This window comes from Pleurodeles waltl, chromosome 10 (assembly GCF_031143425.1).
Source record: "Pleurodeles waltl isolate 20211129_DDA chromosome 10, aPleWal1.hap1.20221129, whole genome shotgun sequence".
NCBI lineage: Eukaryota > Metazoa > Chordata > Amphibia > Caudata > Salamandridae > Pleurodeles > Pleurodeles waltl.
Window position 1 is genome coordinate 75644252 of NC_090449.1, and position 72089 is coordinate 75716340.

Sequence of the window (72089 nt, forward strand, 5' to 3'; positions counted from 1 at the left end):
CACCCTGCCCCTAAAACTAAAAATACCCCGCCCCGCCCCTAAAACTAAAACCCCAACCCCCCAACCCCCCCTAAAGCTAAAAATACCCCTCCCCTCTGTCCCCCGCCCATCAACCTAAACTGCTCGACGCCCCTCCCCTAAAACTAAAAGCCCAGCCCCCCACCCCACCTCTAAAACTAAAACCCCAACACCCCCGCCCCTAAAACTAAAAATACCCGACCCCCCACCCCTGCCCCTAAAACTAAAACCCCAACCCGCCCCTAAAACTAAAAATACCCCGACCCCCCCACCCCCGCCCCTAAAACTAAAACGCTAACCCCCCACCCGCCCCACTTACCTGACTCATTGCGTCGTCCTCCTCAGCCGACTCCCTTGTTCTGTGCCTTAACCACGCATGTGCGTTGTTCAGCACATGCGTGGTTAAGGCACAAAACAACGAAGTCGTGGTTAACGAAAGCGTTGTTCCGCTTTTGCTGTCCAAGACTTTGTTGTTACGGAGTCTGCGTTCAGGGCGTTTCCCTACTACCACACCGTGCACATTCCACTCTATGGCACTGGACTCTACTCTGCACCACTCCACTCTATGCAGCTCCACACCACACCACACTGCGTCACTGCACTCTACTCTGCACCACCTCACTCTACACCACTTCATAGAATGCCTCTCAACTCTACACCACTCTATTCTATACGAGGGCATTCTACCCACATTACTCTAGTATGCACCACTTCACTCTTCACCACTCCTTGCCATACTCTGCACCATTCAACACTATGCCACTCTGCAACATTGCACCCTCTCCCTCTGCACTCTACGCCAATGCACTCTAATCTGTACCAGTCCACTTTATGCCAATGCACACTATGCCAATCAACTCTACAACACTCTTATCTACTCTGCACTCTACACCACTGTACTCTGCTGTGCACCATTCCACTCTGCTCTGAAACAGTCTGCTCCATGCCACTCCACTCTGCACCACTCCACTCTGTAATATTTCACTCTGCCCTCACCACTGCACTTTGCTCTGGACCACTGCACTCTACTCTGCACCACTGCACTCCCTTCTGCATCACTGCATCTATGCCAATGCACTGTATACCACTTTACTCAAAAGAAGTGCAAACTACACCACTGAACTCTACACCAGATATTCTTCACCACTGCACTCTGTGCCACTATACTCTACTATGCAACGCTGTACATGACTATAATCTACTCTGCAACACTTTCCGCCACTGAACTATATGCCCATTTACTCAAAACCACTATATTCTGTGCTGCACCACTGTACTGTCCACCACTGCTCTCTATGTCACTCTACTATACACCACTCCATGCTACTGCTCTCCACACCAATGCACTCTATGCCACTCTAGTATACACCACTGTTCTCTACAACAGTCTACTATGCAACGCTACACTCTCTGTCAGTGAACTGTCTGCCACTCAACACTGCTGCACTCTATGCCAATGCACTCTATGCTACTGCACTCTACCTTGCACCACTCCACTCTACTCTGTAGCACTCAATGCCACTTCACTCTCCGCCAATCTACTCCTCAACATTGTGCTCTCCACCACTCTTATCTGCACCAATGCACTCTATGCTAATGCACTCTACACTGCACCACTCTACTCTACACCAATGCACTGTACACCACTACATTCTATACCACTCTGCTCTGCACCACTGCACTCTATGAAACTGCACTCAACACCACTGCACTCTAAACTCTACTCTGAAACAATCTACTTTACGCCACTGCACTCTGTTTCTCTCTGTGCCACTCCACTCTATGCCCCTCCAAGATACCTTGTACCACTCCATGCCACTCTATTCCATGCCACTGTATTCTACCTTACTGCACTCCACGCAGTGCACTCTACACTTTACTCAAAATCAATACACCCTAAGCCACTGTACCCTACGCCAATCTACTCTGCACCACTGCACTCTACACCACTATACCATTGCACTCTCTGTCACTTTGCTCTGCCCCACTCTACTGCTCTCTCCACCAATACACTCTATGTCAGTTTACTCTACACCCCTGCACTCCACAACACTCTACTCTGCACCACTGCATTCTCCGCCACTAAATTCTATGGCTCTCTACTCTGCAGAACTCTTCTCTGGGCCACTCTATCGATATGTCAGTGAACTCTATGCCAGTTCCGTTTAGTCCAATGAACTCTATGCCACTACACTCTACATCACTATTTTCTATGCTGCCCTAATCTACTGTGCACCATTGCACTCTATAACACTACACTACATATCACTTCACTCAATGCCTCTCTGTTCTGCTCTGCAACACTCTACTCTATGCGTATGTACTCCATCCTACTATTCTATTCACCACTCAACTTTATGGTGTCATTGCACTCTATGCCACTCTTTCCTACTCTACTCCATTGTACTCTATGCCACTCCGCTCTATGCTACTGCACTCTACAATACTCTGCAAGACTACAGTCTCTGCCACTGCACACTACATTACTCTCTGCATCACTCATGTTTATGCCCCTCTATGCCAATGCACTCTATGCCAAGGCACTCTATGTCACTACACTCTATGCCACTACACTCTACGCCTCTCCCCGCCATTCTAATCTGTTCTGCAACTCTGCACTCCTTGCCACTGCACTCTACACCACTCTACTCTGCGCCACCCTATTCCACTATATTCTACCCTGCACCACTCCACTGTACGCCTCTTCATTCTACTCTGAAATAATCTGCTGTACACCACAGCACTCTATTCTTTCGACTCCACCTTACTGCACTCTACGGTAATGAACATCACACCATTTAACTCAAAACCAATGTACTCTACGTCAATCTTTTCTGCACCGCTGTACTGCACTTTGACACTCCACTCTATGTTACTCCACTATGAAGCTCCACTCCATTAAATTCTACTCCACTCTATGACACTCTGCTCCACTCTATGCCACTCTACAACAATACTGCTTACTATGGTGCTCTTCTTAACTCCTTCTATGCCACTCCATGCCACTTTGCTTCACTATATTTTAAGACACACTGCTCCACTTTATTCCACCCCACTACTCCACTCTATGCCACTCCACTCCATGACACTCTATGCAGCTCCACTGTGATCTACAGCAGTCAACTCTACTTAATTCAACGCAACACCCTCTATGCCACCCGACTCTGCTCTAAAGCACTCCTCCACACTCTATGTCCCTCCATTCCAAGACACTCTACTCCACTACGCCCTTCCACTCTATGACATTCTACTCCTCCCAGGACTCTCCACAACACTCTACACCACCCCAAACCAGTCCAGTTCACTCCACTCCGCTCCACATCACTGAACTTGACTCTACCACGCTCCACGTTATTCCATAACACTCCGCTCTACTCCGCTTTACGACACTCCGCAAAGCTCTCCTCTATGCCACTAACTTTTAGCCATGCTGAACAGCAACCACGCTAGCGCAGAACATGGCTAAAACAGATTGTCAAAGCCAATAGCTCTTGCATTGGAGAGACCTACTGGCTTTGCCAATGCTTGTTTTCTACAGTAGCTACCTCAGTACTTTGGGAATGGGCTCGGGTTTAAGAGTCGTTTACTAAACCCGGCCCACAGCTCCTGGGAAGCAGTGAGAGAACAGGCTTTACTGGATCGGATCACAGTACACAAGGAATCGATTTCCCTTTTGGGTCTTTCTGTAACCCTGGGAAGGGGGCCTTCAGCGGGCTTAATGACACCGAAAGATTAGATTATAATGATCATATCGGTCACAGACTCAACCCTGTAAACAGATTTCTACCCTCTAACTAATAATTAAGCTATTTTTAATTCGAAAAGGATAGCGCCTTCTGATACAGCGCCTCTGCCCTGGAGTGATAACACGCACACGTACAAACTCCTGGAATCACCTAACCTGATGGGCAGCGTGTCCAGAACCTTAGGTGAGCCAGGTAAAGGGGGGACCAGGAATGTCTGATTCACCTTGATTTGGGGGTGGGGAGGGGGTCGAATATCCAAGGAGCCCTGGGAGGGCAGAGGCGCAGTGCATTTGGAAGGTGAGGCAGATGCCCTTTAATAATATTGTATCTGTTTGAATTGGAAGCCTCCGCTGCCTGGCCTGTGTTTACAAGTACCCCCACCTCCTCCTGACATCCATACACCCATCTATTCTGCTAACCGATGCCAGTATTTGGAACATTCCAGGTGCGGACAAGGAATTGAAACGTTGTCCTTCCTGACGATAAACTGGCCACCTAGCAAAGCTTGAGTGAAGGGCGCGGCATTGTGGCCAGAGCTGCAGACTTTGGAACTGGGGGGCCAGGTTAGAGTCTCGGCGTCGGTCCAACATCCCGTGATTCCGGGCAAATCACTTCATATCCCCGTTCCTAAATAAACAAAAAAGGAGGCCGTGCCTATTGTAACTGGTGCACATGTAGGAAGCTCTAATATGTTGGGCTCATTGCGTTTTAAACGTGAGCTGTGAATGAGTGCTGAAGAAAACCCTCACACAAACTTGTCAGATGCATAACTGCCAAGTGTACAGGGCATCTGTGACTAGCTCAGCCAATCAAGTGTTTTCTTGGAATCCAAAACCTGTAGTCCTGATTTCATACTTTGTTAACTATGATCCTATGTCCCAGAATGCTAAGAAAAAAACAGGACTGGCCTAACTAGTCATGCAAGGACTTGAGAAACTTGGTAGTTATAGAGAGGGCGACTTGAGTTTGGATGACATTTGTGTAATTTTCTTTGCGGATATTATGCAAAATGCCCAAAAATGTATTCAAAATTGTTTTGTTAAGTAAAAAGGAGATCAAGAATTTTTGTATTATTTTTAGCGCAAAACGCATCATTCAGGGATGTAGATTCATCTAAATGCCAGGGGTAGCATAAGTGACATAAAATACCCTTTGACTTACATTCTTTTACTCACACTCTCATTCACACTCAGTCTCGCTTTCTCATTAGCACGTACTTGCACTCATTCATTTTCACTCAGGCTCTTACACTCACTGGTACTATAACTGACTCATTCACACTCTCACTCACTCTTACTCTGACTCACGTATGCTTACTCACTTTCACCTTCAAACACACAACACGCACACACGCCCAGATACAAAAATATATACTCACTCATCCACAGGCTCTCTAACACAGACTCACTTTCACACATGCGTGCGCACAATATACATTTAAAGTCATATTATTTTTCGAACCTTAGGGTCCGGAGGCCTCCAAAACGGCCCGCTCCCCCCGCCAGGAATACACAGAGCGACAAATTCTTATCATTGGAAGAGGTTATTTTTATTTTTAAAGACATATTTAAAACATATCAAAACTCAACAAGTACAACTGTTCATAGCAAGTGTAGCAAAAATTAATCATTTAAGAAAACATTTTTATTTACATGTTAACGAGAATTTATTGTGAGCGCAAATCAACCTGACAGGATCCCTTCCTGTCCTGAACCACCATTGGACCACACAGGTGACCCGTGCCTCACCTGTATCCGTAGGAGGGGCGGTTACCCTGACTACACCGTACCTTGTCCTCCTGCTTAGGGTTCCGCCCCCCCTCCAACCACCAATCAACCCTGGGGTGGAATGGGGGGAGCTAAGAGCTGAAGCCCTATGTTCCCCCCAGCGATCTGAGGTCTCTTACCCCCTGATCTGGTGTATACATCCGCTGGTTGGCTCAGAACTTCAGGATCCCATCCCAGATGTCCTCCCGGGGACCCCACCTTGGGGACCCCCTCCTATTGTTTCTAGTCACATTTATATCTCAATTTCCAAACCTTACTTCCAAAACTGCTAATATAAAGGAGAGGGTGGGTGGGACAATCGCGGGCCGCTGTGCAGGTCTCGGCCGTCGCACGCCAGTAAAGAAGGACTAGCCTTCTTTGGGGGGCTCTTAAATAGCCCCCCACCGGTATGTGGCGGCCGGAACCGGCCCCAGCGACCAACTTCGGCCCCACGACATGCCCCCCTGCCAACTTCCACTCCCAACACCTCGCGAGGCGCGAGGGCGGAAATGCGGCCGATTCCGCGTACCCCTGGCGAGAGGGCCGACAAGACAAAGGGGGGAGTGCCCCAGGGCCTCGGAGGCGCTGACCCCTAACGGGCCGTGCCCCCCCACTTCGGGGCGGGCGCTTTTCCCATGTTGCCAGTGAAGGTCCTGTTCTAGATCCTGCTGTCCACTTTTTATTACACTAATAGTGAGAAATAGACTATTATCGACTATTATTCACTATTAATGTAATAGAAATGAGCAGAAAACGAGCCTGGAGACTGGTGCTGATAGTGCGAGACACTCCAGTGTCCTTTGCCCTGATTTTGCCACCTCTGAGGTAAGGGGTCTCAAAGGATGTGCCGGGGTCACAAGGGACAAGCCAGAAGTCACAGCTGTGACCCCCGCTGACACCTAAATAACGTCCATAGCATCTTCTGTTCATTTTAAACATAAGGACGCTTTGACCACAAAAAAGGACAATATTGTACTTGACACGAACAACAATCGCACACATTCAATCTCCAGTCGTGGCTGCCGACTTGGGAAAGTGGGGGGTATACAAAAGTTTTAAAAAATTACCTGAACGTCGCCGCCACTCTCTGCTGCTTTTCGCTGCACTGCAGGCTCCCAGCCTGCCCTGCGGCCAATCATGATGCTGCTCAAAGCAACCTTATGATTGTCTGGAGCACCTGCGTGGGTACTCCAACGCAGACTGGGAGCCTGGGACGGCTCTCCAACTCAGCAACACAGTGCCAGGTTAGAGAGAGCCCTTGTGAACATATGTGTTTGGCCGGCCCGAGACGGGCGGCCAAAAATACATGCTCACTGAGGAGAGTGCTCTGTGCACTCCTCTCAGTGCTTGTCACCCCCATGGCCCGCCTGTTAAAAATAAAATGATAATAAACGGGTGGAAATAGGCATGTTGCGCTGCTCACACTGTGATTTAGTGTCGGGAGTGCATTCCACGCTGAAAAATCAGCATAAACAGCACCACTGAACACACAAAAGTGCACAGATACTCGACTTGATTTTGCTGCCGCCCGAGTAGCTTTTCTACTCGAGTGGCAGCCTTCTGTCCACGAACGCTTGTGCCTGCCCACATAAGAAAAATGTGGTTGATGTCTTCCTCGTGAAGGGAAATCTCACTCTCATTTGTCAACTTACCACTCTAGAGCTGTGCAAGAGAAAAAAATCTGCCACACAGCGATTGGTGAAATTTGGACAGAACTCTGTGTTCCAAGAGTAATGAAGAGTTGCTAAAATTCTGCCAGTTTCGCAGGTGGAACAGAATATTTTACCAATCCTACTTCCTATCTTCTCAACTGACGAGCCCATACACCACCTGAGACCACTGATGTAATAAATCAGTCCTGAAAGAGTACATCCTAAAACAGACACGCAGTCAGATACATACAGACACACTTTCAGACAGGCAGGCATACACGCTCATAAATGCAAGAACACATAACTGAAGACTTCTAAGTTTACCTTGCAATGTCTAGATGCTCATGTTCGTGTCTCACTTCTGTTTAGCTAGCCTTCGCTTAGCTCCCGGTTATTGACACCAGGCAGTTCCTTTGAGCTGCCAAAATAATTGACATTGCAGGGCTTCTCATGCAGCCAATCACTATGCAACTTCAAGCTTTTTTATTCCAAAAGTTAAGGAAGGTCTCTGTCACGTTTAGGATATCAATGGACAAGGTGACTGAATATCTTTCTTTACCATAAATTTTGAATAATATTTCCTTGCCAATGTATTTTGATTTAATCCAGTGTTGTGAATCATGTTGGCTTTGCCCTGTATCACTAGTGCACTTTATGTCCATGCGCTAGGTACCTTTAGTTACATATCTCCTTATGGTGTCTGCCTCATTTAGTAAAGCATGTCAAGCAATCTTTTCTGACCCCCAGTGCTTCATCCCCTTCACAATGCACTCAGGACATGCTGAAACTACAATGCTCATCTCACTTCTCAACTTGCACATTTGTTCCGTGGCTCCTAGTTGATGACTGAATGACCAAGAACTATCCGAAACTGAATGAATCAAAATCATACTTATGACACATGGCAACTGGCACTCTCTGCAAAAATACCCTCCCCTACTCTTGGCTAATACAGCTACACTCCTTACCAAGCAAGAGAGCTCTGTGAGGAAACTCACAGTCATGTTGGGACCTAAAGCCAACTTTGAGGTCAAGTTTCCTTCCCACATGCTCAGACGCCTAAGGGGAATGTTTCCTTTCCTTGGATTGCTGCAATGAGTTCAATCCGCCACGTCCTCCTAATACTCTCTTACCAGAAGCACAGCATTGGGCTCTTCTTTGACCTACAGTTGTACTCACTCGTCAAACTCCAATGGGTTCAGAACAAAGCTACACCCCTCATTTTTTATCTGCATCCATTGAACAGCATCCCTCCACCACTGCAAGCCCTGCACCAGCTTCTGGTCATGGTCAACCTCAATCAAGGTCTTCACAATGAATACTGAAGACTCCAGGGAATGAGAAAACACAACGTGCAAGAGGAGTTGTGAAGCTACCAGCTCTGAGCAAGTCTACACTCAAATACCCTCCTCGTAACTGAGATTACTCGATACTACAGCTCTATCGCGAGCTCCCTCCTTCCTAGTCCAGACTGTAAAAGTGTGGATGCAGCCACACAATCCGGGAGCATCTTTCCTTCCATAGAGCTCTCAACAGTAGGCTGTTACCCCCTGACTGCACTGAAGCACTCAGGATCCGTCCTGTTTAGCACATTCTGGGACCAACCCTCCATACAAAGCGTTGCTACATCACGGCTGCTTCCCTCGCATGGCTGTTGAGCCATGTGGCCTCCACACTACATCCACCGACATTCAGTCTTCAATGTGCTTCAGGAAGACCTCGCCATGACAGCCATGAAATGTATGGAACTGTTACAATCTAATAAGCATCTCCCTGGCATATGCCCACCTTGCTTCAGCAGCACGCCTGCCATGGCACGACTGGAACAAATCTCTCAAACTCACACGCCACACCAAACTCCCTCACACTAGTACCTCCTCCCCGTGCACCATAGCAACCACACATGTTAGTGTGCGCATGCAAGTGCTTCTGGAAACCACGATTGCACCACTGGCACTTTCATACCAGATGAAATTACATATCATTGCCCAAAATGTTTGGGGGGGAGGTCAAAGTAAGTGTGCGTGAGAGAATTAACATGACCATATATGAGGGGTTCACCAAATGCAAATGGCCTATTCGAACAAGTGCTCCCAATGTTATTACATACTCCAACAAAGGCAAAGGAAACTAAGTAGGTGAATTTTGAGAGGCACCCCAAGGTAATGTGATCCTACTTAAATTTTAAACCTAGGAGGAAGTATTTCCTTGTTGTAAGACCCCAAGTACTCTAACAATTGCGTGTTCTGATGGACCAATAAAAACAGTGTATTAATAGTGGATAGTTGGCAATAAATCCAAGATGGGGCCATTCATGAGAACAGAGTCTGCAGTCTATAGGCCATGTCCTTTGCTGTAGAGTATTTCACACCAACTTTTAGATGAAAGGGCAGCGCAATGTGTGGTGGCACAGGAGAGGGGAGCAAAGATCTAAAGTTAGACTTGTAAGTTCTTTTTTAAACCATGCAAAGTCCACATAATACAAAGTTTGCGACTTTTTTTTATATGTTGAGCATGTTTAGCAGTCCTCTGTGCAGCAGGAAAGTACTCCATCCCTTGTGAGATCCCATCATGGTCAGCAGGGTAGCACAAAAGGATGGGGCCTGTGCAGAATGTGATGAGGGATCCTGAGTCTGCCTTATCCTACAGCTATTCTTGGTCATTGGGCTGAATGCAGTACCCCTTGATAGGTGGGGCGCAAACTGCACCATAGGGGCTGGTGGGGCCTGTGTTACGCCTTTGATCACAGCAAGTCCTGGGTCAGCCCTGCTCCTGCCTTGCACTATTATCTTTCAGAGCACGAATCCATACTGTTTAATGTACAATGTCCTGTGCAGCACCACCAGACACCTCGGTATGCCGTGCTTTGTACCCCACCTCCCTAGGCCCACGCCTGATGCATGCAGGGCGTGGTTGCTGCCACCAGTAATGCTACGGAATGCACTGCCACAGAATGCACACCTTACGAACATCCTGTTGCATGGCGTTTCCCTGGCATGGAAGCCCTCTTATACCATTGTGACCAAGAGTGAGACTGTCTGCAAAAGCGTGAAGGTCACACTGAACGAGTGAGACTTCAGTTACTTGAAAACATGCAGTTCGTGGAGGTAAATCACATAATTGTGCACTTAATTCACTAATTAATTTTAATTCAGTTTGTTTCAGATCATAGAATCTGCTACTGACGGCTTCTCCCTGGACTCGCTGTTGTATTTGCTACAGCCGCCATCTCAGCACCTTACTTTAGCTGCTGTACATTAAACGCCGGCCACAGTCCGGCAAGCAGTCAGGGGCCAACGTCAGGTGGTGGTGGAGAGGGGGGGGGGGTGGTGGTGGAGAGGGGGGGGGGGGGGTGCCCCCCCCATCTCTGCACTTTACTTTAGCTGCTGTTCATTAACCCCCTCCCCGATAAATGTATTTTCAGGTAAATAATTTGGAACGGGGGCTTTCAGTTGGGTATTGTGAGGTGCCTGTCGGATTTCACCAGGAGTTGTTCCATACACACTGACAGAAACCCACACACAGACTCTCCTCTGTCTCTATTTTGAAAGTCTGCAAAAATGTTGATTATTTTGCCAAATATTTTGTTGTCTTCTCTCACTTAGTACCATGCCCATCCGCATTTCTCGTCCTTTCCACCGCCCCGTGAGCATCTCTCGTGCTCCCTGCTTGTCCTGTAATGTATTTGAAAATCTGCACCCCCCTCCTGCGCCCCACCACCAGGTGCCTTAACAAAGGCCCCCGCTCCAGGGGACCCCCTCAGCACAATACAGTGTGCACAGGCGACAGGCCCCATGACTGGGGGACAGGGTGGAGAGGGCCTCAATGTACTTTGTAGTAAGGGGGCCCCCTCACGTTTTGTGACGCCACTGCCCCACCCCCCATGTTTACTGACCAAGCTACGCCCCTGAAAGCAGTGGGGAATTACTGGCTTCCCTCAGGGGGTCTGCATCACGCAAGTAAACAATGCCCCCCTTGGTGGTCTTTCTTGGTCATTCTGTAAGCTCGAAAGGGCACCTGCAGATGCTGATGTGAGTTTAATAAATCCGAAAGAATACATTATAATTATGTGGATTAATAACTTGGCCTTGTGAACAGATTTCTAATCCCTTCATTAATAAAGATTAAGCTATTTTGAATTCGAAAGGGCCAGCGTCCTCTGCTTACAGCGCCTCTGCCCTGCCCCGGAGCGCTGATAAACGAACCGCATCTCTTGGAATCACGTGACCCGGTGGGAAACATCCCCAAGGCCTTAGCAGAGCCAGATAAGGGATTCCCCTTGAGATGGGGGGCTCCGAACACCCAAGGGCACGGCAAAGCTTCAATTAACTTTCAGGGAGTGGTAGTCATAAAACATCATTAGAATAATGACGTCATTTCACATTTCGGGAGTGGTATATTCTTTAGTAGCGGCCAGAGCTGCCGGACTTGGAGCTGGGGAACAACGTTCGAGTCTGCGTTGGCTCAACATCCTGTGATTCTGGGCAAATCACACGGGCCAGATTTAAGAACCCCCCATTATTCATTTTTTTTAACGCTAAAGCGGTGCTAAGGTGTCCTTTACCCTGCGCCATATTTAGAAATGCGCCACTTTGTACCCCCTTACGCCACATTATGCCTATGCCAGGCATAATATATGCAAGGGGGTGTTCCCCTGTTAAAAGGCCCGAAAAATGGCGTAGTGAAATGTAAAAGATTTCACTGTGCCATTTTTAAAGTCATTTTTAACACCTGCTCAGAGCAGGCGTTAAAATGACCCATCCATTTAAATCAATGGGCATCCTTGCACTTAGTTATACTAGCGTCAAAAGTTTTGACGATTGTGTAGTAAAGCGCCACAATAGCGTCAACATTTTTTACACTATCGTTCAAACTACCGCCATGGTGCACTGTATCCTAAATACAGCCCACACACAGTGGAATTAGGAGGATGCGGGGGGGGGGGGGGGGGGAGGCACAAGAAAAGTGGTGCTGCATTGGGTGCAGCACCACTTTCTTAAATTCGGCCCTTAATCTCCCTACGCCTACCAAAAATGAATATGTCCTTGTGTAACGTAACTGGTGCTCATGAAAAGCGCTCCATTACCTTTGGGTAGAGTTCATGCTACATAAAACTGCAATAAAAGGTATTTGGAATGCATTGCACCCATGACAAAATAATGGAACTGGGTGTTAAATGCGGGGCCAGCCGAGACCCCCCATGCATGGAGATGCTGGAGGTTTTTGTTGAAGACAAGATGAGCCAGGCCACAGTTATCTTTCTTCTCTCTAGTTTTCCTTGTATAAAGTTTGTGTCACTGTGTACTTTTATGCAGTTTATGCAACTTTATTCGTGCCTATAACCTGTAATTCCATTTGCAACTCTCGTGCAACGTTTTACACGTGTGTAAAGTGATTCTTTTATACATAGAATGTTCTTACGCTGTTGGGTAATATAACTTTTAGTAAATAAATACACCTCTGAGTGTAAACAGGAGGCAAAGCCAGTCGATGGTGTTGAAAAGAGTCCATACCCAGGCAGAGGGGTGGGAGGGAGGGGTACAGGGCATCGTGGAAGGGCACGATGCCCTGAGAGCTTGAAACAAAAGAGAAAACTTTTGGTGACCCGTTAATACTTTTTTGGGGGGCTTCTTAGCATCACATGCAGGACACTCTGGTTAAATGTTTGCAGCCATGATTAGGCTTCTGAGAGAAAGTAAGACTTATATATGTGGGATTACAATACAGTATAGTACAACGAATGAATATATGACCACACCCTTTACTAGCCGGGTGAGGTGGGGACCGCCTTATCCAAGACTCGTTTGAACCCCGGGTCAGTGACTTCAGACCCCTAGATACACCTTGACGCAATTCAGAAGGGAAGCTGGAATTTCCCAATGCAGGGGTCACTTCCTATTAAACAAAGACACTTCATATGAGAATGTGTCCCCATCCGAGGTTCGTTGTTTTTCGCCCAGCGCGATTACATGCGGTTTTCACACTTTCTTAGACACTCACTAGCCTCAGAATAGCTATCTGCTGTCATTTCCCAGGAACTGTTGTCCATGGGATTGATTCGGCCTCGGCGAATGCCCCTGGGTAGGGGGTGTGGTTCGAATGACAGAGTATAAAGGGCTTAAACCGGGGATGGCACCTCATACTTGGCCACTCCTGCGGCACGAAGCATCGCGCCCTCTGCCTGGCACACGGCACCCGAGCCCCTGCTGTCTCAGAAACTGCTTGCACCATGCACGCCCTGGCACTGATGGGGCTGCTGGCACTCTGTGCCACCGGGTGGGCACTCCCTGCACTGGTGAGTCTTGCTTCAGCGGGAAGAGCGCTTCAGATTTTGTTTCTACCACTTCGTGTGTCGGTTGTGTGTGTGTGTGGGGGGGGGGGGGGGGGGCGAGGGGGAAACGTAATACTTATAATTGGAGAGAACCGGCACTTCTCAGAAACAAGCAGTTACCGTGGTGCAGAATACCTACGCTTCTATTTTTCCATGTCATGCACTGGTAATAACTACTCTTTTCAGATTGCACTCTCTGCGGGGAGTCCAAGTGCCCCTCTAGTTCCAGAACTGGGTGGACTCCATCAGAGCCAAACATCTTTCACTAGAGCGTTAGGGGGAGCGATACAGGCCTCTAGTGGCCGACTGCACATCACATCTGACGGGACAATATTCCTTCTTTGTCTCAGGGTCTCCTAGGCACCCTAGCCTTACCTCTTTGCTTTTTGGCAGGGGCGTGCCTACTTAATGGATCTAGAATTCCCACAAACATTTGTCCTAGTAGATAAACTTGCAGACAGGTGTATTAATTTGTTACCAGAAACTTTATATAGACACCAAACTTTATTTAGGCACACATTCTTATGGATGTCACTGTAACAACTCACACCTACGCAGAAAGACGTACTGTGTGCATGTGTAGAAGGTTTTGGGGGACAACAGGCGCAATGACGTAATGCGCTCGCGTCGGCGGGACGTTACAGGGTGCGCAAGTTTAGGTTAGTCTGACGCTGCCTGGTAGAGGCAAGTCTGCTTGTGAACTACGTTGTCCCTACCCGCGCGCCACAACGCTTTCACTAAAACTTTTGCTCTTGAGGCGCGCGTGTGGCGTGGTATATTATTGTTATTAATAACCCACCAATGGGTGCTGGTGTTATATGAAGCATACAGTACACACTGCATCATTGTGACTTTGCTTCAACAGCCATTATTTTGCAAATCTGAGCAGTCAAGCAGTTGTAGACCTCTGTGTTTTAAGTCTAGGTGGGAGTTACATTTTGTGCGTGACTGCTAGTGACATTTTGCACATGTATTTCTGGATTATATAGGTTGCACTTGTGCTGGTGCAATTTGGCATTCCTGTTTCACTAGGGCTGTCACCCGATCAGTATTTTACCAGCATGACTAGTATTTTCCTTCCAAGACAGGTAAAGCAAAATATTAAAATGTGGCATTTTCCCACTTTTAAACATTACCTTAAAACAAGTCAAAAAGGTTTTTACTCAGTAAGATTATTCCTAACTGATTTTGAAAGCAACCAGAGACAGAATAATTGTTCAAAAGAATGCAAAGGATTTTGCCCACCTAGCCCCTTGAGAACCGCACATATACACACAGAAAGCTACTGTAAATATTGGGGCAAATATGTACCATGGAAATTTGACCACAAATTTGCACAAAACCTGTGCAATCTACGTAATCCCTGCCCTACATGGAAAGAGAAGTGCATGCCATGTTTAAGGAAGGGATATTTTGAATACACCTAACACGCCTGCCTATTGATGGGGATTATATAGGATTGCATTGATTTAATCCCTCCTGCTTAGGTTTCATATTGAATAATTGCCCTCCAGTGCTGCATTTAGCATAAGACTGTATTAAGCGTTTAGTTTCTTAAAATAAACTGTGGTTCCAAGTGGTGATTTTAATTTTTTTTTCCCGCAGAATCCTCTTTTGGAGAGAAATCAAAGACTGAAGAGAGACCTGGAAGGTGAGCATAGTATGCTTGGCATACAGTTTGTAATAGATTTCTGCATATGTTTTACACTTTGTGGAACAGATACTCATTGGGGTAGAATATTTAATCTCCTGTGTTTTAATCAGATGTCTGCGACTATAAAAAAAAAATGGTACATTTGCCAGCTATCTTGAATTTCTATCTCTCTTTATTTTTTCACAAGGCTCATGATTTTTCCACAGCCTGGGAGTTTTTCATGTCATGGGACGTTTTGATCAGTGCCTTCTCATGATGCTTATAAATAAAGAGACTCGATTTTTAGAAACACAGGTTTCTTTACTATTTTGTGAAGAAGGGATACCTTGCATGGAGTGCAAGGAGGGATGACAGCAAATTGAAAATACTCTTTGTATTTTTGTGATACATACGGATGTTCCATACTTTTAAGAGTCATAGATAATGATGTATGTTTCCCCAAAATGGGTTGCTGGTCCTGGGGCAGGAGGGGAGAAGAGGCAGAAACCTCCATTGGTCGATGTGCTTGGTCAGTGCTCCTCTGAGCATCACTCCGACCAGTATACTCCACACATCTTGAAGGAGAATGACTAGATGGGAAAACTCATGTATGGCCTGTGTTAAGCAAAGGAGAGATGCCATGCCAAAATGCAAAATTATAATTTCCATATTAGATATGGCACTTCTGCTGTACAAAATTGACTCTTCTCTTTCTGTGCATTGAGATGAAATAAGTTTTGTGGTTACGTAAGGTTACCTGAAGGTTTGAGCTCTCTCCAACGTAGTAGTCCATATTCTGGGAGCTACACCCCAGCACTGTTCATCTGGTAGCACTATAGCATCTTTACAGTAATAAGTTATTGACGCATTTGTAGTGTAGAATGATTCCCACGGGGTCCAGCATCTACCAGCAGAAATAACTGTGACAAGTGATCTGCAGCTTACATGGGAAATATCTGTTCCCAGTCCAGTTGCTATCGACTCGTCTTCTATTTATTATAAGCACTACAGTTTGCTAATTTTACTGTCTTTACTTTTTTCTTCCTGCAAACGGAAGTGTAGCTGAGTGACAATTAGATGCATCTAATCTGTAGCCAAGGACATGTTACCTTGTTACAGCATCCCAGTGCGTTGGGAAGCAGGGTTCCCATGTGGTCAGCCCTAGCAAGGGTGAGGTTGGCTAAGGTTGCAGCATTGTGCTCCATGTGGCCTTTCAGTCACTATTAGATTGCCCTATGTGATATGGTTTGACATCCAGCTGTACTGTAGAACTTCTCACATGGCATGACCCCCAAAGTGCAGTGCGGGAAGGTCTGTAGTGAAAAGGAGAGTCTTTCTCACTAATGTGTCAGACTAGACGACATACATTTTTTATTTCACAATGTGTGCTTACATTTTAATTAGGTATGCAAAACTCCCCATTTTGTTTCATAGTTCTGTCGCCTCCATTTAAGGGGTCTCGGTTAATTACACAATTACTCTACCCACCCAAACCCTGTTAAGCAAATACTTTGATCTTTAAATTAGCACTGGCAAATCCCGATGCTCTGCCTTCCCAGACTGCCTTCAGTTGTCTATGGCCGCTACACCCTCAGATGCCCGTGTGTAGCTTGACATGCTCAGGCTCAAGTGCCCAGGTAAACCATCCCAGGACCACATATTGTGATCATGTGCCAGATATAGCAGACTATACACAGCCACAGTTTCTCGTGTTCATATATGGTTTCACATGTCCATGCACAGCCACGGCCACAGATGTCCTGGTACAACTTTACATGCTCAGGTATTGAAGTTGCGGACCCATGTAACCATCATGTGCCAGGTACATACACACATGCCCAGGTACTGCTATTTTATTCCTGAGACAGCCTTACATAACCAGGTACAGGTTCCCATAGCTAGATATGGCACTTCTTGCGTAAATACATTCTCCTTTTGATAGATACTGCCTCACTTGCTAAGGGACCGTCACTGACACACACACACACACATGCACACACGGAAAAAGCCTTGCTATGCTAAGAAACAGCCATTGTTTGCTACCTGCAGACCCATATGCCCACCATCTTATTTATACCAGCCTCAGTTTACAGCGGTCCATGTTATACCACCTCATCAGCTCATGTAAAATTGCCACATAATCATGCTAGCTGCAGTCCCATATGACCAGGTCCTTCCATCATACCTCTGATACATCCTCATTGCACCAGCATCACCGGTATATGCCAGACGCAGCTTTATAAGCTCAGGTATAGGTCCTAGTCCACTCTTACTTGAAGGGCATCCTGATTGGAGAGGGATTTTGTCTGTCTACCAATCAGGAATAGAGTAGGTAGGGGCGAAGTCCCTACACTCCTAGAGCCTTCCACTCCAAAAGAGTGAGAGGAGAGAAGGGATGCAGGGGCGGGCGCTCAATGCTGACGCATCTCTGCTTGCACTCAGGCTCTTATACTCTGAGCAAGAAGCACTGTGGTAGAAGGGATCTTTATGAGGAGGGCAGGAGAGTGGGTGTGCTCTGAGGGTAGCCTCATTGCAAGGACCCTCCCCTTTTGCACAACTTCAGCCTGTACCTTCCCTGATACAGGCTGGGCTGGTACCAGTAGGCTTTTGCCTGTATAGCCACGCGTAGAAATAACTCCCATGAATAAGCCACTGAAGCAAGCAGGTGCAACTGCACCCCATCAGAAATACATTAGTAGTAAAATAGCACTCTCATATGCCAACAACAAGGTTCCTTCTTTTCACAGCTTACAATCAATATTAACATCCCAATATTTAGAACCACATTTAATCCTCTCACCTTCCATTCAGTTTCTCACTGATAGAAACAGCACTCACATCGAAACTAAATGCCAAATATTTGAGTAAAACACGTATATACACATTGTGGCAAAAGGGTAAAACATTTTATGTGTCTTTCAAGCAGATACTCCTGCATCCTCTTTAACTCTGTACAGTAAAAATAGCATATTTATGTTGTGTGCCTTTCTCCAGGTGGAGTATCGCTGAAGAGCACCTTCGACATTATAGCTGAAGCCAATAAGAATGGTGAGTGTTCGTAATTCTCGCCTCGGTGCCTAATCTAATTAATGGGTCCCACTCTGTAACTCTGGGCAATAGCTTGCTTAATCTCCACAATGGCCCTCACAGCGCTTGGATGCCTGGCTTCATCCTGGGGCTGTCCAGGAGTGGGTGCCTCACACGGAAAAGCCAGGAGGGGTTCCACAGCGGTATGCGTACAGCGCCTTGAGACCCAAAAGAGTGAGTAGTGCGCTATACAAGTGCAAAGCTTACAGTTTTTTAATTTTTTTTTTGTTTTCAGTGGTGCAACAGCCCGGAAAGTACTTTGTGGAAGGCTTTGATATTGTAAGACAAACCGTCAAGATTGCAGGCATGTGCAGCAGTGACACCTGTACGTGGCCCAAAAACCCGGATGGAAATGTATATATTCCCTACACACAGACGAAAGATTACAGTAAGTGTGACTGGCGGTCCATGTCAACTAGTTTTGGGTGGGTAAGGTTTGTGGCTTCAGTAATGACCTCTTGATTATAATCAACCTGCCTGTGTTGTATTACATTGGGAATCTTAACTTCTTGAGCTATCAGAGGAGAGATGTGTTGTCTTCTAATGCTAAGTAATCTCTTCAACATTCCTTCTCTGTTGTTGCAAGCTTGCAACCACTGTCATCTCGGGTACCGCTCAAACAAACCGTTTTAAGGTATAACTTAACTTTGGGCATTTTGACTCTAACCTACGCCTTGCCACCACTTGGGGATGTACTGGAAAGCAATGTAACATCATATGTTTGGGGTTTTGACACACCTTATTCAAAATACATAGCAATCACTTTATGCTTTGATATGGACCCTTCTTTGTCGAGAAGGCAAGAAAGGATGCTTGCCAGTCGAAGACCTGGATGGTCCAAGAAAGAGCATGTAATTTTTTTCAGAAGTTGTTTCTATAGCTTTCCAGTCTCTGACCATTACTCTCTCATAGCAGGGTGTACATATTAAAATTATAGGGTAAATGTGTGTAAAGTTCAAAACTTTTGCTCAAGAAGTAGCGAAGATTCTGTATTTTGGGTTGCACAACTTCAACTGTGGAGTAAATCTACTTGAAGGGAATTGTTTCGCAGGAAAATGTTCCTGTTATTTTTTTCCTGCCAGTAACCTCTTGAAAAAAACGTACTTTAAACACATTTTTTTCAGCTGACTGTTTTCAAAACAGTTCAGAGTAGAAGTATGAAACAGTTTCCTTACCGGAAATGAAAAGGAATTCTATTCTAAAATTTACTACTGAAACAGCAGAACTCACAAAGCTGCAAACCTCTGATTTGCAATTCCTGATAAAGCAGTGCTAGCATTACTGCTTTTGTAGACAAATTATGCTCCATGTCTCTTGAATCCGGGGATGGACCAAGTTTACTGAACAGCCTTGCATTATCTGCTTCCACAGACACCACTTGACACCCTCTTCAAACACCCATCTTTACACTCAAGTGCAGATTCCCACTTTGCTGTCCCAGGTTGTTAGGGCTCATACACTGCTTATATCGACAGACCTCCATGCTGACTGAGGAAGCCATTTAAACATGCAGGAGTGTTTAACACAGCGGTGATCCTAAAACATTATAGGTGCATCTTCGATACCCACCCACACAACTTTATTTCTTAAGAGAGGAAGTGATACAATTCTGTACCATGACGTCCAAAAAGCCAATATTTCTGCACCTGAAAGTTGGATGTAAATGATGTCTATAACAAAAAATCGTTTAGTAATTCAGCAGGTTTCACCTTGATCAACATTTTCTCTCCAAAACTGGGACATTTTAAAGACATGTCTCTCCTGGGCTCTGGAGAGGGAGTTGGCTAAGCATGTTACACTAGCGTACATAGGACGTATGTTCACTTGCCCTTGCTCCCATGTTCTCTTTCTTACATTTGTCCCTTAGCGCCATCATACCATGACTGCCCATAATGTACCATCACTAAACTGGTGCCATAATTCTGCCAGTGTGGGCACCTTTATGTCACTCCTTTGCACAATATATATTGGCGTACTACCATAATGCAGCGATACATACCATCAGACCATGGTTTGCCACTAAATATGAAGTGATGCTACTATTATACCAGGGCCAGGACTTTAGTACTGGTGGGCATGATGCCCTGAATGGCAGGGAATGTCACCATTATGCAAATACCAGTCTTTTGTGAGGGACAGGCGTCATGCAATGGGCTGCATTTGAATAAATGTAGCCTATCTCTCCTAAAGGAAACATGGGTGCATTAAAAAAATAAGAATTGGCAGTGGGGCCTTTGGGACCCCTTACCATTTGAGAATGGATTAACATCACTGTCTTGGGTGTTGGTCATTTTTTGCGACCGGATTAAAATTGCAAAACACTGATACATTCCAAACCAACTTGCATTTTTGGGAAGGACTCGTACAACGTATCCCTCCAAAAATTGTGAATCGGTATCAATTGGCAAAGCCATTTGAAAACTCTGTAAAACGTACTAACTCCTAAAATGACTTTAACATATTTGAAAAAAATATTTTAACAATCACAACCCTGAATCGGAGTGTTTGTAATTTTTTAAATGCTTAGTAGATTTGGCCCAGAATGTGCTGAGAGTAAAAAAAAAGGGTACTGACGAACAAGAAGCTGCAATATCCCAGGCTCCACCCATGTCTACAACAACAGAACAGATTTTCCCAATTAAATTAAAGGGTCTTAAATGATGTACAAGAATGTCAACAAAGGTCGGAAAGTTCCAGAAAACCTCAAGAGAACAGAAGATGTTTGTAGCTGTACTAGGAAGACACCATCCGTGTTAAGCACAGCAGATAGTTGCCTACAGAATCTCTACTACACTTTTGAGAGAATTCTGTGGCTGCAATGAAACATTGCCTCAAAGGAAATATCAAGCATCCAGTGAATGTTACATGAGTAGTGCTAGAGCCATATTACAGAGAGTGCCCTTGGGTCCCAATGGACACGTGCACCCACTTTTTTACACCCTCAGGCACTATAGTATTACAAAAGGGGCAGTGGATGCAGGTTCAGAGGCAAACATGCCCTAAGGAAGCACACTGACAAAGTGCCCCAAAAAGGTGGTGCACTGTCAGTGTGTCTCCTGGAGAAAGCCCTTTAGAGCCGGTTATGGGGATCCCATGGACCCCCAGACATCCTCCAGCAGTCAATCACTTCTCCTGCCTGCATGGGGATCTCTAAACCCTTTTCAAAGTGCAGGCGCGTTGCCACCTGCACAGAGAACATGGAGCGTATTGGAAGCAGCTGGTACCATATTTCACTGAATGCACTGCCAACAGGGTCCCTTTGACGTCATGGAAAGGCGGAGGGAGATAGAAAGTGTGTGATGTAATTTCCTCTAGTATTTAGATGAATGAATATCTTTGGTAGCCATGTTCAAGCATCACCTGAATAGTGGAGTTTGGGTCTTAGCTAACTGATGAGACAGAGCCACCATTTGTGTGAGTACCCAGGAGAGGAGGGCTGCTTCAGGTTTCTTCAAGGTTTTAGCGTAAAGTTAGTCAGAAAAGTCAGTAAAGTTAGGTGGGTGCGAGTTTTAGATTTCTCAAAAAGCAAAGAGGTTGACCCAACTAAAAAGAATAGGGCAGACTGGGGCAGCTGGACAGTGGTAATAAACAAGGTTTGGTGCATCAATTGACCATTTTTCTGAAAAGTATGGTTAGCTAGCGTGGAGCTCCAGTGAGATAGCCTGTCCACTCTAGTCCATTTCTTCCTTGTGGCAATGTAGGGCAAAGAGACCCAGCAGAGTAGGCTAGCATAAACTTATACCTAACATCAGCAGGCCAGGATGGGCAGCAAGAGAAGGCCTTCTACTAGCACAGGCCCAGCAGCAGATGATATGTGGAAGAAGACAAGAATCAGGGAGAATAGGCTAGTTGAAAGCTGCAAAATAGTAGAAAGGCTGCAAAATACCCAGCTGTGTGTAGTGACATAAGGCACATAAAACTCCAGAAAAGGAAAGTTTAAAATCTACTTGGACCATAAAACTCTGCACACTGTGGTGATCTAACAGAAAGAAACCAGTGATCCCTCTTGCTTTCTCCCTTCTAACAGAAAAAGTTGAAATTACAACACTAATTTAAAGCTTTGAAGATTATGTGTGTGGATTTGTATGTCGAAGTACTTTGCAGTTAGTTTAGTTCTACTGTGGTGTAAAATAGTACATACGACTTCAAGTAGGTACTAAGTTCTTTCTGTTCATGTCCCAAGTTCACCCCTCCCCCACACACCACCCAACAAGTTAGCTTTAAGCACTGCATATTATTTTCATCTGGCACTGTTCATATTATGTGTACCACTTTCACACTTTTGGCCTAAATTCTCAATTACTAGAAACCACTGACAGTCACTATGAGAAAGACATACCACCTATAGACTCATATCCATAGCTCTCAGTTGTGCCCCAGCATGGATACTGACCCACAACTGGAACTCACCCAGGCGTTTAGAGGCGACTTGTCTCACAAAAGTGTCAAATGTTGCATAAAAAAACTACAGAAACACAACATACAGAAAAAATCAAATACTCTTTAAGAATGCTTGATGAAGTTAAAATGAAATGTTAAAAGGGACATCATGGCTGTGATCGATTACCTCAAGGCTTTTACAGCTGGTGTTGGAAATTCAAGAGCTGTTGTTGCCTGTAAATGACTTGAATTTACAAACCAATAGGGATCCATTTCAAAGATAGTTTTTAATTATTGTCACATCTAAGACCTGGCAGGATTCAATCTGCTTTAAGCCCTGCAGGTTACACCCTGCTATGGACTGATTGACAGGCTGGGGGCCCAATTAGAATTGTGCCCTCGGCTCTGCCTGCGCATCACACACATTTTCATAGGTCACTCTGCCGTATCTGGCCCATTCTTAGTGGTGGCCAAGCCACTGAAAGCTCAAGCCTGGTTTCAGCTCATCTTAAGGTCATCTTGGATCTTTGAACACAAAAGGAGCTAAGCTTTCATATGCCTTCTGCATGCCCTCACATCTAGCCTCACTCACCATGAATTAAAGATTAAAACAGTGACATTGGATGTAAAAAGGGGGAGAGAAAAAAAATACCCATCTAGTAGCTGAATTGAACAATGTGAAACCAGAACTTTTTGGCTCAATTCCAGCTTCCCCGTTTCAACAGATTGTGATTGTAGGCAAATATTTTATTTCAACGAACCTTCTTCTTCTTTCTTACCACATATGAAAGCACCTTCAAATGAGTGAGTTGAAGAAGTGCAATGCAACTGGGGCTTGCAAATTTTATACTTTGGTTGAGCATGCGCTGTCCATAGCCTGCTCAGAATAGACATTTTGCTTACTTTTTGGTCATCTTCCATTGCCCCCCTTTAGGGAGGTAATCTCACAAGAGACCAATGCCAATTTCTGGAATGAACAGCTACACTTTGGTTCCTGAAGATGAGTGTGTTTGGGAATGGTGTAGTTCAGGGTGGAGGTCAGATCCTGGTGTCTGGTTCATTTAGTAGTTGGCACTGCTTGCATCTGTGGCTGCAATAGGTTTATATAAAATCCATTACTCAGCTGGTTCTTTTCATACACTTTTCTGTGTTTTCTGGAAGTACGCCTCTTTACTCCAAAACATCTTTCTCAATGGGTTGCTTCTGTTTCTGTCTCCTCTGTAGCCCGCTACCACAACATTGTCTTTCTCACCGTGTTCAGAGAATTTGCCAGTGCGACTTGTATTCGATTTGTGCCACGAACCAACGAAACAGACTACATCACCTTTGAGTCAGGCAGCGGGTAAGAATTAACTGAATACATTGTCTGACCTGACTTGCAAGGTTGAAGAAGGCTCAACTCATCATAACACATACATATAAAGTATGCCTAATTTTCAACTGGCACATATGTTGATTCATGGCGACAACAGAGAGGTAAAAGGAGGCATTAATGCACAGTAATTCCCCTTTGTGGCCAGCAATGCTAACTTCTTTTCCTAACAAGTTTGCACTTTGGTAGATAGTGACGGCAGAAAGTTGCCAGAGAGACTAACCAACTCTTTCCTTCACCTAAATGTTGTTCTTCTTATGGTGTGTGATAATTCCGATGTTTGATTTCAAACAGTATGATTAGAAGAGCAAAATAGGGGACACAGAAGAGCACATACCTCCAAGGATAGAATACACTTGAAAATGAAAAAATATAAATAAATTGCTACCAAAGCGTAATATCTGAAAATAAGGAAAGGCTGAAAATACATGGCAAAGTACTGGGTAGTGGGCAAAAGGGCAGTTGAAGGGCTGATGTGGAACTCAGCCTACATGGTAGGGTAGTATGACTTGAAATGCCCAAACCTTGTTATTTCAGGTATTGATTGGTGGGAGACTTCACAATAAGAGATTTAAATAGGATACCAGAGAGGCTGAGGCCTGGATGGCAGAGATTGAGTAGACCAGGGGTTACTTCACTGTGCAGTGTTCTAAGAGAGAAACATTGAGGCGGCCTGGTAGACACCATAGTTACTTACTCGTATCATCGAGAATAGACAGAATGTTTGCAAGGTCCGTGGTGACTGCTTGGGTAAAGCTCTGCAGCATTGATGGCTCAACATTGAGAACTTTGCTTCATGGGACATCATTTCAAGATAACAACAACATAATGAGCCACTGCGTCAACTACGGTAAGCATTTAAAAACAAAGGGAAATAAGTTTGGTTCATTAAAAAATAAATACATTTTAAAGAAACCTAAGGACAACCCACTGAAATGTATTACCATTTTATGAAAAAGGAATAAAAAGATCACAAGAGGTTTCCAACCCGCCCCCAAGACATAAATCATTAATTAACATAATATATTCAATAAAAAAGGGGTTCATTAATATAGTACATTTATATATATAAAGAAAAGAACATTTATCATATATTTATATTTATATTTATTTTTAAAAGGTATAGTTGACCTTGAGACATATATTTCCCATTGTAATCAGGTGATTTACTTTAGATTAACATATTTTAGAATAATTATGGGTAAGTTTTAGTATAGGGAAAAAAACAATACAATATATCAATAATTAAAATAATTAGAGAGGTTAGTGTTTTGGATAGGTTTAGATTCAGTAAATGAACACAATTTAAATTAAATCAGTTTAGAATGAGTATTCAGTTGAGGTTAAGGATAATTAATGAGTGACATTAAAATGGAAAAATAAGTGTTTGAATTAACATTAGGTTTTGGTTAAGGTTGAATAATGTACGTTAATGAAATAAAAAGTGAACAAAAAGTTGAGGTTCAAATAATAATTAAGGTTAGAATAAGGAGAAATAAGATAAAGGCAATACAAATAATTACTATTTGGGGTTAATATTAGAATTAAATAAAGGGCAACATATAAGAGAACACTTTACTATGCATATAGAAGAAAAGGTGGCAAAGAAGTTACAATCGAGTTAAGAAAAATATTTCAAATTATAATTTGATAAACTCATAAAAAGGTATGTATAGGTGTAAGGTAAATGAGAGAGGTCAAAGTAGTTGTGAAATACATTACATACTTGCCTTGACTAAGTTGTGGTCCCGGATGCAGTTCTTTTGAAGTAGTTGTACGTCGTTATGATAGTAATAAGTGTAGTAAAATACCTTTGGGAGAGCAGACAGAAACTTTGTTAGATTCAAGTACAAACAAGAAATCTCTGCAGCTGTTTGGTGGAAGTTGCCTCAAGTTGGCACCCATGTAAATATGGTAGCTCTAGAAGACGGAGCTCATAGTTAAGTCAAGTGTCACAGTAGGCAAGCTACAAGAATAGACAAAAGGGTCAAATAATGTAGTTCTGTGCGTATGACGGCGTAAAAACTCAAGCTAGGGAATGGAGATGTTCTCACCTGGAAGGAGACCTGACGTCAGAACTACTCAACACAGCTCAGAAGATGCTGGATGGATTGTTCAGCTCCTCATGCGGCACAGCGGATGGAGCTCTTGCTCCCTCGGTTCATAGAGGAAGTGCTCTACAACTTCCATGGATGTAGAAAAAGTCAAGCTCCAGTGCTGCTTTGTGTAAAAGTAGCAACATCTCTAGTAATCATTTGATCAAATAGAAAAAAAAAACCTAGGCTCATTGTTCTTAGTTGCTGATAGACTGCAAACAAAACTGTGCGATTGTTATTGTGTTGTGCATGGAAAAATATGTAACGTGCCTTGCCTCTGCACCTTTCTTTTTACCCACTAGGTGCTGGTCTCCAATAGGCCGTACGGGGAACCAACAGTTTGTCTCAATAGCCAAATCGTCCTGCATGGTGACCGGCGTCATAGCACACGAGCTGATGCATAGTCTGGGTTTCCACCACGAGAATGTCAGGAAGGACAGAGACAATTACGTGTCGGTGCAGTGGGACAACATTCTAAGCGGTATATTTCTTTGAACTTTTTTCTTTTTCTCTATAGGATTTTTGTCTGTTTAAATTAGGCCTACACTTTTGTTCTCACAAACCAGATCCAAATGTGTCCTCTAGCCTTTCCATGTTTTAGCAGTATTGACTGAAGCTGAAGCAGTTTTTTAGTTCCTTGAATAATTGCAATACTTTTCCAAGTTAAAAAAAAAATTAATATACAATAACGACATGAGTATTAGTTTCTTTCGCTAATATCTTGATTCACCAGGGCACCAATGGGCAGGAAATGCCCAGCCCTAAGAATATTCATTTGTTAGCAAATGTGGGTGTCTTACTGCAGACTCAGAATGGACTTACACCTGCAAAGATTGACCAATTTATGAAATGTTTCTATGTTTTTAAGACAGTCTATCCTGCCAGATAAAAAGCAAATTGACAGCTCAACAAGAAAGATATACTGAATGGTTAACCTACTCAAATCTTAAGACAAATGCTAATGAACAAAAAACAAGGTACAAGTTTACAAAGAAGAAGAGATCCTCGAACGTTTTGCCACCTTGTATCCCAACCAGTGCTCCCTAGAACTTTGAACTCTTTATTATGAATCAGATGATAAAAGACAGCGATCAAAAGAATCTTGCATCTGAAATGAATACATAAGAGATTGAAAAAGGTGTTTGTAACTTAAAGTCGGAAAAGGAGCTAGCCTGATGGTCTACCCAATGAGTTTTGGAAGTACTTTTGGGGAGAAATTAAAGGGCGTTTGTTAATATGCTGTTGGAAGGTATTTGAATAGAACAAACTTCAACTTTATGGCAGAGAACATACATTGTGTTTTTTAAGAAATCAGGCAAATATCCTAGCTGTGTGCTGAACTGACCTATCTCCTTTGTAAATTTGAATAGCAAAATGTATGGAAAATCCCTGACAGATTTACTATAAGAAAACATCCAGAGTGTTGTAAAGAACATAGGTGGCAACCGCTAAATAGCTGTGGACCATTACAGTGTCCCCTTAAATGACTGTATTGGAGAACAGCATTATTATATGTCCTTTAAGATTCCGAGTGAGATTATATAAATGTTCTAAATGAGGTTGCTATATGGAAATCGTTTTTAAGCAGTCGACATTATACTATTGATCAACAATTTAAAACTCAATGTTTATTGTAGAATATTTTTCAAAGTTTGACAGGAAACACATTGAAGAAATAATGACTAGAGAAATACAATTCATATAATTGTAACATAAATTACAAGATTAATTTCACAGTGATCATGATTAAATATAAAATAAATTCATGCAGTGGCAACACTGGTCACAAAAGAGATAGATAAAAATACGTACCGAATATACGTTTCAGCCCTTCATCATCAGTTGCAACCAGACCTTATTTAGGACATAACATGAATTTCAGAACGCATTTACGTGTGACACAAGCACCGTGAAAGAAAATATTTTGTATAGCATAGAATCCTTCTTGTTCAATCTCTAAGGAAAGCAATTAGCAAATATAGAAATATTCTCACATGCCTCACCAGTGAGTCCAATTCTTCCTTGCTACAGAGTGCTGACTTTGAACTGTGAGACATGTGCACCCTTTGTCTTAGATTGAAGCACCAGCTATCCCTTCATGCAGTAGACCTACCTTGACACACATCTACCCATTCATCACTATGTTGTTTGTGTTTCCCCTTGATTCTAGTGGGTTTACTGGTTACTCCTAGTTTTATTCCAATTATGTTGTTAGGCGGAGGATCATATATTCCACAATTCATGTTGTGGCCCATCCCATAACTTTATATTACCTGTAAAGCAATGCAGATTGACTTGAACATACATTGCCAGAGATGCTGTTTTTTGTTAAGATTTCGTTTGGTACATCTACATGACAAAGTGACTGGCGTGGGTCAATATTTACAGGGGTGTGTGTTTCTTTTTCTTTCAGGTCATGAATATGAATTCGAAATGGATGACACCAACAATATAAAATACACTCCATATGACTATGGCTCCATCATGCACTATGGGAAGTAAGTACTGTGCCCTTTCTGGGACTCCATCATGGCACGTGTGACTTTGGGTTATATTTCTAAATCTGTTGTCTAAGTAGGAGGATGGCTGGCTGATGTTTAGATCCATGGCCTCTACTGGGGAGGCTTTTCTCAGACATAGGGTATTTTTTGTATGGGCTTCTTCTGCTTTTTGCAGTTGCTCTTTCACAAAGGAGACTGCACAGCTGGTGGACATGGAATAATTCAGAAAATATGATACTGTGTCATTAGAAGGGGCAGCAGGAACTGAAGACTGATATCCTGCCTCTGGGCAAATAACACCACCTCCTGCAAGGGCAAGGCACAGGTAGTGAGTGGGGTAGGGGAGATAATACTGTAGAACAGCATATGGGCTGCCGCCTACAGTAGTAGTGTGTACCAATAAAGACCAGATCAGAAAGCCAACTACTTACCTACTTGTCTGTGCATGATGCCACTGATCCAATTTAAAACATGAAGTTACTGAGCATTTCAGGATTTTAGAACTTTGATTTTTGGGTGTAATTCCCAGCACATCTACCCTCTTTGGATCAAATGTGTCATGTGATTGAACATGAACAAGCACAAAGGCAAATCATAGTTCATACATACCCATGGAAGACATCAGCTTGGTGCACTGGGCTATTGTTTGTCAGCTACTCTGTAAATGGGGTTGCATTATTGATCTAGTGATAGGCAAAGGTTTTGATTATTGGGCAGACTGTGGTAAGGCCATGTTTAGCCACATGAATATATTTCTTTGTATCTTATCCTATATGTTTATAAACATTCCTGGACGAGGTTGTGCAGTTTACCTAACTGTGTAACTTCACTTTAATATTTCAAGATGTTCATTTTTATTATATTATATGTATATCACAAAGTAGTTCACCATTTAACATCTCTAAAAATCTTACGACTGAGAGAAATATGTGAGATTACGCATCTGTTTTACTCTATTCTTCTTTATATCCATCAGGAAGGCATACTCTAAAGATGGTGTCTCCCAGACCTTGATCCCAGTTCCTGACAGCAGTGTCAACATAGGGCAGACTTTTGCCATGAGTGATGTAGATATCCAGAAAATCAATCTGCTCTACCATTGTGGTAAGTTTGGTCAAGTATGGTGGTCATTCTCCTTTTTCTACGAGTGAATCTAATCAGGTTTATGAGATCACCCTAGATCCTTGGTGATGGTGTCTTCAGTATGCAGCCAGTTAAAAAAAATTAATTGCTTACATTCTTCTTCTTCTTTCTTTCTTAATTGGAAATAGAAGAAAAGAGATACTTAAGATTTCCAAAGGTCTTGCCTCAGTATTCAAGAGAACAACATAAACCTTTTTTTCCTGGACTCAATTGCACTGTATGCCAGTAACATTGGTAGAGATCGCAGTGCTGGTATACCATTCCTGGCAACTCTTTCTGATGTATTTAGATTTGGGGTCAGTAATTAGAGGACTTACTGGCGGAAGTATTGTTACCATTGGTAATTGTGTAACTTTCCTCTGACAGCAAAAAGCTGTGGGTGGGTGAAATTGTTGAAAATAAGTGGCATTAGAATGTCATCTACTGGCATTACAGCTCACTTTTACACTAACGCTGAACATCTTTTCATAATGGTGCATAGTATGAAAAATGTCTGATAGCCTGATTACCGGATACTTTTTCTCCTCTGCAAACATCTAAAAGAGAGGGCTAGATCTCACTATGAATGTTATGCCGTAGAACAACCAGTAATTCAAAATGTGCTGGCTCTATCATTTGTTCCCCAAGCGATTGTTTGAAAACACAACATATGAGTCATATTTAGTTATTTGTTTGTGAAGTTAGTTTGTAAAGTGCAGTGTGCCTCTTTCTGCTTACCTAACCTTGTCGGTTGGTATACTACAGTGTGGCGGGGATTCAAGATTCCAGGCAGATGGGTGAATGATAGTATCTGAAGTTCCTCAGTCGGGACTCATGCCTTAGTATGCTTTATGGACAGTGCACAAGTTAGTTGAATTGAGCCAGTGGAATGCATCCAGTGTGAGTTTGATCTGATGTGATTCTGGTACTTGTTTAGGGGGCAGGATAAATTATGGCTGTCTGGTTCAGAAGTTTTTGGAGCTCGATAAGGAATATTTGAAGAGATCTGAGTAAATGGTGTACATGGTTTTGGTTTCAGTTGATTACCACTGAAAACAGCCCACCGGACAGAAATATAGGCTTTTAGTTAAAACCAAAAACCTCACGTGCTCTGATAGAAAGAAGCATTTGCAAAGCCAATAGATCTAGTCCTGGCTGCTAGCCTTTTGGCTTTGCCGATGTTTGTTTTGCCATGGCTTTTGCCAAACGTCATACTTTGGGATGCCGGGCTCTAGTCAATCTTTAAAAAAAACGGGTAAAAGTGAAAAAAAATTTGTTTAAAAAAGCGCACATTGCTTAAGCTGGCACTGAAGATAACTACTTTGTGCATGGCAGTGTTCCTTTTGAAAGAGTAGAACGCTGTCACGCACAGTGAAGTTAGCCAATGGCTGAAGTGGGCTGACCAACTTTCCCATGCTTGATGCTATGGTGGGTGGAAGTAAATTTTGAATGACACCACAACAGACCAGTGGAAGTAGAGGGTTGGCTGGTAGCCTAGGTAGGGAAGTATGTTTATATATAATTGCAGTAAAAGCAAAAGGTCTTGGCTGGCACCAGTCCTAAAAACTGATAGACTTCCAATTTAGATAATCGTTACTTAGAAGCAGGTAGCACTTGAGGCCTTTTTTCTTCCTTGAAGAATTGGGATTTTTAAATGCAGAGGCAAGGGGGGTAGAAAAAGAAGCAAACACAAAAATAAGAGATACCCTAGAATACAAAGATTAATGTTCCAGGCAGGAATATGTAAGAAAGTGGAAGCACAGTGTCAAAAACCCATGGGCTAGGGTTGGACATCCTGTCTCTCTAGTAGTACCAATGCTTCATATACCCCCTCAAAGCTTGCCTGATGTTGAGATATTACTTTTCCTTCCTCCTTCCCCATGCTCCTCACCATCATTCCCCCATCGTCCACCTCTTGTCCCTTTCTTTTTTCCTCTCCCCTCCCACTCTACTTTTGTCTCTCTTCCCCTCTCGCGCATCCACCCCTCATCTCTTCTAGCCTCTTGCCACATCTTCCTCCAGTACTTATAGTCTCTTTCCTCTCTACTTTTCTTTTTTCCACTTGACCCTATCTCTCCTCCGCCGCTACCACTCTCTCGATTCCTCTCGCCATCAACCCTTCTATTTCACTTTTCCCTCATGAAGCTGTTATTCCTCATTTTAGTCTGCCCTCTCTTTCTCCTCTTCTAATTGTCTCCCTCTTAGTTTTCAAATCTCTCCCATCTCTTTTCCTTCCACTCTGTCTTCTTTCTCCCTTCTCCCTCCCTCCCTCTCCTTCCCCCCATGGTTTTCCTTTTTCATATTCCTTTTCCTCCCTACCCTTAACTTGGTTTCTCAAGCTGTCTTTCATTGTTCTCATTCTTACTAGGCTTCCCACAGTTGTTTTTCCACCACTGTCACTGTTAACATTCCCTACTATCGAGATATCCAGTAGGTTGATGCATTCCCTGACAGATCTGTGTAATCTGCTTGACACAGGTTTAAATTGCACTCGACTGACTCACTCCTCCATTGTTCCAACCCTGATGAAATTCAGGATGGCAATACAAGTGCTGTTCCTGTCTCTTCAGCACTTTCCATGACACTTCCTAGACTCTCTCTCCTATCTCCACAACTCCCTCTCGTTCGGACACTTCCTTTGTTTGCCGCTTTATCTCCCCTTGATATTTGCTCAGCAAGCCTATTGTTGATATTCACTCATTCGCAGAGCGCTTCAACTCAATGTAACCAAGTGCTGTGGCTCTGCATCCAATCACTGCGCAGAGCCGGCTTCTTCCTGAATCTTTGTTGCCACTGGGAAATCCTTGGTTTTTTGGCAAAAGGTGAGATTCAGTTGCATTCCTCAAAAGTAGGTTGTGGTGTTTTTAGATACCGACTAGCGCTGCATTTCATAAACAAGTCAATTCAGACCACCTAAGACCAATTTAAAGTCTGCAAAGACATTTTGATTTTACTAAAATGATATGTATATCATTATTAGGGTTCCCTCTTTTATGTTAGTTATTTTTTTACATTTCCATCTGTATTTTTTAGTATTCATTTTTTAGTATTTAGCTTTATTTATTGTGTATTTATTGTAAAAAATAAAGCTGTAATGGCCATATTTCCACATTTATTTACCCGGCAAATGTTTACTCATGTTTAAATGTCCAATGAGTTTTAATCACTTCCAGTACAATACAGTCATTTGCAACTATTTGGATTTTAGAATAGCTTAAACATATGTACTGCTGCAGTTGTTTAAGCTTCAATAGGAAATCAGTTTTTCATTTCTTAATTCCTCTACCTGACAATCTGCACAGCTATTGACCTAGCACTTGTGACTGACAGTAGTGAGAGTCATCCAAAAGAAAATCTATTTTCCGTATTCATCCATATTTAAAAATAAATACCGTCAGGAAAATAGACGGGTTTCTGTCTGTATTTATCTGTAAAACTCAGTAAAACCGGAAAAGCAGGAACCTTAACTATTATTACTCATATTGATTTTCAACAAACTCTCTTTGTTAGAAATGGGGTCTTTGGTTGGCTGTCAGGTTACTCCCTGTCCAAGCAAGGACCCTCACTCTAGTCAGGGTATAGGAGGATCACCCTTATTTAACCTCGCTCACCCCCTTGGTAGATTGGCACAAGCAGGAATGCACAACAAAGTCGTCTTTGTCCCCTTGCACAGGCAGAAGCAGCAACTGCAGGATAGCTCCTCAAAGCACAGTCACAGGCAGGGCAGCACTTCTCCTCAGCTCTTCAGCACTTCTCCAGGCAGAGGTTCCTCTTGGTGTCCAGAAGTGATCTAATTTTCAGGGGTTTGTGTCCTCTTCTTACACCCATTTTGGCCTTTGAAGTAGGCCTACTTCAAAGGAAAGTCTCTCTTGTTTGTTAAATCCTGCCTTGTCCAGGCCAGGCCCCAGACACACACCAGGCGTTTGGAGACTGCATTGTGTGAGGGCAGACACAGCCCTTTCAGGTGCGAGTGACCACTCCTCCCTCCATCCTAGCACAGATGGCTCATCGGGATATGCAGGCTACACCCCAGCTCCCTTTGTGTCACTGTCTAGTGTGAGGTGCAACCAGCCCAACTGTCAAACTGACCCAGACAGGGAATCCACAAACAGACTAGAGTCACAGAATGGTTTAAGCAAGAAAATACCCACTCTCTAAAAGTGGTATTTTCAAACACACAATCTCAAAACCAACTTCACTAAAAGATGTATTTTTAAATTGGGAGCTCAGAGACCCCAAACTACAAGTCTATCTGCTCCCAAGGGGAATCTACACTTTAATCATATTTAAAGGTAGAACCCATGTTTACCTATGAGAGGGATAGGCCTTGCAACAATGAAAACGATTTTGGCAGTATTTCACTGTCTGGACATATCAAACACATTAGTATATGTCCTACCTTAAACATACACTGCACCCTGCCCATGGGGCTACCTAGGGCCTACCTTAGGGGTGTCTTACATGTAAGAAATGGGAAGGTTTAGGCCTGGCAAATGGGTACACTTGCCAAGTCGAATTGGCAGTTAAAATCTGCACACCCAGACACTTCAGTGGCAGATCTGAGCCACGTTTACAGGGCTACTAATGTGGGTAGCACAACCAGCACTGCAAGCCCTCTAGTAGCATTTGATTTACAGGCCCCAGGTACCTCTAGTACATTGTACTAGGGACTTACTAGTAAATCAAATATGCCAATCATGGAAAGCCAATTACATACACATTTTATATAGGAGCACTTGCACGTTAGCACTGGATAGTAGTGGTAAAGTGCCCAGAGTAAAAAAAAAAGCAAAAACAGAGTCCTGCACTCATCAACAATCTGGGAAACAGGGGCAAAAAGTTAGGGTAGACCACGCCAAGGATGGCAAGTCTAACACTCTTCATCCAGTGATATGGTTATTGTCTCATTTACTTTTTATTTCGTCCCACCTCAGCATACTGCATGAGAGTGTTCAGCCCATGCCTGGCTAACTTCACTGTGCGTGACATCATTCTGCCCTTCCACAATGATCACGTCCACAAAGGAGTTGCCTTTAATTGCCAGAGACTGCTAAAGCAATGTGTGCTTTTTGAGACCTAAAACATTTGTATTTTTTATTTTTAATCATTGTTCTTTTTCAGGACCCTGCAGCCTCCTTAACAATAATGTTTTGTAAAGACCTTGACAAGCATTGACAAAGTGAAAAGGTTGGTGACCAAAGCAAGACCTATTGGCTTTGCCAATGCTTGTGTACATAGTGACATAGGAACGCAGCCACTCACCCAGAGACTACTTGGGCAAAAAGTATCAGGAAGATAGGGTGTCATTGAAGGCTGTGGCGATGAATTCTGAGAGCTGCCTAGAGCAGAGTTTTCATGTCTCCCCGGTCCTTGAGTGAGTAGCTCTTTTTGTTCTCGTGTTTTTGCATTTCTCTACCTGTAGTCCTGTGTTTATAATGGGATAAATAGGACTACAAGTTCCATAATGCAAAGAAAGTTTTAAACTAGATTATCTACTCCCTGGAGGACTCAGACTCAATTTAAGACAGGCACTACAAATTCACCTGTTCAAACTCCATCTGACATTGGACTGGTTATGGAGACATTCTTTATTCGGGTTTTCTTGTAGTTTACATCTAACTTGTTCTACAGCAGTAGACACAACCTTGTCGTTGTTAACTAGTTGTATGTAATCTGTAACCTGCTTCCCATGTAGTGAGACCTGCTCTGTATAAATACAATAATGATAATATTAGTATAGCAGAATAGTATGGTACAGTAATCTACACATGGATGGGTTGGGGCAACTTAAGAGCATTAGTTAAAGGGGTTTTAAGGCACTTCTGCAGATGTGGGACCCAGCCCGCTCAGCTTACTCTGTGGATGGAGGAGTCTTTCCTTTAGTAAGGGAACAGTCAGTGGCAAAAAATGTTTACCACTTGGAGGACTCTATGTTAAAAAGAAATGTAGAGCATCTTGCTGCTTCACCTGACCCTGTCCCATTTGTAATATAGAGGGACAGTGCTTCTGTCTCAACAGTGGTAAAACCGAGATCTCAATGTTTAGCAGTCCATTGGCAAGTGTACACCTCATTGTTCCCAATTCCAGAACCATTTTCGACCATCACACACCCTCCCTGCACCAAAACAACACATATGTTCTAATGTGGCCTGTCTTATATCTTAATTAAACTACTGCAATAGTTAGTATTCTGAACCTCTGACCTATGTCATGGCAATCCTTCAGAGAGTGGAGTACTCTGTGAGAACTCTTTGTGTATTCCAATAATTTGATCATGTTTGTGAGCCTGTGGAAGCTTTCATTGGCTAACCGTGGTGTAACATGTTCACTTCAGTAAGCAAATGTACTAGGAGGTCATGCAGCAAGTCAGCACAGCAACTGTTGCGTGAAAAGAAGACAGAGGGCAGAGCCTTATCTATTAAAATATGAGGTTGTTGCTCTCTCCCTCATAGCTGGTGCACTTAAGGCTGTCTTGTGCCACCCACAATTCCTTGCACCAAACTGCAAGTGTGATGTTTAGCAAAGGTTTTGTAGTGGAAGGATACTTTTCCAGTAAGAAAATACGATGCCTAAATATTACATTGTTTCTCAGTTTTTATGTGTGCTTGTTTACAATGACGCACACATCCAAAGTTTGAAAGGTTTGGAAACATTTAGATAACCTTCTAAAGGTATGGCTTTATTGAGGAGCTGTAATTTGTTGGTGCACATCCACATCTACTAATGTTAGCAAATAGAGATTGTGTAAAACCCATGGTTGAGTGGATGGGAGCAGCTATGTACCACCCATGCAATGGCCTCTTGATGCAAAGTAGGACAAAGTAGTGCAAATTACTGCTTTGTGTTACTTTAGGAATGCTTTTCAACACAAAGCGAACTGTGAGCTGGATAGTAAATCCAAAAACAACACTTTATTCCAGTTTGTGTCACTTTGGATAACAATGCACTGGTGCAAAGTTTAAGTAAATCTGCGCCTAAATTTCTCTGTAGGGCCAGCAGTATATTTTACAACACGAGAGATCAGAGACCAGCCTGTTGCTGAAGAATCATGCTCTTATTTGAGTTTGTGGTATCCAAATATTTCCATGTACCATGTGCCAAGAACTGATAAGCCCCACAAGGGTAGGCACCCCAAGTATCTCATGCGTCCACTCTGGAATAACGCCATTTCAAATGCAGGGGTTAGAAATTCACGATTATTGCACTGAAAATCATGTTTATGTTGTCTTTGATCCACTACTGTGATCTTGTCTTAGTTTTACTTTTTTTTGTTTCAAAGGATCATTGTTTTTTTTCTGAGCACCAGAAAGTCTTTGTTAAGTATCAGTGCACCCAATAGATAGTAAGTCAATGAAGTGAATCACAGACCGTTAAAAAGCTGACAAGGCATGAAAAAAAGGTTGGCTGAGGGAGGTGAATGAAGCATTGGGGCCCCTGATACAAGCAGGCTTGGAATTGGAGCATGCATTCATAAATGTCTGCTGATGGTAGGAGAATACACCATTGAAGGTAAAAGTGAGTGGCTTTGGTCATTTCTGACAATGATGATGTTCTTTTATGTTGATGTAGCAAATGGCTCAATGCCCCTGCGTCTTTTTGGGTTGGATGCACCTTTGTTCTGCTGGCATGAGAATCTGGGATGTAGATGGAAGCAAGACAGCAGCTGAATGTTTATGGGTTGGGAATACCAGTGCTTGTTCAGCAGGTGTAGGGTGGCACTGCTTTGGAGGAGCAAGTAAGTGATGGCTAAACTTATTGCTGCCAGTATAATGTGTGCACCTACCACACAGAAAGGAGGAACCGCACATAGCAGCCACTGTCTTTTCCAAAACATCAGACACCTACTTGCCCATGGGCGCTCGCCTTCAACACTTGTGCCCAGGTATCAGCATGGCACTCCAGCATCCCCTCTGCATATAAGAAGGAGCTGGGAGGCAGAAGTAGTCTATGAACAATGGTATGTCGATACTGCTGCTGTTCTAAGACTGTGAATAGATTTCCATGCACAAATGAGTGATTTACATGTGAGAGCATAAGATAAGCAGATTGGCTTTTAAATATAAAGGATACATATATATCTATGTCTTTATATTTATCTCCTTTCCAACAGATCGTTATCTGGAAAATCCAAAATCAAACCTAGCATCCTCTCAGTCCATCACTTCAGCAAAAACCACCACCACTACCACTCCAACCACCACAACACCTACGACCACCGGCACTCCAAGTACGACGATGAAGACCACAACCACCACCACAGCAGCAACAACCACCACCCCCACTTTAGCGACCTCCACCACTGTAAAGGCTCCCACTGCGTTGATGAAGATAATTACCAGCACTCCAACGACAACGACCAAAACAACTGAAACTACAACCACAAAGGCAACAACAACTCCAACTACTCTGGGAACTACCACCACTGTTTCCAATGATCGAGGTAGGTTTTACAACCACAACCTGAAAACACGTGGGACCCAATCACAAAGGGCCTCTGTACTCGTGTTGGAGGCACTGCATTCATGGTGGGGGGTTTGCCCTTGCATTGGGGCCTCCATAATGAGAAACTGCAGTGCGATGGCCCTGCCACGAATGCGGCCCCCCTCGCGATGACTGCGGCGCCTTCGCCATGAGTGTAGAGGCTCTTTGAGAATCGGGCCCTTGGGCTTAAAGTTGCAATAACCTTTGCTTTATTTCACAGTTTTACTACTGAGTTGACATTGTTACAAATTTAAAAGGGGAACCACAGGATTCTGAATCTTCAATATATTATACAACTTTACAACGTGGACCACACAACTAAAAAGTTAGGAAGGTGGTTTCATCTGAAAAGCTGACTCAATAGCCATAAAACATGTTTATGTGTCTTTTTCTGAATTTGGTCTTTTTCCATCACATCAGTATTTTTTCAGTGAAGTGTTAGAATGGTTCTGTGTGTTGCATCTGTTTGTGCACTTTTCTCATCTTTTTTTATGTATAGTTTACCATAAAAATATCATTCATGGCCTCTTGCAGTGTCCATAGTGACAAACACTAGCAGTGTGCTTCCACAGTCATATGCTGGACAGACAGAGTGTGCACAAGGGATAACCACACCCTGCAGCAGCCTACGGATACAGGGCTGCTTTCAGGATTGCATGAAGGAGGGATCACCCAATCCAGGAAGCAGCCCTGAATGAATATTAAACACTGTCTTATAAGTACTACCATCCTTTTCTGCTACAGATAGATATTTCACATGCAAGTTCTCAGTGTGCAGTCACTGCAAAAAGAGCTACCATTATGCTGTTGCTGCGGTTGCTGCATCTTCCTGGGTGCTGTCACAGCAATAAGAGCAGTGTCCAGTGTGATATCATTGTAATAGGAGATGCTTTGTGCTGTCACTGCAGTAGAAGCATGTTTTAGTGTGCTGTCACTATAATAAGAACAGCTCCCTGTGTGCCATCATTGTAATAAGAGCATCCAGTGTGCTGCTAATGTGCTCTCGCTGCAATCGGAGCATATCCCAGTGTGTTAGGTACCTCCATATCATTGCATCGTTCTGGAGCTGCTTCTTCCTGGAGAAGACAACATATCAGCTCACATTAGCTCAAGCTCGGTGGCCAGATCTAGCTTTGGGATGGGAGCAATAGACTCTGGGTGCAAGAAATATGAGGCATGCAAACACTGAACGGAGTAGAGGATGTTGATAACATTCCTTTATTGGGGTGCGGTTGAGTCTATAATCTCCACATAAACAGATATTCCATGCAGCCAACGAAGACTTGGTGTTTGTGAATGTGTGGTAAGTCAGGCTCAGAAAGCGTAAAGTAGCAGGTATTCAGAAACAAGAGCTGCCACTGGAAGAGAGAAACTTGGTTCCAATATAGGAAGGGGTGATCCCTCAGGCAGAAGGTGTTGTGCATCATTAGAGCCACAGTTTCCTTTGAATATTAACTTGATTGACCAAGGTGTTTCCATTCCCTTTATGTGGTTTCTGGTGGGGTGGGTGGGGGGGAGTGAAGGGGGGGAGCAGCAGACAGTGGCTTTCTTCCATTTAGTGCAAATGATGAATGTGGATGAATGATCCTTAGGCAATGTATCCATTAAAATCATATTGAAACATTGCTGTAGAGCAGACCAGTTTTTTTGAAAACAGGTATTTGCCAAAATAGTCACCTGTGCACAATGTCAGCCAGTTCTAGGGCAATAGACCAAGATAAGTTGGGAGTGGGAGGGACGGTTAATAAAAAAAATGGTACAAAAATATAGCTCTGCAAAAATATGGAATCCACAGTTTAGACTACCATTATATCTTCAAGTTAGGCAAAGTTAACAATAGAAAATCTGTACTTTCCTATATGTTTGTTATTGTGACATAGAAGCCAAGGTGCTGAATAAAAACATCTAACAGTCATACAGGGCTTCAGAAGTGGTCTGTTCCCTCAATTCTGCAAGAAACGATGGCTTGTGCATGATGTTAAGGCATACCTGTGAGGTTGCCTGCTTGGTCATAGGAGAACCCATGAAGGTTACCTTCTGTACGTGTCAATGATGAGTAAAATTTTAAATGTTCTTGCAGCTTGTGGTGGCACACTGACGGCTAAGTCTGGAGAAATAACCACCCCATACTATCCTGAGCAGTACCCAAGATCTACACAGTGCACCTGGATCATCAGAGCCACTAAACTGGTAAGAGAGGTTCACACTTAGACTCTTCAATGTATCCAAAGGCACATCAATACCAGGGTAGCTATCAATTCTGTTGGTGGGACTCAGACCGGTCATCCCAGGATGTTTCATAATATATGTTTGTTATTCAAGTCACGTGTCCTCTGTGACTTGTCATGGTTTAGTCAAACTCTCCAGGATTTTGTGATTTGCCCCAAAATTCACAAAATGGCAATTTTTGTAAAAAAATGTAAGGAAGGCAAAGGTTAACAAGGTAAGAAAATAACAGTAATCGAGAATAGATTACGTTCATCTTCCACACAGACACACCATGTAATGGCCACACAGCGCCACCTCTTGGTGGGAATGAAAGATCTGCTGTTATTTACATAAGTAATGTGCCCCACACTGCCTCCTGCTGGTGGGTGGTACTAAAAGGGCTGCTTTGCTGGAATACAATAATCATTTGCTTTGTGGTATTTAACGGTGCCTTTCCCTTTCTCACAGGTGAACATAACATTTGTAGATTTTGAGTTGGAAAGTGGCATGAATTGTATGTTCGACTTCATGAAGTTTGATGACCTATCTGAAATTCCAGTATACATTCCGAAAAGCAAATACTGCGGCACTGTTGCACCCAACACTTGGGTGTCTTTCAGAAGCTCTGTGCAAATAATCTTCTCCAGCGACAGAACTGTGCAGATGAGGGGGTTTAAACTACGTTACACTGCAGGTAAGACCACAGCCCTTGCTAGGTTCAGACTTTTTGAACAAAACGTAATACTCAAGACCACCTTTGGTCCCTTGTTTTGATTGGCTGGGGGACATTGTCTCTGAACTTATCCAAACACCAACAGGCAGCTCGGGTCGCGGTATGTGGTGTACAGTATTCACGCATGTTGCATTTCACTGTAGTTGCAGTGGTTGGCACAGGATTAATGTTAGTACCAGAATGTGTTCTGTACAATGGAGGGTGAACACCATGATGACTGTCAAAAGCATTGGCCCTCATCTGTCTGAATTGCCATTGGATTCTACTCTGTATTACTTTCCTCCAGAAAATGGAGGATTTTCATTTCCCTCCAAACTCTGAAAGTGGTTGGTGATGGTAGTTGCTGTGCCAGATGTCTCAAGTTGTTCAGTGTCAATTCTGTGTAGCAACCGTAGTAATAGTTTTTGCATTCTGGACTTGCCGGGGTGAAACATAGATCCACGAAGCGTCTGCACCGCAGGGCCTGATAGAACTTCAGGACCTTCCGCTTGGCCAAGCTCTTTGTGTAGCCCTCAGCTGGCCTGCTTGTGGGAGGAGGGTAGTGGTCATTATGGATGGTGGGAACACCCAGGGCCCTTCACTCTGCCTTCCAGGGCTCCTGCCATTCTGTGTTGTGGGAGTGTGTGCCTGTATGTCCTCCACGTTCTGGGAAAAGCAAAAGTACCAGTACCAGAATGTAAAGAAGAACCTGGGCTTGCTCACATTTCTATACCTGACAAGGGGCCGACATGGAGCAGCTGAGATCTTTGCATTAGATTCTTCCAGGTGCTATGCGTATTTCTGATTCCTGCTGCTGGAGGAAGAAAGAAAGACTTTATAACACTAACTCATTTTTATTTTCTGTTCTAGAATAACCATGACAAGCGCACTGCACAAAACAACGTTCTGCAACAATGGAGAATTTGGCCAGACCCAGCCTTTGGTACACATGTTTCCAAAGAAGAGAAGAATTGTCCATTTTATGGATTTATAGCATCTGCTGCATTAATTCCAACGCTTTTGCTTCCCTTAATATAGATTGTATGAAAAACTGTGTGTGTTATTTAATGTTTTTTTCAGAATATACATAGTTTAATAAAATATCACTTTTCTACAAATTTCTTGTGAAAATATTTTTGTTTAATGAAACCATGGACTGTTCGTGCCTTTATATGGAGAGATATATATCACGAACGCAGACCCAAAGTAATAGAGCAGTGTGACAAAACCCAAACAGTAATTACAAATTGAGACAATTTTCTTTATAAAAAATTCTAGAAATCAAAAATGTTTAGCAGTTTAGAATCCATATTTTATTTCTCATATTATTTGTATCCAGCCTTGCATTAAGGCAATGGTATTACTAACATTTACAATAGGAATAGAAAAGTGGAACTGAATGTATCAGAATGGGAATTATTACTAGAAACATCACATCTTATCATAATGTAATTTAATAGGTCAAGATTGGATAAGTGTAAATTCCAATTGATAAGTTCAATATGCTGCATTGTGAATGTATAATGTTATGTTATGTGAATGGGTTTGTAAAGTGCATGGCTGCCGCAGCATCGGGGCTTCCCAGTGCTAAGCCTGAGCGGTGGAAGGAACTGCTACTGCTAAAAGTGAAGGAGCAGTGCTCTGCAAAGTGCTGGAGGAAAAAAAGCCAAGTCTTTAAAATCTTCCTAAAACACAGGGGGTTCTCAGTGTTCTTGATGTAAAAATGTAGCAAGTTCCAGCCGTCAGGGCCCTTGGCTCGAAAGGAGCGTCCTCCGGCCCTTATGCGCCTGACGCAGGGAACCTCAGCCGGAATAATATCCGCCAAGCGCAGCGAGCGGGAGGGCCAATATGGAAGAACCAGTTTAGACAAAATTGGAGCCCTCTGGGAATACAGAATTTTATGAACCATGCATAAGGCCACAGTGAGCCGGTGTAATTTACACAAAAGTCTGGACAAAGAACAAGACTTTAGGAGCCAGAATAGCAGCCTAGCTACAGCATTTTGGACCAGATAAAGTCTTCTAATAATTGACTTGTTAGCTCCTAAGTACAGCATGTTACCGTAATCCAACTGGGATAGAACTACCGCCTGGACAATAGTCGCTTACTGGAATAAAAAAAAAACAAGAATAGGTTTAAGGCTCCTCAGGAGCCCAAAGCAGGTGTCAGCAACCAAGCTGGCCTGGGCCGCTGTAGGAAAGTACCATCTTGCCTGGCATGTTACCCCCATATTTAACTGTATATATGTTGTTTTAGTGTATGTGTCACTGGGACCCTGCCAGCCAGGGTCCCAGTGCTCATAAGTGTGCCCTGTATGTATTCCCTGTGTGATGACTAACTGTCTCACTGAGGCTCTGCTAACCAGCACCTCAGTGGTTATGCTCTCTCTGCTTTCTAAATTGTCACTAACAGGCTAGTGACCAATTTCACCAATTCACATTGGCATACTGGAACACCCTTATAATTCCCTAGTATATGGTATTGAGGTTCCCAGGGTATTGGGGTTTCAGGAGATCCCTATGGGCTGCAGCATTTCTTTTGCCACCCATAGGGAGCTCTGACAATTCTTAAACAGGCCTGCCACTGCAGCCTGAGTGAAATAACGTCCACGTTATTTCACAGCCATTTACCACTGCACTTAAGTAACTTATAAGTCACCTATATGTCTAACCTCCACCTGGTGAAGGTTGGGTGCTAAGTTACTTAGTGTGTGGGCACCCTTGCACTAGCCAAGGTGCCCCCACATAGTTCAGGGCAAATTCCCCGGACTTTGTGAGTGCGGGGACACCATTTCACACGTGCACTATGCATAGGTCACTGCCTATGTATAACGTCACAATGGTAACTCCGAACATGGCCATGTAACATGTCTAAGATCATGGAATTGTCACCCCAATGCCATTCTGGCATTGGGGAGACAATGCCATGATCCCCTGAGCCTCTAGCACAGACCCGGGTACTGCCAAACTGCCTTTCCCGCTGCTGCTGCTGCCAACCCCTTAGACAGGTTTCTGCCCTCCTGGGGTCCAGCCAGGCCTGGCCCAGGAAGGCAGAACGAAGGACTTCCTCAGAGAGAGGGTGTTACACCCTCTCCCTTTGGAAAAAGGTGTCAGGGCTGGGGAGGAGTAGCCTCCCCCAGCCTCTGGAAATGCTTTGATGGGCACAGGTGGTGCCCATCTCTGCATAAGCCAGTGTACACTGGTTCAGGGATCCCCCAGCCCTGCTCTGGCGCAAAACTGGACAAAGGAAAGGGGAGTGACCACTCCCCTGACCTGCACCTCCCAGGGGAGGTACCCAGAGCTCCTCCAGCGTGCCCCAGACCTTTGCCATCTTGGATTCAGAGGTGAGCTGGCACACTGGACTGCTCTGAGTGGCCAGGGCCAGCAGGTGACGTCAGAGACTCCTTCTGATGGGCTCTTACCTGTGTCACTAGCCTATCCTCCTTCCTAGGTAGCCAAACCTCCTTTTCTGGCTATTTAGGGTCTCTGCTTTGGGGAATTCTTCAGATACTGAATGCAAGAGCTCACCAGAGTTCCTCTGCATCTCTCTTCACCTTCTGCCAAAGGATCGACCGCTGACTGCTCAGGATGCCTGCAAAACCGCAACAAAGTTGCAAAGATGACTACTGCAACCTTGTATCACTTATCCTGCCGCCTTCTCGACTGTTTCCTGGTGGTGCATGCTCTGGGGGTAGCCTGCCTCCTTCTTGCACCAGGAGCTCTGAAGAAATCTCCCGTGGGTCGACAGAATCTTCCCCCTGCAACCGCAGGCAACAAAAGACTGCATCACCAGTCCTCTGGGCCCCCTCTCAGCACAACGAGCGTGGTCCCTGGAACTCAGCAACTCTGTCCAAGTGACTCCCCCAGTCCAGTGACTCTTCAGTCCATGTTTGGTGGAGGTAAGTCCTTGCCTCCCCACGCTAGACTGCTTTGCTGGGTACCGCGTGATTTGCAGCTGCTCTGGCTCCTGTGCACTCTTCCAGGATTTCCTTCGTGCACAGCCAAGCCTGGGTCCCCGACACTCTAACCTGCAGTGCACAACCTTCTGAGTTGTCCTCCGGTATCGTGGGACTCCCTTTTGTGTCTTCGAGTGGACTCCGGTTCACTCCTCTTCCAAGTGTATGTTCCGGTACTTATGCGGGTGATGCCTGCTTCTGTGAGGGCTCCCTGACTTGCTGGGCGCACCCTCTCTCTCCTCATCCAAGTGGCGACATCCTGGTCCCTCCTGGGCCACAGCAGCATCCAAAAACCCTAACCGCGACCCTTGCAGCTAGCAAGGCTTGTTTGCGGTCTTGCTGCGTGGGAACACGTCTGCAAGCTTCTTCACGACGTGGGACATCCATCCTCCAAAGGGGAAGTTCCTAGACCTCTTCGTTCTTGCAGAAACCAAAGCTCCTGCCATCCGGTGGCAGCTTCTTTGCACCCTCAGCTGGCATTTCCTGGGCATCTGCCCACTCTCTACATTTTCGCGACTCTTGGACTTGGTCCCCTTGTTTCACAGGTACTCAGGTCTGGAAATCCACTGTTGTTGCTTTGCTGGTGTTGGTCTTCCTTGCAGAAACCCCCTATCACGACTTCTGTGCTCTCTGTGGGTTATAGGCGCTCTTTACACCTACTTTTCAGGGTCTTGGGGTGGGCTATTTTTCTAACCCTCACTGTGTTCTTACAGTCCCAGCGACCCTCTACAAGCTCACATAGGTTTGGGGTCCATTCGTGGTTCGCATTCCACTTTTGGAGTATATGGTTTGTGTTGCCCCTATACCTATGTGCTCCTATTGCAATCTACTGTAACTTTACATTGCTTGCATTACTTCCTTTTGCTATTACTGCATATTTTTGGTATTGTGTACATATATCTTGTGTACATTTGGCATCCTCATACTGAGGGTACTCACTGAGATACTTTTGGCATATTGTCATAAAAATAAAGTACCTTTATTTTTAGTATCTCTGTGTATTGTGTTTCCTTATGATATTGTGCATATGACACCAGTGGTATAATAGGAGCTTTGCATGTCTCCTAGTTCAGCCTAAGCTGCTCTGCTATAGCTACCTTCTATCAGCCTAAGCTGCTAGAAACACCTCTTCTACACTAATAAGGGATAACTGGACCTGGTACAGAGTGTAAGTACCCCTTGGTACCCACTACAAGCCAGGCCAGCCTCCTACATTGGTTGTGCAGCGGTGGGATAAGTACTTGCAACTACTTACCACTTTGTCATTGTGTACTTTTCATAAGAGAATAATATACAAAACAAGTTCAGTCCATGTACACCTAACCAAAAAGTTTTGCTTTTCTTCTCTTACACTATCTGCTAAGTGCTGAAAAGTACTCCTAAACTTTCAAAAAAGTTTCAAAAAAGTTTTTTTCTTGTTCCTTAAAAAGTCCTGAAACTTTTTCTATCTTTTATCTGTCTCTAAACCTTTTTCTATCATGTCTGGTGTAGGAATTCCTCTTAATATGGTCAGTACAACTTATGACAATCTTAACTTTAAGAGCCTAAGGAGTCTCTGCATTGATAGAGGTTTAGTGGTAGGAAAGAACCCTTCTAGAGAGTTACTGTCTTATATGCTTATTGAGAATGATAAGGCCCAGGGTGGCACCTCATCTGAAAAGTTGATAGATAGCTCCCACTCTGACTCAGGGGAGCCCCTTGAGAGAGTGTTACAGGGTTCCCTTCTTAATCTGCCCCTTAGCAGACCACCTAGCAATGCTGGTAGTACCAGAAGCTCCCATCACAGTAGGGATGTTTTTGTTCCTGTAGGCCAGGATGTTAGGGTGCCAACTGTTAAGTCCACGTCTCCCTCTGCTCCTTCAAATCTTTCTTCTGTGTCAAAACATTCCCAACCCACCCACCCTGATGACAAGATGTTAGAAAGGGAACTCAATAAGTTGAGAGTGGAAGAGACCAGGCTGAAGCTTAAACAGCAACAGCTGGCTCTAGACAGGGAATCCCTAGACTTAGAAAAAGAGAGACAGAGGTTGGGGTTTGGACCTCATGGTGGCAGCAGCAGTATTCCTGATAGCAATCCTGTGAAAGAGCATGATTCTAGGAATCTGCACAAGATAGTTCCCACTTACAAGGAGGGGGGTGACATTAACAAGTGGTTTGCTGCACTTGAGAGGGCCTGTATGGTACAGGGAGTCCCTCAAAGGCAGTGGGCTGCTATCCTATGGCTATCTTTCAGTGGAAAGGGTAGGGATAGGCTCCTTACTGTTAAGGAAAGTGATGCCAATAATTTTACAGTTTTGAAGAATGCACTCTTGGATGGATTTGGCTTAACCACTGAACAATACAGGATTAAGTTCAGAGAAACCAGAAAAGAGTCCTCACAAGACTGGGTAGACTTTGTTGACTATTCAGTGAAGGCCTTGGAGGGGTGGTTACATGGCAGTACAGTTTCTGACTATGAAAGCCTGTACAATCTAATCTTGAGAGAGCATATTCTGAATAACTGTGTGTCTGATTTGTTACACCAATATCTAGTGGACTCAGATCTGACCTCTCCCCAAGAATTGGGAAAGAAGGAAGACAAATGGGTCAGAACCAGAGTGAACAGAAAAGTTCATACAGGGGGTGACAATGATGGCAAGAAGAAGGATGGTAAGTCTTCAGACAAGGGTGGGGACAAATCTAAAAATGAGTCTTCATCAGGCCCACAAAAACACTCTGGTGGGGGTGGTGGGTCCAAATCCTCTTCTAATCAAGTAAAAAAAACATGGTGCTATTTATGTAAAGTAAAAGGCCATTGGACAACTGATGCCAGTTGTCCAAAGAAAAGCACCAAGCCTCCCACTACCACAACCCCTACTGAAACCTCTAGTACCCCTAGTAATAGCAGTGGTGGTGGGAGCAAACCTACTAATAGCCAATCCAAGGGAGTAGCTGGGCTCACTTTTGGTAATTTAGTTGGGGTTGGTCTTGTTAGGAGACCACAGAGGCTGTGCTAGTCTCTGAAGGTGCCATTGATTTGGCCACCTTGGTTGCTTGTCCCCTTAATATGGATAAGTACAAGCAACTCCCCCTAATCAATGGTGTTGAGGTTCAGGACTACAGGGACACAGGTGCCAGTGTTACCCTGAACAACACCTACTTGGTCACCAGTACCAAGTGACAGACGCTCATAACAACACTCTTAGCCACCCCATGGCTGTTGTAAATCTCAACTGGGGGGGCTTACTGGTCCAGAGAAAGTTGTGGTTGCCTCAGATATACCTGTAGACTGTCTACTAGGGAATGATTTAGAGACATCAGCTTGGGCAGAAGTGGAGTTGGAGGCTCATGCAGCAATGCTGGGCATTCCTGGGCATATTTTTGCTTTGACAAGGGCTCAGGCCAAAAAGCAAAAAGGACAGGGTGACTTGGATCCTGGAACAATGGACCAAGTGCTCCCTAAAGCTAGGGTTAGTAAGGGTAAATCCCTACCCACTATCCCTCCCTCTACAGATGATTCAACTTCTGAGGAAGAAGAATTTCCACCCTGTGCAGAACCTTCACCAGAGGAGCTGGCAGCAGACACTGAGGAGCTTTTGGGTGGAGGGGGGCCTGCCAGGGAGGAGCTGAGTGTGGCACAGCAATCCTGTCCCACATTAGAGGGTCTCCGACAGCAAGCTGTCAAACAGCAAAATGGGGATGTCAGTGACTCACATAGAGTTTACTGGGAGGACAACCTCTTGTACACAGAGGCAAGGGACCCAAAACCTGGAGCAGCCAGGAGATTGGTCATTCCCCTGCAGTACAGAGAGTTCCTCCTAACTCTGGCACATGACATTCCTTTGGCTGGACATTTGGGTCAGATTAAAACATGGGAAAGGTTTGTCCCCCTGTTTCACTGCCCTAGGATGTCAGAGGACACAAAAGACTTTTGTAAGTCCTGCGTGACCTGCCAAGCCAGTGGCAAGACTGGTGGCACTCCAAAGGCTCCCCTTATTCCACTGCATGTGGTTGGGGTTCCCTTTGAAAGGGTAGGGGTTGACATAGTTGGCCCTCTTGACCCTCCTACTGCTTCAGGCAATAGGTTTATCTTGGTGGTAGTGGACCATGCCACAAGATATCCTGAAGCTATTCCTTTAAGGACCACTACAGCTCCTGCAGTGGCAAAAGCCCTCCTGGGAATCTTTTCCAGGGTGGGTTTCCCAAAAGAGGTGGTATCAGACAGGGGTAGCAACTTTATGTCTGCATACTTGAAGGCCATGTGGAAAGAATGTGGTGTAATATACAAATTCACCACACCTTATCATCCACAAACAAATGGACTGGTAGAGAGGTTTAATAAAACTCTCAAAGGAATGATAATGGTACTTCCTGAAAACCTCAGGAGGAGATGCGATGTCCTGTTACCTTGCCTCCTTTTTGCTTACAGGGAGGTACCCCAAAAATGAGTGGGCTTCAGCCCCTTTGAACTCCTATTTGGTCACCCAGTAAGAGGTCCTCTAACACTTGTAAAGGAGGGTTGGGAACAACCTTTAAAAGCTCCTAAGCAAGACATGGTGGACTATGTACTCGGCCTAAGATCCAGAATGGCTGAGTACATGAAAAAGGCCAGTAAAAACCTTCAGGCCAGCCAAGAGCTCCAAAAGCAATGGGATGACCAGAAGGCTGTTCTGATTGAGTACCAACCAGGACAGAAGGTGTGGGTATTGGAGCCTGTGGCCCCAAGAGCACTCCAAGACGAATGGACTGGACCCCATCTCATTGTTGAAGAAGGGCGAGGTCACCTACTTGGTTGACCTGAGCACTGCCAGGAGTCCCCTTAGGGTGCTCCATGTCAATCGCCTTAAACCCTACTATGACAGGGCTGATCTCACCCTGCTCATGGCAACAGATGAAGGACACGAAGAAGAGAGTGACCCTCTCCCTGATCTCTTCTCTTCCACAGAACAGGATGCTCTAGTGGAAGGTGTAGTTTTGGCAGACTGTCTTGCTGCTGAGCAAAAAGACAACTGCATAAACCTCCTAGGTCAGTTTTCTGAACTCTTTTCTACTGTGCCAGGCACCACTTCTTGGTGTGGGCACACTACAGATACTGGAGACAGCATGCCTGTCAAAAGTAAGATCTATAGGCAGCCTGACCATGTCAGGGACTGCATAAAACAAGAAGTTCATAAAATGCTTGAACTAGGAGTGGTTGAACATTCTGAAAGCCCATGGGCCTCTCCTGTGGTGCTTGTACCAAAGCCTCACTCCAAAGATGGAAAAAGGGAAATGAGGTTTTGTGTAGATTACAGAGGTCTCAATCAGGTAACTAAAACTGCTGCTCACCCTATACCCAGGGCAGATGAGCTCATAGATACACTGGCATCTGCCAAGGATCTAAGCACCTTTGATTTGACTGCAGGGTATTGGCAGATCAAGTTATCAGAGGATGCTAAAGCAAAAACTGCATTTTCGACTATTGGGGGGCACTACCAATTCACAGTAATGCCCTTTGGTTTGAAAAATGCACCTGCCACTTTTCAGAGGTTGGTGAATACAGTCCTGCAAGGGTTGGAGGCTTTTAGTGCAGCATATCTGGACGATATAGCTGTCTTTAGCTCCACCTGGGATGATCACCTGGTCCACCTGTGGAAAGTTTTGGAGGCCCTGCAGAAGGCAGGTCTCACTATCAAGGCTTCAAAGTGCCAGATAGGGCAGGGGAAAGTGGTTTATCTGGGACACCTTGTAGGTGAGAACAGATTGCACCACTTCAGGGGAAAATCCAAACAATCATGGATTGGGTTCCCCCTACAACTCAGGCCCAGGTGAGAGCCTTCTTAGGCCTCACTGGGTATTACAGGAGGTTCATTAAGAACTATGGCTCCATTGCAGCCCCACTTAATGATCTCACTTCCAAGAAAATGCCTAAAAAGGTATTGTGGACAGCTAGCTGTCAGAAAGCTTTTGAGGAGCTGAAACAGGCCATGTGGTCTGCACCTGTCCTAAAAAGCCCATGTTACTCCAACAAATGTATTGTTCAAACTGATACATCTGAATTAGGGGTAGGGGCAGTCTTATCACAACTCAATTCTGAGGGCCAGAATCAACCTGTTGCTTTCATCAGCAGGAGGTTGACCCATAGAGAAAAGTGTTGGTCTGCCATAGAGAGGGAGGCCTTTGCTGTGGTCTGGGCACTGAAGAAGTTGAGGCCATACCTGTTTGGCACTCACTTCATTGTTCAGACAGACCACAAACCTCTACTTTGGCTAAAACAAATGAAAGGTGAAAACCCTAAATTGTTGAGGTGGTCCATATCTCTACAGGGAATGGACTATACAGTGGAACATAGACCTGGGAGTACCCACTCCAATGCAGATGGACTCTCCAGATATTTCCACTTAGACAATGAAGACTCATCAGGTCATGGCTAGTCTTATTGTCCTTCGTTAGGGGGGGGGTTGCGTAGGAAAGTACCATCTTGCCTGGTATGTTACCCCCATATTTCACTGTATATATGTTGTTTTAGTGTATGTGTCACTGGGACCCTGCCAGCCAGGGCCCCAGTGCTCATAAGTGTGCCCTGTATGTGTTCCCTGCCTGTGTGATGACTAACTGTCTCACTGAGGCTCTGCTAACCAGAACCTTAGTGGTTATGCTCTCTCTTCTTTCTAAATTGTCACTAACAGGCTAGTGACCAATTTCACCAATTCACATTGGCATACTGGAACACCCTTATAATTCCCTAGAATATGGTACTGAGGTACCCAGGGTATTGGGGTTCCAGGAGATCCCTATGGGCTGCAGCATTTCTTTTGCCACCCATAGGGAGCTCTGACAATTCTCTGACAGGGACACAGGTGCCAGTGTTACCATGGTAATAGAGAAACTGGTACAGCCTGAAAAACACCTACTTGGTCACCAGTACCAAGTGACAGACGCTCATAACAACACTCTTAGCCATCCCATGGCTGTTGTAAATCTCATCTGGGGGGGGGGGTTACTAGTCCAAAGAAAGTTGTGGTTGCCTCAGATTTACCTGTAGACTGTCTACTAGTGAATGATTTAGAGACATCAGCTTGGGCAGAAGTGGAGTTGGAGGCTCATGCAGCAATGCTGGGCATTCCTGGGCATATTTTTGCTTTGACAAGGGCTCAGGCCAAAAAGCAAAAAGGACAGGGTGACTTGGATCCTGGAACAATGGACCAAGAGCTCCCTAAAGCTAGGGTTAGTAAGGGTAAATCCATACCCACTATCCCTCCCTCTACAGATGATTCAACTTCTGAGGAAGAAGAATTTCCACCCTGTGCAGAACCTTCACCAGAGGAGCTGGCAACAGACACTGCTGAGCTTTTGGGTGGAGGGGGGCCTGCCAGGGAGGAGCTGAGTGTGGCACAGCAATCCTGTCCCACATTAGAGGGTCTCAGACAGCAAGCTGTCAAACAGCAAAATGGGGATGTCAGTGACTCACATGGAGTTTACTGGGAGGACAACCTCTTGTACACAGAGGCAAGGGACCCAAAACCTGGAGCAGCCAGGAGATTGGTCATTCCCCTGCAGTACAGAGAGTTCCTCCTAACTCTGGCACATGACATTCCTTTGGCTGGACATTTGGGTCAGATTAAAACATGGGAAAGGTTTGTCCCCCTGTTTCACTGCCCTAGGATGTCAGAGGACACAAAAGACTTTTGTAAGTCCTGCGTGACCTGCCAAGCCAGTGGCAAGACTGGTGGCACTCCAAAGGCTCCCCTTATTCCACTGCATGTGGTTGGGGTTCCCTTTGAAAGGGTAGGGGTTGACATAGTTGGCCCTCTTGACCCTCCTACTGCTTCAGGCAATAGGTTTATCTTGGTGGTAGTGGACCATGCCACAAGATATCCTGAAGCTATTCCTTTAAGGACCACTACAGCTCCTGCAGTGGCAAAAGCCCTCCTGGGAATCTTTTCCAGGGTGGGTTTCCCAAAAGAGGTGGTATCAGACAGGGGTAGCAACTTTATGTCTGCATACTTGAAGGCCATGTGGAAAGAATGTGGTGTAATATGCAAATTCACCACACCTTATCATCCACAAACAAATGGACTGGTAGAGAGGTTTAATAAAACTCTCAAAGGAATGATAATGGTACTTCCTGAAAACCTCAGGAGGAGATGCGATGTCCTGTTACCTTGCCTCCTTTTTGCTTACAGGGAGGTACCCCAAAAAGGAGTGGGCTTCAGCCCCTTTGAACTCCTATTTGGTCACCCTGTAAGAGGTCCTCTAACACTTGTAAAGGAGGGTTGGGAACAACCTTTAAAAGCTCCTAAGCAAGACATGGTGGACTATGTACTCGGCCTAAGATCCAGAATGGCTGAGTACATGAAAAAGGCCAGTAAAAACCTTCAGGCCAGCCAAGAGCTCCAAAAGCAATGGAATGACCAGAAGGCTGTTCTGATTGAGTACCAACCAGGACAGAAGGTGTGGGTATTGGAGCCTGTGGCCCCAAGAGCACTCCAAGACGAATGGACTGGACCCCATCTCATTGTTTAAAAGAAGGGCGAGGTCACCTACTTGGTTGACCTGAGCACTGCCAGGAGTCCCCTTAGGGTGCTCCATGTCAATCGCCTTAAACCCTACTATAACAGGGCTGATCTCACCCTGCTCATGGCAACAGATGAAGGACACGAAGAAGAGAGTGACCCTCTCCCTGATCTCTTCTCTTCCACAGAACAGGATGCTCTAGTGGAAGGTGTAGTTTTGGCAGACTGTCTTGCTGCTGAGCAAAAAGACAACTGCATAAACCTCCTAGGTCAGTTTTCTGAACTCTTTTCTACTGTGCCAGGCACCACTTCTTGGTGTGGGCACACTACAGATACTGGAGACAGCATGCCTGTCAAAAGTAAGATCTATAGGCAGCCTGACCATGTCAGGGACTGCATAAAACAAGAAGTTCATAAAATGCTTGAACTAGGAGTGGTTGAACATTCTGAAAGCCCATGGGCCTCTCCTGTGGTGCTTGTACCAAAGCCTCACTCCAAAGATGGAAAAAGGGAAATGAGGTTTTGTGTAGATTACAGAGGTCTCAATCAGGTAACTAAAACTGCTGCTCACCCTATACCCAGGGCAGATGAGCTCATAGATACTCTGGCATCTGCCAAGGATCTAAGTACCTTTGATTTGACTGCAGGGTATTGGCAGATTAAGTTATCAGAGGATGCTAAAGCAAAAACTGCATTTTCGACTATTGGGGGGCACTACCAATTCACAGTAATGCCCTTTGGTTTGAAAAATGCACCTGCCACTTTTCAGAGGTTGGTGAATACAGTCCTGCAAGGGTTGGAGGCTTTTAGTGCAGCATATCTGGACGATATAGCTGTCTTTAGCTCCACCTGGGATGATCACCTGGTCCACCTGTGGAAAGTTTTGGAGGCCCTGCAGAAGGCAGGTCTCACTATCAAGGCTTCAAAGTGCCAGATAGGGCAGGGGAAAGTGGTTTATCTGGGACACCTGGTAGGTGGAGAACAGATTGCACCACTTCAGGGGAAAATCCAAACAATCATGGATTGGGTTCCCCCTACAACTCAGACCCAGGTGAGAGCCTTCTTAGGCCTCACTGGGTATTACAGGAGGTTCATTAAGAACTATGGCTCCATTGCAGCCCCACTTAATGATCTCACTTCCAAGAAAATGCCTAAAAAGGTATTGTGGACAGCTAGCTGTCAGAAAGCTTTTGAGGAGCTGAAACAGGCCATGTGGTCTGCACCTGTCCTAAAAAGCCCATGTTACTCCAACAAATGTATTGTTCAAACTGATACATCTGAATTAGGGGTAGGGGCAGTCTTATCACAACTCAATTCTGAGGGCCAGAATCAACCTGTTGCTTTCATCAGCAGGAGGTTGACCCATAGAGAAAAGTGTTGGTCTGCCATAGAGAGGGAGGCCTTTGCTGTGGTCTGGGCACTGAAGAAGTTGAGGCCATACCTGTTTGGCACTCACTTCATTGTTCAGACAGACCACAAACCTCTACTTTGGCTAAAACAAATGAAAGGTGAAAACCCTAAATTGTTGAGGTGGTCCATATCTCTACAGGGAATGGACTATACAGTGGAACATAGACCTGGGAGTACCCACTCCAATGCAGATGGACTCTCCAGATATTTCCACATAGACAATGAAGACTCATCAGGTCATGGCTAGTCCTATTGTCCTTCGTTAGGGGGGGGGTTGCGTAGGAAAGTACCATCTTGCCTGGTATGTTACCCCCATATTTCACTGTATATATGTTGTTTTCGAGTATGTGTCACTGGGACCCTGCCAGCCAGGGCCCCAGTGCTCATAAGTGTGCCCTGTATGTGTTCCATGTGTGATGACTAACTGTCTCACTGAGGCTCTGCTAACCAGAACCTTAGTGGTTATGCTCTCTCTGCTTTCTAAATTGTCACTAACAGGCTAGTGACCAATTTCACCAATTCACATTGGCATACTTGAACACCCTTATAATTCCCTAGAATATGGTACTGAGGTACCCAGGGTATTGGGGTTCCAGGAGATCCCTATGGGCTGCAGCATTTCTTTTGCCACCCATAGGGAGCTCTGACAATTCTTACACAGGCCTGCCACTGCAGCCTAAGTGAAATAACGTCCACGTTATTTCACAGCCATTTACCACTGCACTTAAGTAACTTATAAGTCACCTATATGTCTAACCTCCACCTGGTGAAGGTTGGGTGCTAAGTTACTTAGTGTGTGGGCACCCTGGCACTAGCCAAGGTGCCCCCACATAGTTCAGGGCAAATTCCCCGGACTTTGTGAGTGCGGGGACACCATTTCACGCGTGCACTATGCATAGGTCACTACCTATGTATAACGTCACAATGGTAACTCCGAACATGGCCATGTAACATGTCTAAGATCATGGAATTATCACCCCAATGCCATTCTGGCATTGGGGAGACAATTCCATGATCCCCCAAGCCTCTAGCACAGACCCGGGTACTGCCAAACTGCCTTTCCCGGGGTTTCACTGCAGCTGCTACTGCTGCCAACCCCTCTGACAGGTTTCTGCCCTCCTGGGGTCCAGCCATGCCTGGCCCAGGAAGGCAGAACAAGGGACCTCCTCAGAGAGAGGGTGTTACACCCTCTCCCTTTGGAAAAAGGTGTCAGGGCTGGGGAGGAGTAGCCTCCCCCAGCCTCTGGAAATGCTTTGATGGGCACAGATGGTGCCCATCTCTGCATAAGACAGTCTACACCGGTTCAGGGATCCCCCAGCCCTGTTCTGGCGTGAAACTGGACAAAGGAAAGGGGAGTGACCACTCCCCTGACCTGCACCTCCCAGGGGAGGTGCCCAGAACTCCTCCAGCGTGCCCCAGACCTCTGCCATCTTGGATTCAGAGGTGTGCTGGCACACTGGACTGCTCTGAGTGGCCAGGGCCAGCAGGTGACGTCAGAGACTCCTTCTGATGGACTCTTACCTGTGTTACTAGCCTATCCTCCTTCCTAGGTAGCCAAACCTCCTTTTCTGGCTATTTAGGGTCTCTGCTTTGGGGAATTCTTCAGATACCGAATGCAAGAGCTCACCAGAGTTCCTCTCCATCTCTCTCTTCACCTTCTGACAAAGGATCGACCGCTGACTGCTCAGGACGCCTGCAAAACCGCAACAAAGTTGCAAAGACGACCACTGCAACTTTGTATCGCTTATCTTGCCGCCTTCTCGACTGTTTCCTGGTGGGGCATGCTCTGGGGGTAGCCTGCCTCCTTCTTGCACCAGGAGCTATGAAGAAATCTCCCGTGGGTCGACGGAATCTTCCCCTGCAACCGCAGGCAACAAAAGACTGCATCACCGGTCCTCTGGGTCCCCTCACAGCACGACGAGCATGGTCCCTGGAACTCAGCAACTCTGTCCAAGTGACTCCCCCAGTCCAGTGACTCTTCAGTCCAAGTTTGGTGGAGGTAATTCCTTGCCTCCCCACGCTAGACTGCATTGCTGGGTACCACGTGATTTGCAGCTGCTCCGGCTCCTGTGCACTCTTCCAGGATTTCCTTCGTGCACAGCCAAGCCTGGGTCCCCGACACTCTAACCTGCAGTGCACAACCTTCTGAGTTGTCCTCCGGCATCGTGGGACTCCCTGTTGTGTCTTCGGGTGGACTCCGGTTCACTCCTCTTCCAAGTGCCTGTTCTGGTACTTTTGCAGGTGCTGCCTGCTTCTGTGAGGGCTCCCTGACTTGCTGGGCGCACCCTCTGTGTCCTCATCCAAGTGGCGACATCCTGGTCCCTCCTGGGCCACAGCAGCATGCAAAAACCCGTACCGCGACCCTTGCAGCTAGCAAGGCTTGTTTGCGGTCTTTCTGCGTGGGAACATGTCTGAAAGCTTCTTCACGACGTGGGACATACATCCTCCAAAGGGGAAGTTCCTAGACCTCTTCGTTCTTGCAGAAACCAAAGCTCCTTCGATCCGGTGGCAGCTTCTTTGCACCCTCAGCTGGCATTTCCTGGGCATCTGCCCACTCTCGACATTTTCGCGACTCTTGGACTTGGTCCCCTTGTTTCACAGGTACTCAGGTACGGAAATCCACTGTTATTGCTTTGCTGGTGTTGGTCTTCCTTGCAGAAACCCCCTATCACGACTTCTGTGCTCTCTGGGGGTTATAGGTGCACTTTACACCTACTTTCAGGGTCTTGGGGTAGGCTATTTTTACAACCCTCACTGTTTTCTTACAGTCCCAGCGACCCTCTACAAGCTCACATAGGTTTGGGGTCCATTCGTGGTTCGCATTCCACTTTTGGAGTATATGGTTTGTGTTGCCCCTATACCTATGTGCTCCTATTGCAATCTACTGTAACTTTACATTGCTTGCATTACTTCCTATTGCTATTACTGCATATTTTTGGTATTGTGTACATATATCTTGTGTATATTTGCATCCTCATACTGAGGGTACTCACTGAGATACTTTTGGCATATTGTCATAAAAATAAAGTACCTTTATTTTTAGTATATCTGTGTATTGTGTTTTCTTATGATATTGTGCATATGACACCAGTGGTATAGTAGGAGCTTTGCATGTCTCCTAGTTCAGCCTAAGCTGCTCTGCTATAGCTACCTTCTATCAGCCTAAGCTGCTTAAAACACCTCTTCTACACTAATAAGGGATAACTGGACCTGGTGCAGAGTGTAAGTACCCCTTGGTACCCACTACAAGCCAGGCCAGCCTCCTACATTGGTTGTGCAGCGGTGGGATAAGTACTTGCAACTACTTACCACTTTGTCATTGTGTACTTTTCATAAGAGAATAATATACAAAACAAGTTCAGTCTATGTACACCTAACCAAAAAGTTTTGCTTTTCTTCTCTTACACTATCTGCTAAGTGCTGAAAAGTACTCCTAAACTTTCAAAAAAGTTGAAAAAGTTTTTTTCTTGTTCCTTAAAAAGTCCTGAAACTTTCTCTGTCTTTTATCTGTCTCTAAACCTTTTTCTATCATGTCTGATGTAGGAACTCCTCTTAATTTGGTCAGTACAACTTATGACAATCTTAACTTTAAGAGCCTAAGAAGTCTCTGCATTGAGAGAGGTTTAGTGGTAGGAAAGAACCCTTCTAGAGAGTTACTATCTAATATGCTTATTGAGAATGATAAGGCCCAGGGTGGCACCTCATCTGAAAAGTTGATAGATAGCTCCCACTCTGACTCAGGGGAGCCCCTTGAGAGAGTGTTACAGGGTTCCCTTCTTAATCTGCCCCTTAGCAGACCACCTAACATGCTGGTAGTACCAGAAGCTCCCATCACAGTAGGGATGTTTTTGTTCCTGTAGGCCAGGTTGTTAGGGTGCCAACTGTTAGGGACAGGTCTCCCTCTGCTCATTCAAATCTTTCTTCTGTGTCAAAACATTCCAAACCCACCCACCCTGATGGAAAGATGTTAGAAAGGGAACTCAATAAGTTGAGAGTGGAAGAGACCAGGCTGAAGCTTAAACAGCAACAGCTGGCTCTAGCCAGGGAATCCCTAGACTTAGAAAAAGAGAGACAGAGGTTGGGGTTTGGACCCCATGGTGACAGCAGCAGTATTCCTGATAGCAATCCTGTGAAAGAGCATGATTCTAGGAATCTGCACAAGATAGTTCCCCCTTACAAGGAGGGGGGTGACATTAACAAGTGGTTTGCTGCACTTGAGAGGGCCTGTATGGTACAGGGAGTCCCTCAAAGGCAGTGGGCTGCTATCCTATGGCTATCTTTCAGTGGAAAGGGTAGGGATAGGCTCCTCACTGTTAAGGAAAGTGATGCCAATAATTTTACGGTTTTGAAGAATGCACTCTTGGATGGATTTGGCTTAACCACTGAACAATACAGGATTAAGTTCAGAGAAACCAGAAAAGAGTCCTCACAAGACTGGGTAGACTTTGTTGACTATTCAGTGAAGGCCTTGGAGGGGTGGTTACATGGCAGTAAAGTTTCTGACTATGAAAGCCTGTACAATCTAATCTTGAGAGAACATATTCTGAATAACTGTGTGTCTGATTTGTTACACCAATATCTAGTGGACTCAGATCTGACCTCTCCCCAAGAATTGGGAAAGAAGGCAGACAAATGGGTCAGAACCAGAGTGAACAGAAAAGTTCATACAGGGGGTGACAAGGATGGCAAGAAGAAGGATGGTAAGTCTTCAGACAAGGGTGGGGACAAATCTAAAAATTAGTCTTCATCAGGCCCACAAAAACACTCTGGTGGGGGTGGTGGGTCCAAATCCTCTTCTAATCAAGTAAAAAAAAACATGGTGCTATTTATGTAAAGTAAAAGGCCATTGGACAACTGATGGCAGTTGTCCAAAGAAAAGCGCTAAGCATCCCACTACCACAACCCCTACTGCAACCTCTAGTGCCCCTAGTAATAGCAGTGGTGGTGGGAGCAAACCTACTAATAGCCAATCCAAGGGAGTAGCTGGGCTCACTTTTGGTAATTTAGTTGGGGTTGGTCTTGTTAGGGAGACCACAGAGGCTGTGCTAGTCTCTGAAGGTGCCATTGATTTGGCCACCTTGGTTGCTTGTCCCCTTAATATGGATAAGTACAAGCAACTCCCCCTAATCAATGGTGTTGAGGTTCAGGACTACAGGGACACAGGTGCCAGTGTTACCCTGAACAACACCTACTTGGTCACCAGTACCAAGTGACAGACGCTCATAACAACACTCTTAGCCACCCCATGGCTGTTGTAAATCTCAACTGGGGGGGCTTACTGGTCCAGAGAAAGTTGTGGTTGCCTCAGATATACCTGTAGACTGTCTACTAGGGAATGATTTAGAGACATCAGCTTGGGCAGAAGTGGAGTTGGAGGCTCATGCAGCAATGCTGGGCATTCCTGGGCATATTTTTGCTTTGACAAGGGCTCAGGCCAAAAAGCAAAAAGGACAGGGTGACTTGGATCCTGGAACAATGGACCAAGTGCTCCCTAAAGCTAGGGTTAGTAAGGGTAAATCCCTACCCACTATCCCTCCCTCTACAGATGATTCAACTTCTGAGGAAGAAGAATTTCCACCCTGTGCAGAACCTTCACCAGAGGAGCTGGCAGCAGACACTGCTGAGCTTTTGGGTGGAGGGGGGCCTGCCAGGGAGGAGCTGAGTGTGGCACAGCAATCCTGTCCCACATTAGAGGGTCTCCGACAGCAAGCTGTCAAACAGCAAAATGGGGATGTCAGTGACTCACATAGAGTTTACTGGGAGGACAACCTCTTGTACACAGAGGCAAGGGACCCAAAACCTGGAGCAGCCAGTAGATTGGTCATTCCCCTGCAGTACAGAGAGTTCCTCCTAACTCTGGCACATGACATTCCTTTCGCTGGACATTTGGGTCAGATTAAAACATGGGAAAGGCTTGTCCCCCTGTTTCACTGGCCTAGGATGTTAGAGGACACAAAAGACTTTTGTAAGTCCTGCGTGACCTGCCAAGCCAGTGGCAAGACTGGTGGCACTCCAAAGGCCCAAAGGCTCCCCTTATTCCACTGCCTGTGGTTGGGGTTCCCTTTGAAAGGGTAGGGGTTGACATAGTTGGCCCGCTTGACCCTCCTACTGCTTCAGGCAATAGGTTTATCTTGGTGGTAGTGGACCATGTCACAAGATATCCTGAAGCTATTCGTCTAAGGACCACTACAGCTCTTGCAGTGGCAAAAGCCCTCCTGGGAATCTTTTCCAGGGTGGGTTTCTGAAAAGAGGTGGTATCAGACAGGGGTAGCAACTTTATGTCTGCATACTTGAAGGCCATGTGGAAGGAATATGGTGTAACATACAGATTCACCACACCTTATCATCCACAAACAAATGGACTGGTAGAGAGGTTTAATAAAACTCTCAAAGGAATGATAATGGGACTCCCTGAAAAACTCAGGAGGAGATGCAATGTCCTGTTTCCTTGCCTCCTTTTTGCTTACAGGGAGGTACCCCAAAAAGGAGTGGGCTTCAGCCCCTTTGAACTCCTATTTGGGCACCCTTTAAGAGGTCCTCTAACACTTGTAAAGGAGGGTTGGGAACAACCTTTAAAAGCTCCTAAGCAAGGCATAGTGGACTATGTACTCGGCCTAAGATCCAGAATGGCTGAGTACATGAAAAAGGCCAGTAAAAACCTTCAGGCCAGCCAAGAACTCCAAAAGCAATGGCATGACCAGAAGGCTGTTCTGATTGAGTACCAACCAGGACAGAAGGTGTGGGTATTGGAGCCTGTGGCCCCAAGAGCACTCCAAGACGAATGGACTGGACCCCATCTCATTGTTGAAAAGAAGGGCGAGGTCACCTACTTGGTTGACCTGGGCACTGCCAGGAGTCCCCTTAGGGTGCTCCATGTCAATCGCCTTAAACCCTACTATGACAGGGCTGATCTCACCCTGCTCATGGCAACAGATGAAGGACAGGAAGAAGATAGTGACCCTCTCCCTGATCTCTTCTCTTCCACAGAACAGGATGCTCTAGTGGAAGGTGTAGTTTTGGCAGACTGTCTTACTGCTGAGCAAAAAGACAACTGCATAAACCTCCTAGGTCAGTTTTCTGAACTCTTCTCTACTGTGCCAGGCACCACTTCTTGGTGTGAGCACACTATAGATACTGGAGACAGCATGCCTGTCAAAAGTAAGATCTATAGGCAGCCTGACCATGTCAGGGACAGCATAAAACAAGAAGTTCAGAAAATGCTTGAACTAGGAGTGATTGAACATTCTGAAAGCCTTATGGGCCTTATGGGCCTCTCCTGTGGTGCTTGTACCAAAGCCTCACTCTAAAGATGGAAAAAGGGAAATGAGGTTTTGTGTAGATTACAGAGGTCTCAATCAGGTAACTAAAACTGCTGCTCACCCTATACCCAGGGCAGATGAGCTCATAGATACACTGGCATCTGCCAAGTATCTAAGCACCTTTGATTTAACTGCAGTGTATTGGCAGATCAAGTTATCAGAGGATGCTAAAACAAAAACTGCATTTTCGACTATTGGAGGGCACTACCAATTCACAGTAATGCCCTTTGGTTTGAAAAATGCACCTGCCACTTTTCAGAGGTTGGTGAATACAGTCCTGCAAGGGTTGGAGGCTTTTAGTGCAGCATATCTGGACGATATAGCTGTCTTTAGCTCCACCAGGGATGATCACCTGGTCCACCTGTGGAACGTTTTGGAGGCCCTGCAGAAGGCAGGCCTCACTATCAAGGCTTCAAAGTGCCAGATAGGGCAGGGGAAAGTGGTTTATCTGGGACACCTGGTAGGTGGAGAACAGATTGCACCACTTCAGGGGAAAATCCAAACAATCATGGATTGGGTTCCCCCTACAACTCAGACCCAGGTGAGAGCCTTCTTAGGCCTCACTGGGTATTACAGGAGGTTCATTAAGAGCTATGGCTCCATTGCAGCCCCACTTAATGATCTCACTTCCAAGAAAATGCCTAAAAAGGTATTGTGGACAGCTAGCTGTCAGAAAGCTTTTGAGGAGCTGAAACAGGCCATGTGCCCTGCACCTGTTCTAAAAAGCCCATGTTACTCCAACAAATTCATTGTTCAAACTGATGCATCTGAATTAGGGGTAGGGGCAGTCTTATCACAACTCAATTCTGAGGGCCAGGATCAACCTGTTGCTTTCATCAGCAGGAGGTTGACCCCTAGAGAAATGTGTTGGTCTGCCATAGAGAGGGAGGCCTTTGCTGTGGTCTGGGCACTGAAGAAGTTGAGGACATACCTGTTTGGCACTCACTTCATTGTTCAGACAGACCACAAACCTTTACTTTGGCTAAAACAGATGAAAGGTGAAAACCCTAAATTGTTGAGGTGGTTCATATCTCTACAGGGAATGGACTATACAGTGGAACATAGACCTGGTAGTACCCACTCCAATGCAGATGGACTCTCCAGATATTTCCACTTAGACAATAAAGACTCATCAGGTCATGGCTAGTCTTATTGTCCTTCGTTTGGGGGGGGGGGGGGAATTGTGTAGGAAAGTACCATCTTGCCTGGCATGTTACCCCCATATTTCACTGTATATATGTTGTTTTAGTGTATGTGTCACTGGGACCCTGCCAGCCAGGGCCCCACTGCTCATAAGTGTGCCCTATATGTGTTCCCTGTGTGATGACTAACTGTCTCACTAAGGCTCTGCTAACCAGAACCTCAGTGGTTATGCTCTCACTGCTTTCTAAATTGTCACTAATAGGCTAGTGACCAATTTCACCAATTCACATTGGCATACTGGAACACCCTTATAATTCCCTAGTATATGGTACTGAGGTACCCAGGGTATTGGGGTTCCAGGAGATCCCTATGGGCTGCAGCATTTCTTTTGCCACCCATAGGGAGCTCTGACAATTCTTACACAGGGCTGCCACTGCAGCCTGAGTAAATTACGTCCACGTTATTTCACAGCCATTTACCACTGCACTTAAGTAACTTTTAAGTCACCTATTTGTCTAACCTCCACCTGGTGAAGGTTGGGTGCTAAGTTACTTAGTGTGTGGGCACCCTGGCACTAGCCAAGGTGCCCCCACATAGTTCAGGGCAAATTCCCCGGACTGTGTGAGTGCGTGGACACCATTTCACGCGTGCACTATGCATAGGTCACTACCTATGTATAGCGTCACAATGGTAACTCCGAACATGGCCATGTAACATGTCTAAGATCATGGAATTATCACCCCAATGCCATTCTGGCATTGGGGAGACAATTCGATGATCCCCCGAGCCTCTAGCACAGACCCGGGTACTGCCAAACTGCCTTTCCCGGGGTTTCACTGCAGCTGCTGCCAACCCCTCAGACAGGTTTCTGCCCTCCTGGGGTCCAGCTAGGCCTGGCCCAGGAAGGCAGAACAAAGGACTTCCTCAGAGAGAGGGTGTTACACCCTCTCCCTTTGGAAAAAGGTGTCAGGGCTGAGGAGGAGTAGCCTCCCCCAGCCTCTGGAAATGCTTTGATGGGCACAGATGGTGCCCATCTCTGCATAAGCCAGTCTACACCGGTTCAGGGATCCCCCAGCCCTGCTCTGGTGCGAAACTGGACAAAGGAAAGGGGAGTGACCACTCCCTTGACCTGCACCTCCCAGGGGAGGTGCCCAGAGCTCCTCCAGCGTGCCCCAGACCTCTGCCATCTTGGATTCAGAGGTGTGCTGGCACACTGGACTGCTCTGAGTGGCCAGGGCCAGCAGGTGATGTCAGAGACTCCTTCTGATGGGCTCTTACCTGTGTTACTAGCCTATCCTCCTTCCTAGGTAGCCAAACCTCCTTTTCTGGCTATTTAGGGTCTCTGCTTTGGGGAATTCTTCAGATACCGAATGCAAGAGCTCACCAGAGTTCCTCTGCATCTCTCTCTTCACCTTCTGCCAAAGGATCGACCGCTGACTGCTCAGGACGCCTGCAAAACCGCAACAAGCTTATCCTGCCGCCCTCTCGACTGTTTCCTGGTGGTGCATGCTCTGGGGGTAGCCTGTCTCCTTCTTGCACTAGGAGCTCTGAAGAAATCTCCCGTGGGTGGACGGAATCTTCCCCCTTCAACCGCAGGCAACAAAAGACTGCATCACCGGTCCTCTCGGTCCCCTCTCAGCACGACGAGCGTGGTCCCTGGAACTCAGCAACTCTGTCCAAGTGACTCCCCCAGTCCAGTGACTCTTCAGTCCAAGTTTGGTGGAGGTAAGTCCTTGCCTCCCCACGCTAGACTGCATTGCTGGGTATCGCGTGATTTGCAGCTGCTCCGGCTCCTGTGCACTGTTCCAGGATTTCCTTTGTGCCCAGCTAAGCCTGGGTCCCGACACTCTAACCTGCAGTGCACAACCTTCTGAGTTGTCCTCCGGCGTCGTGGGACTCCCTTTTGTGTCTTCGGGTGGACTCCGGTTCACTCCTCTTCCAAGTGCCTGTTCCGGTACTTCTGCGGGTGCTGCCTGCTTCTGTGAGGGCTCCCTGACTTGCTGGGCGCCCCCTCTGTCTCCTCGTCCAAGTGGTGACATCCTGGTCCCACCTGGGCCACAGCAGTATCGAAAAACCCTTACCGCGACCCTTGCAGCTAGCAAGGCTTGATTGTGGTCTTTCTGCGTGGGAACACCTCTGCAAGCTTCTTCACGACGTGGGTCATCCACCTTCCAAAGGGGAAGTTCCTAGTCCTCTTCGTTCTTGCAAAAACCAAAGCTTCTTCCATCCGGTGGCAGCTTCTTTGCACCCTCAGCTGGCATTTCCTGGGCATCTGCCCACTCTCGACATTGTCGCGACTCTTGGACTTGGTCCCCTTGTTTCACAGGTACTCAGGTCCAGAAATCCACTGTTGTTGCTTTGCTGGTCTTCCTTGCAGAAACCCCCTATCACGACTTCTGTGCTCTCTGGGAGTTAAAGGTGCACTTCACACCTACTTTTCAGGGTCTTGGGGTGGGCTATTTTTCTAACCCTCACTGTTTTCTTACAGTCTCAGCGACCCTCTACAAGCTCACATAGGTTTGGGGTCCATTTGTGGTTCGCATTCCACTTTTGGAGTATATGGTTTGTGTTGCCCCTATACCTATGTGCTCCTATTGCAATCTACTGTAACTTTACATTGCTTGCATTACTTCCTTTTGCTATTACTGCATATTTTTGGTATTGTGTACATATATCTTGTGTATATTTGGCATCCTCATACTGAGGGTACTCACTGAGATACTTTTGGCATATTGTCATAAAAATAAAGTACCTTTATTTTTTATATATCTGTGTATTGTGTTTTCTTATGATATTGTGCATATGACACCAGTGGTATAATAGGAGCTTTGCATGTCTCCTAGTTCAGCCTAAGCTGCTCTGCTATAGCATCCTTCTATCAGCCTAAGCTGCTAGAAACACCTCTTCTACACTAATAAGGGATAACTGGACCTGGTACAGAGTGTAAGTACCCCTTGGTACCCACTACAAGCCAGGCCAGCCTCCTACAGCCTCAAATGTCAAAGAGTTTTCCTAATTTTTTTCCAGAAGGTTTAGGTGTGGGAGAAGCTCCAAGGGGGGTAGGCCACCAATAGTCACCCCAAATGTGGGTATCTTTTCCTAAAAGGAGTACTTTCAATTTTATTAGTGTTCAGGCGGAGACAGTTAACATTCACCCACTCTGCAAGCACTAACAGTTCTTTTTAGAAGTTTGCACAGTCAAGTGAGGGATTATCTGTAAGTGAGAGCACAGGGGATTGTCAGCATAGGATATCAACGTCATTCCGGTGGATTTAGCGACCTGTGCTAGTGGTTGGATATACATGTTAAACAGGGTAGAGCTTAGTGAAGACCCTTGTGGAGCACCATGCTGTAAAATATGTGTATCAGAACTAAAAGGAGGGGAAATAACCTGAAAGGAGCATTCTTGGAGAAAAAGGTGAACCCGGACAGTGCCGTACAGCCTATGCCGATGCTCTGTTGGCGCTGTATTTGAATTTTGTGAGACACCGTATGAAAAGCAGCTCTCAAATCACGCAAGATCAGAACAGATGTACGGGCTTTATCTAGGGCACATCGGAGTTGCTCAGTGACCGCAAGAAGTGCAGATTTTGTGCTGCGCCATGGCCTGAAAGCATTGTGGGAGATGGTTGTCGTCCAGATAATGCCAAAATGCTGTTTACATGCTTCGCTGTTACCTTTGCTAAGAAAGGCAGGAGCAAAATAGGGCAGAGGTTTTCTGGCTTGGAGGCACCTAGAGATGGCTTCTTCAAGGGTTGAATGACCTTACCATGTTTCCACTTAGTAGGCACCTGACCTGAGGACAGAGATACATTTATAACCTGTAAGCAGAGTGGGAGGAGGGGGTCCGTGAGCTTAAGTAACCAATCAGGTTTTAATGGGTCTGCAGGAGACCCAGATTTGTCTTGACGACGGATGGCAGTCAGCTCTGGCAAATCCAAGAGGGGAAAAGAATTGAGTGCAGGTGTGGACTTGATGTCCTCAAATGTTGTTATGTCCTCTAACTTAGCTGTAGAAATGTCCGTGGGAAAATGTGTATAAATATCTTCTATCTTGTCGACAAAATAGTCTGCTAACGTCTCGCAATGTATATTGGTGCAATGTATACTGGAATATATAATGAAGTCTTGTGTAGAAACTCTAGTTGATTCCAGTTGCATTTTGGAGCTTGTTATTGGTGTCTGATGGTGTCTACTGAGGTGTGGTACCACAATGTTGACTTTCATATCGACTACAAGATATCGACTTGCATAATATCAAATCAGGCAGATGTGGAGTTAGAGTGGTGAATCCCACTCCATTTTGTGTGCTAGGTGATATCATGCAGTGGATATTATTGCAGGTCGATATTTAATGTTTTATATTTTGACATACAAGCATTTTTTGGATTCAGTTCTAGAGCATTTTTTTTCATGTGTGCACAAACAGGCCAATTTCTCAAAAAATAAAACATCCATTTGCAACTAAAAATCTGTTAAAACAATTTGCAAATAGTCAACTGGAATTCTTCCAGAGCTGCCAGCACAAACCCAGCTTTCTATCATAATGGCTGGTTGTTTCTTATTTTTATTTAGGCCAGGTACTTTGTGTGTTGTTGTCGCGTGTCTTCCTAGAGCCTGAAAGAAACAGAAAAAGCTGAGGGCATGTAGGAAGTTGGCTCTGTATGCACTATTTCAAAGCAAGGAATAGTATGCACAGAGTCCAAGGGTTCCCCTTAGAGGTAAGTAGTGGCAAAAAGAGATAATACCAATGCTCTATTTTGTGGTGGTGTGGTCGAGCAGTAGGCTTATCAAAGGAGTAGTGTTAAGCATTTGTTGTACATACACAGGCAATAAATGAGGAACACACACTCAAAGACAATTCCAGGCCAATAGGTTTTTGTATAGAAAAATATATTTTCTGAGTTTATTTTAAGAACCAAAGGTTCAAGATTTACATGTAATACTTCAAATGAAAGGTATTGCAGGTAGGTACTTTAGGAACTTTGAATTAGCAAAATAGCATATACAGTTTTCACATAAATCACATATAGCTATTTTAAAACTAGACACTACAATTTTCAACAGTTCCTCGGGGGAGTAAGAGTTTGTTAGTTCTTGCAGGTAAGTAAACCACCTACAGGGTTCAAGTTTGGGTCCAAGGTAGCCCATCGTTGGGGGATCAGAGCAACACCAAAGTTACCACACCAGCAGCTCAGGGCCGGTCAGGTGCAGAAGTCAAAGTTGTGCCCAAAACGCATAGGCTTCAATGGAGAAGGAGGTGCCCTGGTTCCAGTCCGCCAGCAGGTAAGTACCCATGTCTTCGGAGGGCAGACCAGGGGGGTTTTGTAGGGCACCGGGGGGGACACAAGTCAGCACAGAAAGTACACCCTCAACGGCACGGGGGCGGCCGGGTGCAGTGTGTAAACACGCGTCGGGTTTGTAATAGAAAGCAATGGGAGACCAAGGGGTCTCTTCAGCGATGCAGGCAGGCAAGGGGGGGGGGCTCCTCGGGTAGCCACCACCTGGGTAAGGGAGAGGGCCTCCTGGGGGTCACTCCTGCACTGGAGTTCGGATCCTTCAGGTCCTAGGGGCTGCGGGTGCAGAGTTTTTACCAGGCGTCGGGATCTGAGGAGCAGGCAGTCGCGGTCAGGGGGAGCCTCGGGATTCCTTCTGCAGGTGTTGCAGTGGGGCTCAGGGAGTGCAACTTTGGCTACTCACGGTCTCGCAGTCGCTGGGGAGTCCTCCCTGAAATGATTGTTCTCCACAAGTCGAGCCGGGGGCGTCGGGTGCAGAGTGTCAAGTCTCACGCTTCCGGCGGGAAACGCAAGTTGTTTCAAAGTTGCTTCTTTGTTTCAAAGTTGCAGTCTTTGGTGAACAGGGCCGCTGTCCTCGGCAGTTCTTGGTCCGTCTAGAGCAGGGCAGTCTTCTGAGGATTCAGAGGTCGCTGGTCCCTGGGGAAAGCGTCGCTGGAGCAGTGTCTTTAGAAGTGGGGAGACAGGCCGGTAGGGCTGGGGCCAAAGCAGTTGGTGTCTCCGTCTTCTCTGCAGGGTTTTTCAGCTTAGCAGTCCTCTTCTTCTTAGGTTGCAGGAATCGGAGTTCCTAGGTTCTGGGGAGCCCTTAAATACTAAATTTAAGGGCGGGTTTAGGTCTGGGGGGGTTAGTGGCCAATGGCTCCTAGCCCTGAGGGTGGGCACACCCTCTTTGTGCCTCCTCCCGAGGGGAGGGGGGGCACATTCCTATCCCTATTGGGGGAATCCTCCATCTGCAAGATGGAGGATTTCTAAAAGTCAGAGTCACCTCAGCTCAGGACACCTTAGGGGCTGTCCTGACTGGCCAGTGACTCCTCCTTGTTTTTCTCATTATCTCCTCCGGCCTTGCTGCCAAAAGTGGGGCCGTGGCCAGAGGGGGCAGGCAACTCCACTAGCTGGAGTGCCCTGTGGTGCTGTAACAAAGGGGGTGAGCCTTTGAGGCTCACCGCCAGGTGTTACAGTTCCTGCAGGGGGAGGTGTGAAGCACCTCCACCCAGTACAGGCTTTTTTACTAGCCACAGAGTGACAAAGGCACTCTCCCCATGTGGCCAGCAACATGTCTGGTGTGTGGCAGGCTGCTAGAACTAGTCAGCCTACACGGATAGTCGGTTAAGGTTTCAGGGGGCACCTCTAAGGTGCCCTCTGTGGTGTATGTTACAATAAAATGTACACTGGCATCAGTGTGCATTTATTGTGCTGAGAAGTTTGATACCAAACTTCACAGTTTTCAGTGTAGCCATTATGGTGCTGTGGAGTTCGTGCATGACAGACTCCCAGACCATATACTCTTATGGCTACCCTGCACTTACAATGTCTAAGGTTTTGCTTAGACACTGTAGGGGCACAGTTCTCATGCACTGGTGCCCTCACCTATGGTATAGTGCACCCTTCCTTAGGGCTGTAAGGCCTGCTAGAGGGGTGACTTATCTATACTGCATAGGCAGTGTGAGGTTGGCATGGCACCCTGAGGGGAGTGCCATGTCGGCTTACTCGTTTTGTCCTCACTAGCACACACAAGCTGGCAAGCAGTGTGTCTGTGCTGAGTGAGGGGTCCCCAGGGTGGCATAAGACATGCTGCATCCCTTAGAGGCCTTCCCTGGCATCAGGGCCCTTGGTACCAGGGGTACCAGTTACAAGGGACATACCTGGTTGCCAGGGTGTGCCAATTGTGCAAACAAAAGTACAGGTTAGGGAAAGAACACTGGTGCTGGGGCCTGGTTAGCAGGCCTCGGCACACTTTCAAATCAAAACTTAGCATCAGCAAAAGGCAAAAAGTCAGGGGGTAACCATGCCAAGGAGGCATTTCCTTACACAACCCCCCCCCAAACGAAAGAGGATGAGACTAACCTTTCCCAAGAGAGTCTTCATTTTCTAAGTGGAAGAACCTGGAAAGGCCATCTGCATTGGCATGGGCAGTCCCAGGTCTGTGTTCCACTATAAAGTCCATTCCCTGTAGGGAGATGGACCACCTCAACAGTTTTGGATTTTCACCTTTCATTTGCATCAGCCATCTGAGAGGTCTGTGGTCAGTTTGAACTACAAATGTGAGTACCAAAGAGGTATGGTCTCAGCTTCTTCAGGGACCAAACCACAGCAAGGGCCTCCCTCTCAATGGCAGTTCAACGCTGCTCCCTGGGGAGTAACCTCCTGCTAATGAAAGCAACAGGCTGGTCAAGGCCATCATCATTTGTTTGGGACAAAACTGCCCCTATCCCATGTTCAGAGGCATCTGTCTGCACAATTAACTGCTTGGAGTAATCTGGAGCTTTTAGAACTGGTGCTGTGCACATTGCTTGTTTCAGGGTGTCAAAGGCCTGTTGGCATTCTACAGTCCAGTTTACTTTCTTGGGCATTTTCTTGGAGGTAAGTTCTGTGAGGGCTGTCACTATGGATCCATATCCCTTCACAAACCTCCTGTAATACCCAGTCAAGCCAAGGAATGCCCTGACTTGAGTCTGGGTTTTTGGAGCTGCCCAGTCCAGGATAGTCTGGATCTTAGGCTGGAGTGGCTGAACTTGGCCTCCACCTACAAGGTGTCCCAAGTAAACCACAGTTCCCTGCCCTATCTGGCATTTGGATGCCTTGATAGAGAGGCCTGCTGACTGCAGAGCCTTCAAAACCTTCTTCAGGTGGACCAGGTGATCCTGCCAGCTGGAGCTAAAGACAGCAATATCGTCAAGAAAAGCTGCACTAAAGGACTCCAAACCAGCAAGGACTTGATTCACCAACCTTTGGAAGGTGGCAGGGGCATTCTTTAAACCAAAGGGCATAACAGTAAACTGATAATGCCCATTAGGTGTGGATAATGCTGTCTTTTCTTTTGCTCCTGGTGCCATTTTGATTTGCCAGTACCCTGCAGTTAAGTCAAAGGTACTTAAGAATTTGGCAGCACCTAATTTATCAATCAGTTCATCAGCCCTTGGAATGGGATGGGTATCTGTCTTGGTGACAGAATTAAGTCATCTGTAGTCCACACAAAACCTCATCTCGCTCTTTCCATCTTTGGTGTGAGGTTTGGGGACTAAGACCACTGGGCTAGCCCAGGGGCTGTCAGAGTGCTCAATGACTCCCAATTCCAGCATCTTGTGGACTACCACTTTGATGCTTTCCTTAACTTGGTCAGACTGTCTAAAAATGTTGTTTTTGACAGGCATGCTGTCTCCTGTGTCCACA

The 72089-nt window shown here is 45.4% G+C and overlaps 1 protein-coding gene across 1 annotated transcript; it reads left to right on the forward strand.

Moving 5' to 3' along the window:
- The first annotated feature begins 13306 nt into the window (after positions 1–13306).
- On the forward strand, positions 13307–42223 carry LOC138261109 (high choriolytic enzyme 2-like). Its single transcript, XM_069209764.1, has 12 exons — positions 13307–13477; positions 15119–15164; positions 18141–18194; positions 18469–18621; positions 23838–23955; positions 26384–26562; positions 28495–28579; positions 29559–29686; positions 37815–38144; positions 40266–40375; positions 40862–41087; positions 41976–42223. The coding sequence occupies exons 1-12, from the start codon at positions 13412–13414 to the stop codon at positions 41978–41980; spliced, it is 1500 nt and encodes a 499-aa protein (XP_069065865.1). The 5' UTR covers positions 13307–13411; the 3' UTR covers positions 41981–42223.
- Positions 42224–72089: the final 29866 nt, after the last annotated feature.

Coding starts and splice junctions, on each gene's coding strand:
- LOC138261109 (XM_069209764.1), top strand. CDS start 13,412: ATGCACGCCCTGGCACTGATGGGGCTGCTGGCACTCTGTGCCACCGGG. Junction 18,622..23,837: donor CACACAGACGAAAGATTACA/GTAAGTGTGACT, acceptor TCTCCTCTGTAG/CCCGCTACCACAACATTGTC. Junction 29,687..37,814: donor CAATCTGCTCTACCATTGTG/GTAAGTTTGGTC, acceptor CCTTTCCAACAG/ATCGTTATCTGGAAAATCCA.